This window comes from Lipophrys pholis (assembly GCF_963383615.2).
Source record: "Lipophrys pholis genome assembly, chromosome: 10".
Classification (NCBI taxonomy): Eukaryota; Metazoa; Chordata; class Actinopteri; order Blenniiformes; family Blenniidae; genus Lipophrys; species Lipophrys pholis.
Genome location: NC_137640.1, coordinates 4416741 through 4488829, shown reverse-complemented (window position 1 = coordinate 4488829; position 72089 = coordinate 4416741). Strand labels below are relative to the sequence as shown.

At 40.3% G+C, this 72089-nt stretch overlaps 2 protein-coding genes across 2 annotated transcripts; one reads left to right on the top strand and one right to left on the bottom strand.

Moving 5' to 3' along the window:
- The first annotated feature begins 13269 nt into the window (after positions 1–13269).
- On the top strand, positions 13270–27615 carry LOC308115867 (regulator of G-protein signaling 5-like). The gene is made up of 5 exons (XM_080473690.1): positions 13270–13411; positions 14756–14869; positions 18036–18097; positions 23580–23746; positions 24806–27615. The coding sequence occupies exons 1-5, from the start codon at positions 13368–13370 to the stop codon at positions 24968–24970; spliced, it is 552 nt and encodes a 183-aa protein (XP_080329816.1). The 5' UTR covers positions 13270–13367; the 3' UTR covers positions 24971–27615.
- Positions 27616–44570: 16955 nt separating this feature from the next.
- Positions 44571–52662, bottom strand: rgs4 (regulator of G protein signaling 4). The gene is made up of 5 exons (XM_080473813.1): positions 52555–52662; positions 52208–52291; positions 50188–50252; positions 47594–47757; positions 44571–45947 (listed from the first exon to the last, which is right to left on the bottom strand). Exons 1-5 carry the CDS (start codon positions 52596–52598, stop codon positions 45702–45704), a joined length of 603 nt encoding a protein of 200 aa, XP_080329939.1. The 5' UTR covers positions 52599–52662; the 3' UTR covers positions 44571–45701.
- Positions 52663–72089: the final 19427 nt, after the last annotated feature.

The following is a 72089-nucleotide window of genomic DNA, read 5'->3' as shown; positions in this document are numbered from 1 at the left end:
TCGATGTTGACATATTTCTCGGTTCTTTAGTAATAGAGACCAGATGTTTGTTCAATATCAATGTTCATTCACTCACACTGAGCCAAGACCACTTTGGTATAAATAAACAACTCTGAGCCAATTTGGTTTCTCTACCCTGCTTGGATCAGAAGCCATTAATTATAATTACAATTAGGAACCGGTCAGTCATTGATTGTGGCTTTCTAATGGAGGATTAGAGAGCATTTATCCCAGCAGGGTTCAAAGAGGGTCTTTGATTGTGATGAATTATCAGTTTCCTTTATTTTGTGCAGAAAAATTTGAAGTTACATAATGTGGCCAGAGGTCAGCGGTCTGGAAAATTATGACAGCGTGACTAGAATAATCTGCACCAGCAAAGGGGAACAGAGGTGAAGCTCTTTGATAAATATGTATATTTAGACCTGCTTTATATTCAAGCAAATCTTCACTCACACTTCTGTACGGTTTTGTTTGTTAAAGGAATTTCATGTATTTGTTTGTGCATTTATGTAAATCTAAATGGAGAGGCTTGATAGTTTTATAGTTGAGCTTCACCCGTAATATCAATACGAATGTCTGTGTAGTCCCATTAGTAACGTTTATAGCGTATTGTTCTCTGCACGCGTGTGTTTGTGTGTGTGTGGTTCGATTACAAAGACAAGCAACAGCGCCGACTCATGGCCCGTCATGCTCACTACCTCGTTTTCAGTGTTGCCTCAGTTTCCCTGTAAACGGACGTCGTTTTAAAAATGTTGCAAAACTTTTCTCAAACAAAAACACAAAAACGTACAACGTTTTCACCTGAAACTTTGTCGCACAAAAGCAGCCAGAGTCTGCAAATGAAAGTTTTGACTGATTGATCATTTTTTCGGGCATGTGAAAAATGAACAAAGCAAAGAGAAAATATAAAAAAAAAATTAATATTTAAATAAAAAAAGATACATTCAGTACATTACAGCTTCATAACAGACACAATAATAAACAACACAACTCCATTCAGAGGTAGAAAATCAATGTTATCATGTTGTACAAAAATGTATCAGCATGAACTCTCAGTATTATCCGTGATGGGTCGAACACACAATGTTCTCTAATCATGAGGTCAAACATGCTCATTTGATAGTGTGTGTTATAAAATGATCAACGTTTAACCATCAGTCACTTAACCTTTCGGTTGCATGTCTCAAAGAAAACCATCTGGCTATGTACATCACATCTGATATGAGCTGCTCTCCGAGCTTTTAAAGTAACTGATAATCTGTCATAGTTTGCCAGCTAATGTCATTACCTCTGAATAGAGGCATTAGACCGTTTTCACTACACAACACGCAGACACCTCCCCCATGTATCCCTCGTGTTTTAAACTGTGTCGTACTTTTGGGTTGTACATTCTGGCCCTTTTTATTTTCAGTCGGGACATTCTTAACCACCATCTCCTGGGCGGGGAGGGGAAACGCATTCTAGGTATTATAATGCATATCTTAAATTCTCACGCTTCTAAATCAAGATTAGAATAAAACCTCTAAAACCTAGTTTCACTTGGCTCATACTCTCACTTGAATATAATCAGTGGGGTTTTTTCAGTGTACAGTTTGGGTTTTTTTTTTTGACAAAATGCACAGTTACAAATGTTATTGTTTCTATCATCTTAATTCCGGCCTCTAGCAATCCCCTTCAAGTAGAATAGTGGAATTAATTAACTAAATGAGTGATAGACATTAGTAATTCGTCATTACACTTAGAGAAACACGAATTTCCAGCATTTATATTTTGTGAACGAAACCCGGGTTTGTTGACATTGAGAACATTTCAGGCTATTCTCATGGCTTGATTCCTATTTCTTTGGGAAACTCTGGCTTTTTTTCTGGGCTGAATCGGTCATATGTCGATATTTTTGCTTGAGCTGCTGCGACGCCATCTTTGATATCCCAGAAACCCCTTGCGGCAGATTTCCCAAGATGACGCCAGTTATGCATGACCCTCAAAGTCTGATCCAACAGAACAAGATGGACTGACACGATACAGTTCTTAGGCAGATAGACAGTCGGTAACAATTCTACATCACCCCTGAAGGACTCTAACACAAACAGTCCACACAAGATAAACTCCTCCAGTGGACGTAAACGCCAAACCAAAGTCTATTTAAAAAAAGCAACAAAAAAAAACATGTGGGGGTGGACAGCAGAGGTTGTTATAGCAGCATATTAGTCAAGTCAAGTTACCCCATTAATAAAGAACATTTTGAAAGCACTTTCGGCCAAAGTACTTTACACGATGAAAAATAGATCCTATTAATATCTTTGTTTTGGAAATCAACATGGTGAGCAATCACACTGCAGTGTAAAGCTCTCTACTCACCAGGGGTGTGATAAGAGAGTGGGGTGAAAAATCGTTTGGAGCAAAGCAATTTTTTTCCCCAACAAATGTTAAATGACTTTTAATCGTGTGAAGCTCATTTCCCTAAAATAAAAAAATAAAAACAGATTGATTCCACGTCATTCTGAAATGACAACTGTGTCCTCCTCCTCTTTTTTACTTACAAAAGTGGAGGAAACATTACTTTTGTGAGGAAGTGGAGCTCTGTTAGTGCTTCTAGTCAGAGTCGTAAAAAAAATACATATTTAGCAATAATCTGGTATTGATATGACATCACTTTATTTTTTGGCAAAAGTTATCACACTATACTACTGTGCCATATGTTGACCAACATACCCCACGTGGTTGCATTATATTTCTCGCTCAATTAGCTGAAAAAAACTAACAAGAGAAACCCGCCTGCATCATGATGGTGCTTTAATCTGCAGCTGTGACAGATGGGAAAAATGAATCTCATTGCAAAAACATTGTCAGATTGTTGTTTTTCACTGAATGACATTTGGCTTCTGTGTGAAAAATGATGTTGACTTGAGAATATAAGTAGGTCCTTACAGTAAATTCAGACCACTGAGTTGAAATATATGGAAGGGGCGGAGCTTCTGTCGAGATATGGACTCTGATTGGTCACACCAGCCCTGCTGTCATTGGTACAAGGGGATGTCAAGTGCTGAGTAACTTTACAATGGGACATAGGAAGTGTACCTGAATTTAATTCAAGCAGGATATGTAAAGCCCAGCAGGTTTATTCAGACATAAGGCAATAACCCCCCCCCCCCCCCCCACAAGTGAAGCGAGTCCCGGACTATCCGAATGTGAAAGGCCCCTGACTCAGTGTCTGGGCTCCCATCCTGGAGTTCATCACTGCCCGATGCAATAACATACGCAGCACATACAGCATGGAACCGAGGGAGCTGAGAACCCCGGGCTTCCTCCCCGCAGTGCATTAACCTCCAAACAATGTGAGCAAGGCAAACATGATGTACGTGAGCTCCATAGGCTCTTTTCCCACCGCGCTGCTAAACTGGGCTCTGTGTTCCGGGACGCTCAAGCTGCTGCGACTTTCCATACCTTCCTCCAGCTGTCGTGTTCGGTTTGGATTCTTGTTGATGTATCACTAGTTCCCGGGTCATTTGGTCGGTTTTAATTTGTGATCAGATTTTAAAAGACTGCACTCCATAAACAGACCCATAATGAAGGCCGTTATAATAACTGCTGTTTCTTTAAGTTGTGTTTTCATCTGGTGCAGTATTTTCAACGGTACTCAAAACAGTTTTTGTTTTGATCTCATGTAATTTCAGGTGTTTTATGTGGATGTTCCTTATGGAAGTTTAACCTAAGAAAACAGTTGGAACGACACATTTATAAAAAGTAGGACCGCTGATGGAGCGTTAGGTTTCACTCGTTCATTTAGATGTGTTACATAAAGTGCAGCACAGCAATGGATTCATCGCCTGCGTTTAGCGATGACCTCCCAATGGAAAATCCTTTTTTCTCCATAAACGAAAAATGAAATTTATTTCTCTAAGGCTGGAATGTTAACGAACACATCAGTATTTATCCTCAGTTTTTTTTTTGTTTTGTTTTTTTTCTCCACCCTCGGAGTTCAGGCCACAATTCTACACCAGGCCAATCCGCAGTAATTCAAGAGAAAACAGGCTTTGTAGCCGTTCTCTGGCCGGCTGTCTGCACCAGGTTCACCGGAAAGGCTCTCGCAAATAAACAACTTAACGAAAACAATTAATGGTGCTGTGGGAAAAGCAATTTAATTTCCTCCCGAAAAGCCCGCGGACTGATGGCTGAGAAACTGGACACCTCCTATTTAGGACAGTTTCATCCCTGAGGTTCAGCACGGCCATCTTAGACAAAAAGAACAAACCGGGCATGTTTCTGTCAGTTTAGGTTCAATCTGCTTTCAGAAAAAGGGACTAAACATCATGGGAAAAATATGCATTATTAATGCATAAAGATGCTTTGCATATGTATGTTAATGGATACGTCTGAGAGCTCCTGACGAGGAGTACATGGAAGATACCTTATAACTCTAACATATTCAAAGTATGCTTCCCTTGTATGGGAACGAAATTCCTCTATTAAAATGAAATAATATCTTTGTAATTGATACAGGCGTCTGAGAGATGACTCATAAAGCTTTTTATTCCTAAAATGAGCTCTTCTCTACAATCAATAATCTCTGGAATAGACATGAAGAATTGTTCTAAACTGCTCTTTTCTTTCACAATATCCAACATTGACAAAACGTCACTACTTGAGGATTGTGCAACAAAATAATCAGTATTCTACGAAATCTCACCCTTCATACTATATATATATAGAGACTATGACTATACACCCAAGGTTAATGTGTGATAAACTTAAAACCGAACTTTATCCAAACTGATTAAACAGCCCTGTTTACCAAACATTGAAATAGGAAACAGAAAACTTTCATTACGTTTTGCGTGAAACGAGGGGAAACGTGACTTTTCTGAAATGCTGCTGCTGCCAATGCGCACTACGTCCATAGTAAATACTTTCCTGCACATGTGTGAGTAGATGAACAATAACAACAATGGCGGAGTGTCATGACCAGTGATGCCGGTAACTTAGTAACTCGGTAACGTGATACTCTAATTTGACCACTTTTTTTCAGTAACGGGTAATCTATCGCGTCACATTTTCCAAACCACTAATCCAGATAAATCAGATTAAAGTTACTTCTCCAAGTCACTGTGCGTCACTGGCCATGACCTCCTCTTCCATCTTCTCCTGAGACTTGGTAGTTTTATAGCTGAGAGTCGCTGTAACAGCATTCCAACTTTGACTGTCCGTGTACTCCCATTGTTAATGTTTAGAGCATATTGTTGTCTGCATGCATGTGTGTGTTGATTTATTACCAAAACAACCAACAGCACCAACTCTCAGCCTGGCACGCTGACTACATCATATTCAGTGTTTCTGTCATTTTGTTGGAAGAGAATATATTTTCAAAATGTTGCTGTGTAAATGCAAAACTTTTTGGAAATGCAAAATCCCACCTTTTCTCCTCCAGAAATGAACTAAATGCAAACCTCCGTGTCCTGTTAGTTCCAGTTGCAAACAACATGCGACCGAAATGACTAAATAAATACAGGTCAAGTTTTTTCTACTAATTACCTGCAACCAACCCACCAATGGGTTTGCTCCAGCAGAGTACCTACGTATAAATACTTGATCTTGATCATTTTCATCACATTCATGATATCAATTTACTTTGCATCCTCCTGTTTTCTTATTTTAATATGGTCACTCTTTAGTTTTATTTTCCATCTAATCTGGCATTCTGTTGTTTTAAAGTTGAATTAACTTCAAATGATGATGGTGGACAAATACATGATTGACTTTTTTTTTCTCGCGTTTCTGTTCTCTTCCATTATATCTGATGGGTTGGAATTACCTCTCTTTTTCATGGGGGGTGTTCGGGGGGGGGTGCCTACCTCTAAGTGAAGGATAATTACGCTGACTCACAGGAAGGTCATAGCTGTTTCACTTTTGCAATAAGTAGATCCAACAACTTTCTGACCTTGAAGTGCTTTTTGACCATTTCTCTAAAGTCGCTAATCAACTGATAAAAGCTTTCCCGCTCTCTTGTTTTCCTGCCCTATATATCCCTTCAGTCTGGCAGTTTTATTTTTTCTTGGCTTCACCTATCTCAGGACAATCTTTACTCAGAAGAGGAAGTCGTGACAATAAAGCCTTATTTTCTTTGCGTCTCACTCGCTGACATCACTCTGTGACGTTTCTTTCCCTTCAGCTCAGACAAATGCCCGTTCTCCTGCAGCACACCCTTGTTTTTGTCGTGTTTATCTCAGCGAGCCCATTGTTGACCTTTCAACCGGCGGGGAAGTGAGTGAGATGTCAGGACAACTGTCTACAGTCTGTACAATCTGGAGCAAAGGAGCCATAACAGAGCTTTGAGAGATTGGCGAAATCACTGCGACTGGCTGGGGTTTCTGAAATAATGTCACGCCAAAACTATTCGGCCACATTTATAGTCTCATAGCAACTGGGGTGATAGATGGCTGTTCACCTCAGAGTTGAACTGATCAGATTGCTTTGTGCAGTTGTGCGGTCAACTCTTGCTGCATCACACCGGCGTAACAGTTTTGTTAAGCTCTGACGCAGATTTGCAATTTTATCAAGTCCCTAAAATGAAAAATGTCGCCGCTGTTATGAAAAACAACTGCTCAGACTTTCAGAGAATGATTTTAATGGAGCTACAAAAGCATAAATGATGCTTACTGTATGCACATTTTTCAGACCGCTGATTGCGATCGCTTCCTTTCTCGTGCCACATATGTCTTTATTGCGCCATTTGGCTTCCATTACTCTAGAAAAGCTGTGTTTTATTGTGCCGGGCGCGCTTTTCAGCCGACGGCTTTTCTCTATAAACTGAGCGTGGAGGTAAACAGAGCAAACAAGGCGGTAAACAGAGCACCTGGATGCCAACTGCTGTCCGTTTATTTGAGCAGCAGCTGAGCTCTTGCCGTTGGCCTGAGTACACATCCAGTCAAAGGGGACGGTCCCTTCCTGAACTTTGGCGTCCAGGAAACTCTACAATGAGCGCGAAGCTCCGACGGAGCTCCGTGTGCTTGTCTTGTGTGTGCAGGCTACGCCGAGGCTGGGCCTCATTGTTTAAAAGCCCCCACAGCGATGTCACCACTCAGTCAGGTTTTTGACGTGCAAAAAGGTGCAAACAGTCCTGAATATCTGTGCCGTTTAAAAGTGTACCGAATTCCAAGTAAAAATTTCTGCTTGGAACAAATACGCTTGTATAATAGTAATAAACCATCGTGTTCATTTGTCAGACAGACATAAAGTAAAAAAAAATCGTTTTAAGAACCGTCTACGCAAGATTTCAGGTGAAAATGGAAAACTTTTGTAGAGTTTTGGGGTCCGTTTACACGACAACGGTGCTTGGAGGCACTGAAAAGGCGTTTTGAAAGAAAGAGAAAGAAAGAAAAAGAGAGAGAGAAAGAAAGCAATCAAACGTGTTATTGCTGCTGGCATCAAAGCTCACATACCAACACAACCTGATATTTCAATCAATTCTACTAAGTGCTGAGGTTACACAAGGCGGTGTTGTTTGGCTGCAGCCCAGCCGGCTCCGAGAGCAGAGCCTTCAGACCACATTGTGTTTCCCCACAATCTGATCTCTTTTAATAGCTGAATGCTGCACATCACAGTGAGCACCGTGTTCACTGGGCAGGCTTTAATCCACCTTTTCAGCCTTTTCAGTGGCCGTGACGTTCTCTGGGATGAAGACTGTGTATTTATTTGTTATTGGCTTTAAACTGTGTGAAATGAGAAATTTTCCAAGGCTGTTCTGGCTCATGTATTTTGATTTTCATCTCAAGGGGTTCATCACCAAAGCAGATTTCTGAGGACTGTTTACTTTGAATGTTCTGTGCTAAATGTACGTAAACTAGCAGAGAGAAGGAAAAAATAGAAAACAATTAAGCAAGTTATCTCTTGCTACGTTATACAGAAAAGGGATGTTAGACATTGGGTTTTTTTTCTTTCACACTTTTTTTCATTATATTAGATAGCAAGCACAAATAATCTACATAACTTGTTTTGCCCATTATCCAATTGGAGCTCATTCCAGTGATTCTGTGTTACTCCCAAAGCATCTGATAAGTCCACAATATAGGGTAGGATTGAATAGGATATAATCAACATGGTTAAAATCCAGTCACATTTATTAAACATTTATTACCTTCGCCAACGAATGTTGTGCGACGAACGAATGTTTGTATGTATGTATTTGACCAACTTTTCACACAATCTACTCACCCGAATTGCATGAAATTTTTAAGGATGATTTGTCATCGTCCAAGGGCCAATCGATTTGAATTTGGGGACGTTAACAGCTCACCGTTTCCTAATAAATCCTCAAAGGTCTGCGTTCTACTCACTATCTATCTAGACAGATCTATCTAGATAGATCTATCTAGATAGATAGATAGATAGATAGATAGATAGATAGATAGATAGATAGATAGATAGATAGATAGATAGATAGATAGATAGATAGATAGATAGATAGATAGATATATGTATATGTATGCACACACACACACACACAAGTCTTATATTTAAGAGTCATTTATGAAATATAAAATTTAACACGAATTTTATGTATGATAGACATAAAAATTAGTTCTGGATCTTTATTGGGATTTTTTTTAAATGTGGTGTCTGTAAGCAGCGACTCGCAGTGCAGAAATTGCGAACCTGCAGTCTAATATCCTGCCTGTTATCTTAGTGAAGTGACACATGAGTGACTCTGTTCTCCCAGAAAATAATGTATTAAATGCCACTTTAAAGTTGGCCAGGACATTTCATTACGCACAGACCCCAAAGATTGATGAGCCCGTGCTTAATAAAGTTGAAGTCATTACGTTTTCATGGCACCATCAAGATTCTAAAATGAAATGCTTCAAAATTGTTTTTCGAATGATTTCCGCTCGATGTTCAAGTAGCTAAAGGATAGTACTCATACTTGTACTCGTCCTGGCATTCGAGAAACTCATTAAAGTTACAATGTCAAAAAAGTATGAAAATACGATTTGGACATAAATAATGTGAGATATTTGATTTGAACAAACATGAAAATTATGGTTTTGTATTTGTGTATTGGAAATACTGTACATGAAATGCACAAAAAATATCTGTAAAATTGTAAATATTTAGAAAGTTGGACTTATCTTGGAGAAATCTTCTCTTCGGCTCCATTTCATTCAGTGTCGGATTGGAAGTTTTGTTGTGTGGAGTGTTTTTTAATTATTACTTTTGAATGAAATAAAAATGGTATTGGTGCATCTCTAGTTAAAATATGAATATTTCAAATATTTAAAGTACCAATGAGCTATGGCAGTTTTGCAAAATAAAAATAAAAAACAACCACATACAGTACTTTTCATAGTGAAACCCATACGAGATTTAAAATTGGGGATGGCGTGCGTCAGGTGGTGCACTGGGTGCTCCTGCAGCCTGGGGTGGCTGCCGAGTCCTTCCATTTGAGAGGATTATATGAGTGCAGTAGATGATAGAGGATGAAATAGTGTATCTCGTACGCACACCTTTTTTTTTTTTTTTTTTGCATTTTTAACACTTTCACTCTGTGGCACGGTTTGGAAAACTGCTTCTCACACTGCCTCCTCGCCCCTGCCTGAGCAGATTTCCACTTTGTCTTATTTAGCATTAGGTAGGTATTCACTGTTCTTCCACTGAGGACTGTCTTGTCCTCTGTTCTGTCATCGTTGGATAAATAAGATGTGAAACTGAGGTGTCTTGAGCTTTTTTGCATGACGTAAATATAATTAAGTCTATGAGAAAGTGTCAAGCTCAGTCACATAATACTGGAGTGGTTTGCATTTCCCTCTCACAGCATGAAGGTTCCGGTTGGAAAGTTTTCCATACAAACGTGTGTCATGTTAGGTCAAGTTAATTAGTGATTTTGAAGTGTGTGCATGAGTGATTTTCTCTTAGTGTGAGTCAGACACATGGTTCACAGGATGAACCTACCTTTCATGCAGTTACACTACTTTTTTCAAGTAACTGTACTGTACTTGATAATTTACCTTTCTGATTCAGTTTTAACTCACGGTAACAGTTTTCCATCCTGCAGTTGCCGAAGATTTAAGACGATTTAAGAGCCGTCAGATCATATAATTGAAGGTTAAATACCAAGACTCCCTGTTTTAAAAGTTAAATAGAAGGCTTTAATTGTATGAACAGGAATGAAGAACTTACTACTTCTACTGTTTCCTGTTTTTATATTTGTATACAATCTTTTAAATAGGAGAACACATTTTCTTTGCAATACTGAAAATGCTGAAGTGGCCCCGGTACAGTCCCAGTAAATCGCCGCCAGCTCAGCAATAAAACAATGTACAATATTCCTTTTTTTTTTTTTTTTTTGAACTTGAGTAGATTTCAGACTCTTTACTTCTTCACGGGCGAATGGGTCCTTCAACAAACTTCTTTTCACAATAGTATCTAAACTTCTACTGATATTCTTCTGCCAACTCTGCTCTCTGCTTTCGGTCAGCTGGGATCTTCTCCAGGCACCAGTGACAATTCTACAGTAGAAAACAGAATATGGATCGATTAATGGAGTCCTACAGAAAATATTGTCCAGTCAGCTCAATGCCACTTCTTTACTTTGCAGCATTCAGGAGTTTTCAGGAGGTTCAAGTTTTGATACACGTCTCACCTCACATGTTCAGTCTGGGATTTTTCTTTCAAGGTGACAGGCGAGACTGAATGCAATCGCTGAAAAATATTTTTCGAATTGAAAGGTGCTTGAGACAGGTCAAGTCTAAAGTATATGAAATGTTTATTTTCTATTGCAAATGTGTCAACAGCATATCACTCAATGTAAGACTCAACAACAATAGAAGTCCATCTGACAACCGACCGTGGAGACAGAAAGATCGATGTGTTGAGTTTAAAGTAAAAAGAGCCCAGTTTGAAATTTTTACAACAGTAAAGTCTGACCAGTTCTGATGGACTATTTAAATTACACAAGTTTATTAAAATGTAAGTGAGACACTGTTGCTTATGTCATTATTGTCATTATTTGTTTTCACCAATCAGCAACGTTGGTCAGTTACATTTCCTTAAAATCTCCTGTAACAAAAATAGTCAGTCAGAAAAGGCTGTTCTTCCGGCTGCTGTGCACTCCATGCTTCAATTGTGGCCTTTGCATTTGTTTTGTGACTTTTGCAGTAGCATTGACCCTTCTGGGCCACCGTAACAATGTGATGACCAAAATGATCGCTTCATTAAAAACCTTTGAAAGCTGCGTTTTGTCCTAAGTTGTGTGAGGAGCTCTGACCTGCTGCTGTCCTGTTTGATGTTACAAAATTTTGTGTTATTTCTCTATTTCAGAGCGTTAAAGCTATTTCAGCACAAAAAGGCTTTTTTTTTTAATAGCAAATCTTAAAACCACTAAAGGTTTAAACAAGAAATATTACAATGCAAAAGTTGAAAGGTGTGACGCACTGTTAATGATTTAGCTGTTTTGTCGAACATTTAGTAAAAAGAAGTGTCGCAGAGATGAAATGTAAAAATGACTGCGTCTACGTTTGGATGGGGGGTCAGGAAAGGCTGTCAAGAGAGGGGCTTGTAGAGAAATGTTGGGATCTGTTGGGCTGGTTCTGGGGGGTGGAGAGAACCAGAGACCAAGAGGTACAAAAATAACTGTGAAACGACAAAGAGCCACATCGTACATGTATACATGTACTTGTACTCACACAAACATGAAATTACATAAAATGATAAATACATATATTTTCTAAGCCAGAATATTTATCGCACACACAAGAAAATACCCATGAATAGAGACACACAGTCTCTCCCTGTCTTATCACCCCCGACACACACACACACACACACACACACACACACACACACACACACACACACACACACACACACACACACACACACACACACACACACACACACACACACACACACACACACACACACATATATATCACTCTCCCACTCTGTGAGAAATGTCTTGTGTTCAGCTTCATACTTTCACTTGACCAGGCGTTTCTTCTCTGCCAGTTCTTGTTGTGTGACTCTGCAGCTGTATTAACGCAGGACAACTCATGTCCTCTCATCTGCACAGGCACACTCCTCTCTCTCTCTCTCTCTCTCTCTCTCTCTCTCTCTCGCTACACTTCTGCCTGGTACATTTCGTAACGGGTTACACGCACTCACCTCTCTCGGCTCTTTCTCTGAAACTGAGTGACATGGTCACAAAAGACTCGTTAGAATGGTGACCTCGACTCTGATGAGGTTGGGGGATTGGCGCCTTGCTGTGACACCCTTTTCTTTTCTCTTTTTTTGGGGGATTGTCTTTATCCCAGTAAATGGATTGAAGAACCGCACACTGACCACTCCTGGGCTAGATGATGCAAAACAGAAAGACCTGTTTGTGTGAGTTAATGAAGCCGCGACAAAATGCATGAGCCAGCACGGTTTAACTCACTGAACTCTTCCTACAAGAAACCGCAGTTGCACAGTGGCCAGGTGATGTTCTCTGCTCAGACAAAGATTGATTTGAACCTTTATTTTTTTTTAATGAAAATAAATGTTTGCATATTTGCCAATTGGTATATCACTTTTTTTTTTAAGACGGGCTGAAAGACTTTTTCTATTTGTAATGTTGGGCCACTAGTAGGTGCTGTTGCTTGTTTTTGTAACAAAACCACACACACACACCTGCGTTTAGAGAACAATACGCCATAAACATTAACAATGGCGCGTACACAAACACTCTTATGGACAGAAGAGGAAGTTGGATGGTTATTGTGGGAGACTCTCACTTATAAAACCAAATCCCAGGAGAATATTTGACTTGGGAGTCATGACACTCTGGGGGCCGTCTTGCATTTGCAGCATGTAAAACAGTTGATAGATAACATCCTTGATGTTTCTGTAAGACCCCTGCTAACATATAGCGACGACCCCTGCTGTAATTACAATTAAACATTGTAAAAAAAAAAAAATTAGGTTGTATTGAATTGAGACTGCGTCAATCTGACTGCCAGGATGTGAAAGACGTGCTAAAAGCACCTTCAAAAGAGACATCCATCAGTACTAAACGAGTTCCGGCGCTCATGTCAGCGACAGCTCATCTACTTCACTGCAGAAGTCACGTGTCTGTAGGTTAATTGAAACCTCAAAGCAAACAGTCGTACACATGTGAAAAGCCACCCTTCCTCACCCAGGCTCCTGGACCGCCTGTGCTGTAAACATTCCAGTCTGATTGGCTGAGCTGCTGGCCCACAGCCCGAAGAGCGTCTGTATAAAAACCCCCATGTGGTGAAAGTCAGAGTGAGAAAGCAAAAGGAAGCTCCAGGAATCACATTGTGCTTACGTTCAAGAAAACTGAATTTACTTCTGACTACTGCAACTAAAAGAGCTGGAAAATGTGTAAAGGATTAGCTGCCTTACCCCAAACCTGCCTGGAAAGGTGAGATCAGTGTCTGCTACCTCTTTTCTCTCACATTCTATCTGTCAGATGTGATCGGATCCAAAACATTTAAGTGCTATTTGTTATCTTTGAGGGATATTTCTGGGGGAGGGGGGCCGGGAAGGGTGCTGAAAACAGCTTAAAAACACGAACACACCATCATGTTGTCAGTTCTAATCCATCTAAACAAACCTAGGAGGTAACAACAAACTTTCGTGTTTTTTTCTTGTACTCAAAATGAAAATCCATTTATTGACATTATGCACATGTTTCCACACACAACAAAGTTGCAGCCAGGGTTTCAGCAAAAACAAAAAAAAAGCATGAGATCAGAAAACAAAACCCCCCAAAAAAAACTCAAAATAAATTTCACAGAAAACTTTTAAAGTGTTTCTTTTATTAGTTTTTTTTACATTTTTATTCAGATTCTCAGCAAAATCTGAGAAAAAAGCGGTTTTGTTTCATGTAGGGCATTGAGGAGAGATCAGGTTGTTGTTATTTACTAGCAGCCAGAGAAAAGTTATGCCAGGTTACAGTCAGACTTAGTTTTTCATTCTGGGCAGTTTCATTAGACTTTTGCTTTACGGATCACAACCTGACACTTATTCTTTTTTTTTTTTTTTTTTTTTAAGTTGAAACTACATCTACTTTTTATCTAATCTAATGGTCAGAACGAGAACTGAAAATCTTAAATCACTGCTTGAACTGGTCTCAAATACATTTAATTCCATATCAAGTATTTTACCAAAATACTACCTAAATATCAAATTATTTTCTCCATAATGACAACACACTTTGGTGACAAAATGTATACACAAAGTAAGATAAAAGTAAAAGACACACAACTCTTCCCAAAAACTCCTCAAAATATTAGTGACGCTTAACTGAATTTGATGATATATTTATTTTGAAAGCACAATTCTTCAAAAAACAATGAAGTAAACAAAAACTAAAATACGATGGTTTGTTTTGGACTTTTGTACTGAAAGTTTAAAGTTGCTGCTACAAAATTGCAGATGAAACATGTTTCAGAAATCAATGTAGATCACATGCTGCTTATTCGTGATGATTCGAGTAGGAGTAAAATTACTCACTTAATACTCATAAAAATACAAGTATCACAAAGTCCTAGCTGTTTTATTTGTCATCTCAACATCTGATGAGAAAAATAAAGCTTGTTTTCCTAATAATCATTGCATGAGTCATGGAACAACTGTCACCAGTTACTATCTGATGTTAGCGTTTTGTGCCAATACAATAACCTAGACACGTTGAAGTAAGTGTGACGAATGGGACGGAGGTTTAAACACAGCGTGACGCGCCGTTCTGCTCTCTGTCACCCAGGGCCAAGGGGATCAAGTCGAAGTTGGGAGTTTTTCTGCAGAAGCCCGAGAATGGCATCGACCTCATCATCCCTTACCCCGAGAAGACCGAGAAGAAGCCGGAGAAGCTGCAGAAGTGAGTGACCCCCCCACCACCACCACCACCAGCACCACCACCTCCAGAGAAATACTGTAGATGAGTGTCTGTGTGATGAGGGAGGAGATGTTTGCCAGATAACTGATTGTAAAATTGGGAGCCAGAGGCAGGTTGGGCGCAACATGTGCAGATGAAAGGACAATAAACCTCTCCAGATACTGAGCGGGCTCAGATGTCAGTGTGAGCGGGTACAAAGCCTTCAGAGGGTTTAGTTCCATGATGCATTTACCTTGGAAAGGCTCGGTTGGAGATAAAGCATGCACAAGATTGTAAAAACAACTTGGCATGACACAACAGGATCGGAGAACTCTTGCTCCCCTAATATTATAAAAAAAGAACTAAAGAAAGAAAGACTGACGGATGGAAACTAGAGAAAAGTTTATTTTAGTTTCAGTTAGTTTTTTTCTTTTTCCCCCAGAGTTTGTTTGAAGCCGTCATTCAGCGCGGGTCGTTGTGCGTTGACCATGTGTCAGAGACCTCATAAAAGCAACACCCAGTCCAGCAGGGTTTCTGCATTTCTTGACCTCAACAACCTCCCCCCCCCACACACACACACACACACATAATGAAATGCACTTTAAACAAAACAAAGCAGTTTTACTGGAGTCAGCTTACATGCTCTGTGGGAGGATCTGCAGGTGTTTTCATGCAAAAATCTCCGTCGTGGCAGCTAAGCCTTTTACTTTGAAATCCAAGTATATGTTAGTCTCGCCTTCTGACCTGTTACACTTATGTTTGGCACTTTGGTTTGATTTATTGAGCCAATTTGTCCAATATTTTAACATCAAAAGAAGGAATGATCGGGGAAAAAAAGGATCAATCTTCCATCTTCAATCTGCACAGCCCTTCTCTGACCTTCTTAAACGTTTAACATCACTTTATGAGAGTTTCTAGTGATTTGACACGTATATCAGATTAAGTTGATTCTCAGGAAATGTTTTCCAGACTCAAATCTTTCAGCAGGAGCTCAGATAAAAAAAAAATGTTTTAAAAAGAAAAGTTTCAACTCAGTGTTTATAAAAGCTTTGCCATAGCAGTTGTTGAGATCTAAAGTAAGATATTACAAAATATTACTCTTTACTCACAAAACTTAATACTAAAAGCATAAATTGTTGTCTTATAACACAAATGATGAAATGCTGGTCAAAATATTTTTTTGTGATATAAATAAAACTATAAAAAAAAAATTGTATTTGAATTTAAGCCAAACTACACTAAAGTTCTAAAAAGCTTCTCACCAGGAAAATGACTTGTGGTGCATCTTGCTAAGTCTGAGCTTAAGTTATTGGGAGTTCGAATCCCAATTACAACAGGAAGAAAAGCTGATGTACAAACAAATTTAGTTTATGGAGAAAACTGCAATGAGTCGCTGTGCTGAGACCCCCTTGTACATTTAAGCAGCGGGATAGACTATCATTATCAAATATTACTAGTTGACAAACAAAATGTAATGAAATACAATAGATCTTCGAGGAATATATTTGGTCATTGTGCATTAAATAAAAGACAAAGATGGACAAAAAGCAACTCCCGATTTTCACAGTTAATTTCTATAAGGACCCATTAACATGACAAGGTTAAAAAAAAACGCATCGATTTTGTGTTTTTATTTCAGAAAAACTTTGTGTTTACACAGCAACGTTTTGAAAACGATGTCCGTTTACCCAGAAACACTGAAAACGATGTCGTCAGCATGCCTGGCCACAAGTTGGCGCTGTTGTTTGTTTTTGTATATGAAACCACACACACACACACATGCACTCAGAGAACACGCTATAAACATTAACAATGGAGATTCGTGTGGACAGATGACGAAGTTGGATTGTTACTCCAGTGACTCTCGACTATAAAACCACCAAGTCCCAGGAGAATATGAACTGGGAGTCATGACACTCTGGAGGATAACATTGTTCTTGTCGTCCATCTACCCGAGCTTGTACAGAAGAACTTTTACTTAGAGTTACTTACTGTAACTTATTATTGGTGCACATGAGCAGTAGCAGCCTTTCATATGAGGCCTTTTGAGAGCATGTGTGTGTTTTCATTGGCTCAGAGCACCATTGTTGTGTGAGACGGACCCTTTGAACAGAACAAAAGTTTTTTTGTTTTCGCTTGAAAACATCACGCAAATGGGGCCTTAAGGCTGCGACACGCTGTGATTTCCAGGTGTCCCAGACCAGATCTTGGCAGAACCGTGGTGATCCAGTATATTTGCCTTTGATTCTCAATCAATGGTTCTATGTGGCACCGTGAGACCGACGCACTGCGATGAAATTCTAACCGTGTCAGACGTTTGGGTTGATTGCGACTTCTGCGGCGGATTACGACCTGTTTGTTAGGTTTAACATGAAGAGTGTCTTGTTGGAAGATAAAAGTACTTACACCAAGCTCCCGTTGAAAAATTTGGATCTCCGGTTGGCCTCTCTTATTCTCCTCTCCAAACAGATGTCAAAATGTCGAGGGCTCCGTACATGTTTGTGCTCAGGACGTGTTGTTCTTGCGCAATCATATATCATTGCGCAGTCACATGTTCTTGCTCAATCACGTCGACTCACATCATCATAGGTTGCATTTCAGCTTGCCTTTTCATCGTGCAGTCTGCGAACAGCAAACTTCATGTCGTGCCCTCAAGTTTATTAGATTGGTGTCGTGCACGACTCTTACACGACTGTTAAACTCACCCAGTCCGTCGGAGCCTTCAGACAAACCTCAGCAGAGGATGGTAAGTTGCCCCTAATTTCAGAGGACATCAATCTTTTGTTGGTGTTGATCCAGTTCTACCCGGTTGTACGTATTCCTCTCTGAGGCTTTCTTAAGAGGTCCGGCGGTGATGTTTTGAATCGTCAGAAGCCTTGAAAGGTTGTGTTTGCTTAAGCATAAGTGAAGTAATTTTCTGTAATCTACGTGGAATGTGATAAAAGCATCAACGACACTTTGCCGTTCCTTTGGCGATAACGAGACCTTCACACACTCTCACATAGGAATTTCACCATGTTGGCTTGTTGTGTGTTTAAACTCTTGGGATTGTTGACCCTAACCCTAACCCTAACCCTAACCCTAACCCCTAACCCTAACCCTAACCCTGACCTGGTTAATGCTTCTGACTGACTGACGGGAACTTTGCATTTCTTTTTCCCTCATGCAGGCCGACTCCTGATGAGGCTGCTCAGTGGCGTGAGAGTCTGGACCGAGTCCTGAACAACAACTGTAGGTTTTACCTCTTGTTCTGTCGTACATGCAGTCATTTGTGCCTCTTGTTTCAGTGATTACATTAATCCCTCTGACATGTTACACTGTCAGTTTCAAAAACTCAAGTTAACTCGATGAAATTCAGGAAACTGAAGAACTTAATATGGAAGGTTCAAAGAGGTTCATGCAAGTACTTTAGACGTATTTGTTCTGATTACATTAAATTCAAAAGAATTCACAAGCCTAAGGTTTTTTTGGGGTATTTTTTTACTTAAAAAGTCATGACTGCTCTGAAGTTTGATGTCATCATGAGCACATCTGGAGAATCTGGGAAAGAATTATGTTCATCCACCTGTCTTAAATAGCACTTTATCTAACTTTAGGTTAATCCCAGTTGATTTTGGTTCAAGGCCGGTTCCACCTGGGACAGATCACCAGTCAGTACATTACAGATCAAACATAGAGAGAAACACACTGAGGCCACATTTAGACAACATATTTTTGCACACACACACGCACAGAGAACAATACATAATAAACATTAACAATGGCGAGGAGACGACATTGGCGTTTTACAGAATAACAAGTTGTATTGCTATTCCTGGAGACTGTTGACCATAAAACTACCAAGTAACAGGAAAATATGACACTCTGGAGGCAAACGTTGTTGTCATTGTCCATCTACTCACGCATGTTCAGAAGAACTATTTCTCTATTTTCCGCAGACCTGGTGCACATTTCTTTGGAGACAGAATTTGGAGCATTTTTGAAAAGTTCCACCTTGAACGTGTGAAAATGTTGCGTTGTCAGTGGCAACGAGCACCGTTGCCGTGTAAACGGACACCCAAAATGCAACAAACGTTTAAAATTTTCGATTTAAAAATGCCTGATCCTTTTAAATGGTGCCTCACATTCAGATCTGTGAGCAATTTAAGAGTTCCCAAATAACCTCACAAGCATGTTTTTTGGGGGAAACTGGACTCCATAGAGAAGAAACGCTCATGCACGCACTGGGATATCATGCAAACTCCACACACAAAGCAGATTGTGGATGCTCCAACTGTGAGCGGTGCAAGTTAATAAATGGGGTGTATTCTGGCGTTACTTTTTGACCTCAGTGACTGAATCCTTACACGTTCACATCTCGATTAAAAAACTAAAAGTTCTGCATCAATGTCTCCGTTTATAATACTCATGGGCATCTTTGAGGGAGATTCATATTTACCTCCAACAGCAGTAAACATGTTTAAATGTACAGAAACAAACACAAATAAAGGCACTCTATCATCACCGAATGATTACTTAGGAACATCACATTTGTGGATATATATATATATATATATATATATATAAGTGCACACAAAACAAATATGTAAACACACTCAATTATCCGTTGTAATAAAGCAATGTAAAAAAAAACATTTTCATAAGAACAACTAAAATAAATATTGATAAGAGGGGATACACGCATGCACTCTTTTTTTTGGAGCTGATTCTTAATATTTCACTGGCTTCAAGGACAATTAAAGTACTGTAAGTAGCTCACATATGCCAAAGTGAAAGTGGTTGCTGACGAAAAGGCTAAAAGTTTTCCATAACAATGTCACGCTGAATCTGTGTTTGCAGTGACTGGAATAAACAATGAAGGAATAACTGCAACCCGCTATTAATGGAACAATCAAACAGCTTCCTTCCAATCTTAGGACATTATTATTATTATTGGCTGTGGCTGTACATCAACAAATACCCAGAAATGGATGTTTAGCCATTGGAACAAAGGAGTTAAGATTTTTTTGAGTGGGAGGAAGGAGGCTTTATAGTCATATACTTTGTAAAGTGTCACCATTACTTCTCTCAATGTGGAGCAACGGGTGTCACTGTTTACCTGCTGGCACTTTGGTCTGACTTTAAGAAGTGCCAAATGGGGAGCGAAGAATGTGTTCCCTGAGGTCTGCTATCTGTCTGGTTGACTGTTTAAAAAAAAACAAAAAAACTACTGTACACATTGCAAGGTTTGGTTTCCATGATCACTATCCACCATGTAGACCTAATTATATATTCATAAATGAGTAGCTTGTCTTAATGAGAGTGAAGAAATAATAATAAATCTTAGATTATCGTCTTTTACACTTACCAAAGCCTTTCCTGCGAAAGGCTCTAATCATGATGTGAAACATACTAAAGAGTATAATCATGAACGGAAATACAAGGAGGGAAGTGTCATGGAACTGAATTTCTTTTAAATAAAGTCGTTTTCATTTTGCAAGAAGTATATATTGACAAAACCTGTCAATTCTTCTGTCAATTAATTACACAAAACACAGCATGTGAACTTTAGAAAGATTATTTCCTCTAATCTTCCTCCAAATGCTTTGTTCTGTTTCCCTACCTGTAGATCAGTAGAAGTGTGTCAAAGAAGCCGTTACTTACACTTGATAACCACATGAATATATTTAGATGAAGGTGAATTTTAACAATTCAATGAATAGATATAGTCATTGAATATATAATTACAAATTATTTGTTATGTGTTCCTCTTGTATTCATTTATAAATAGAGATTATTTAGCTGATCACACGATCACAATATCGTCATTTGACACAATAAAGAGTACAAAGAAATCATGTTATTATAGTACACCATTGTTGAAAGTACTCGTGACAGTTGTGTACACTGAAGAATGTATTTGTAACTTAGATTTTGTAACTTTTAAAAAGATTATATCCATCATCTGCCTCACATTTTCCTTCTTCTGGATGAGTTGAAGTGTTTTAGGAAAATCACATAGAATAAAAAAACAACTAGAAAAAACTAGAATAATTACAATGACAAGATATGAACTATTATATGAAAGAAAATCTGTGATACAAGAAAAAAATTTAAACATAACAAGACAACGGCAGATATTAGCTTGTGTATCACAACCAGTTAATGGTGTTTTTTTTTTAACATGCTCATCATTACCTCACTCCACTCAAGCGGAATTTATTTAGGTATGTTGTATAGATACAAGCTATTAAATAACTCCAGTTTAATCTATTTAAAAAGTTAAGTCTGGACTTTGCGTTAGCTGGAACAACAAATCATAAATAATTGCACATTGCGACTTATAACCAGTCATTTATCCTCAAAGGGACTTGTTGATATTACAGTAATTTGTCAGTGAACTGGAAGAATTGTAAGCAAAGCAGAAGAGGGGAAAAACGCATTATAAAGTACGGTAAACACACTCGTGAGCGAACTCAGGTTATTCCATTTACCTCGCAGGAAAAACCTGGGAACCTGGGAGAGTGATGATTAACTCGATCTCTTCACGGTGTTTAGCAGTACGTGTAAACTCTCCTGCTAATAGGTCACTGATTTGCCGCCGTGCATCCAAAACAGAGCCACTTACGGACGCCACTGGCCGGCCGGTACGTGAAGGGAGAAGCTTTTTTTTTCCAGCAGAGCTCAGTGGGTGGTGGAGGACCCCCCCCCTTAAGTGGTTCTCTCAGCCCAGTCCGGCGCAGTGAGATATATGTTTCCCGAGAGTTTACATGCTTTTCATAAATGTGTTTGTGCATCTGCGAGCGTCCCGCTCTCTGAAGGTCATGCGCGTGTTTCGATAACGTCCCCGGGGAAAAGCATAAATGATTCCACCGGAATTGATTTATGGCACAGTTGCTGCTTACCGCTGCACTGTGATTATTTATCTACATGAGATTTTGCGTTATTCTTTATGGCCCTTTACTTGTTTCATTCCCACAGGATGCTGTGTGAGTTATTTCCTCTGCTACGTCGAGCTTGGCCCCCGCCGCCCTCGCTGTTGGGCTGCACAGAAATTACATAATGCAGCATATATTATGTAACAGGAAGCATGTCATTGTATGTCCATTACTTTATGAGGAGGGGAAAGAAGACCCCACTAAACATTCATTTATTCCAATTTCTTTGCTGGTTTTTTAGTTTAGGTTTTGTGTTAACTGGTGATGAATCACATAGGTTAATAATTAAAACTTGCAAAGTGCCATTAAATGTTAAGTTGAGAAATAATAGAATAGTGGTTAATACTCTTCCTATTTCCCCTCTTTATGTCCACATGACCATTCCGTATGGAGATTACATGGTCAACCTGTGCATGAGTGGACTTTCCCCATTACCCAAGTTGGATAAAATGGAAAATAGGGAAGATTTGGGTGACACGGATTCATTGTTCCAATCAACCATAAGATTAAGACCACCGACCTGATGATGCAGATGTGGCATCTATTACGTCCTGGAAGCTCATGAGCCTATCACTTTCTCCCCTTTTCTATTCATATGATATATGCTGACCATTGAAATTCCCCATTAGAGCTGCAATGTCAGAGATTTTTATGATGCACTCATTTAGTCTAGTAGTTTTCATTGCTGATCGATTGCTCTGGTTCTAACGCATACATTTTACAGGTAAGAATGTACCTTACCTGCCTGATAGATCCCACCCTCCAACACAAGCCCTGATAAAGAGTGGTCCTAATGTTATGGTTGATGAATGGAAAGTATTGTAAAGTGCACTCAAGCACGGCAACTCTTATACGATTACATTTTGCTCAAATAGTAATACAAACTAACTGTAAAATTATTGTTAGATCAATAACTATTTAAATTCCTTTAATGAAAGTATTTTTTTACTTTTGCCACATTAAATGCTTATTTTTGGCTTCTAGTTTGCTTTGTAAGTAATATTTGTGTATTTATTTACTATTAGTGATTCGTGCTAATATATTTATGAAGACACAACAAAAGAATATTAGTAACAATATACAAGTCCTCAGAACAACATGACTTACTTACAGTAATGCAGTATTTGTATCTTATCAATTGATAATATCAGTACAATAATAAAAGAAAATGTTGATAAATGGTTCATCTTCACGTATTTAATGTTAGTTTTTCATATAAACCACTCTGTAAAGATAATGTAGACACAAAATACCACTTAATCAAAGTAATGTGAATATTTATAGTTACTTCCCGTCCTGATGAAGTCAACATGAGTACAAACATGACGCCAACTTTTCTCGTCGTCGTTTGCAGCTTTTCATCACCAACGTTGCTTGTGAGCCTTTGTACAAAAAGGAAAAACAAAGAAGCGAGAGAGAGAAAACACTGTGGCTTGATTACAACTGGAGCTATTCTGAACAGAACATTTAGATTGGAGATAAAAGCCTGTGGTCTGAGCAGAATGCTTATCATCTGCGACACATGCTCCCTCGGACAATGGGACTTTTCTCAGGCATTGTGTCCAAGGACAATGGTCTTAGCGCAGATGAGGGAATGTTTCTTCTTGGATCGTTTTGGCACCGTATTTTGCTTCGTTCAATATTCGTCTGATTACAATTTGCTAAAAAAAAACAAAAAAACAACAACAACAAAAAAACTAAAGTATTTCTGATAGAAAATGTGATGTTCAGTAGTTTTGGGGTAAATCATTAAACTATACACTATCTTGCACCATTCTTCCATCTCTTCCTACTAGATGGTCTGGCTGCCTTCCGCAGCTTCCTGCAGTCCGAGTTCAGCGATGAGAACGTTGAATTCTGGATCGCCTGTGAGGACTTCAAGAAAACCAAGAACGCGGTGAAGATGGCTTCCAAGGCCAAGAAGATCTACGAAGACTTCATCCAGTCTGAGGGACCCAGAGAGGTCAGGATCTCTTCTGAAACTTTTGCAATCAGCTCAACTCCAAAGAGAATATGAATGACTCATCAAACTGCAGTGTACGTCACACACTGGCCACCAAATTTAGGAAGTCAAAGACGCCAGCGGTGGCTGCCTCATTAATTATCTACTTCTTTGGAAGAATGAAATAGAGGAATTGAAGCGTCAGAATTCAGAGCAGCAAATTCTGCACCGTGACATTTAACGGCAGTATCAAAGTAATTTAGAGGAAAGAGGGATGAGGCTTTTCCTCACATTTTTAATCAGGAGTTTAACTGGGGTCAGATCAGGTTCAGTTCAGTCAGTCGATAAAGTCACAATGCGTGACAGGAGGACTTGATGAGGAGTACTCACAGTCGGACACAAAGTAAAACTGAAACGATCTTTGTGAGATGTATAACATGAAGTCTTGACTAATAGATGAATTGTGCTGAAATATAAAAAAAACAACTATTGAGTGTAAACAAATAAAGTTACAGACTATAGTCCTGATCTACTGAATGAAAACTAGAAGAATTGTGCCATATAAAATATTATATAGATGTATATTATATATACACTGTTTCCGGCGTAATCGGTCATAGTTTTCAAAACATTGCCATGTAAACGTAAAACTTTTCTGAGACGAAAAACGTAAAAATTATGCGTCGCTCGATGTCTTAAAGGGGCAACTTCAGGGGTGCCAACCAGATGTTTAATTATTAGACGTTTTGTATCCTGTTTGTGTATTTGAGCTTGGTCAAACTCCACAAGTTGTTTAGTCCATGTTCTTTAGATTATTGCATCCTAATAAAGCTGATAATAAATATAAACAGACATTTTTGTTGTTGTCTTTGGTACAATGATACCTGATTGAATTTATTCCTTAATAATCAAATATTTTAGGAAAAAAGTTTGGAAATTGAATATTAGAAAATCCTCCAGCCTAAAATTGCACAACGAGGACGTGGAAACGTAATCAGCCTCTTCACCACGATTATTTCTGCGTATTAATATGTCGTCAGTGCTTCCTCTCCTCATCCTCGCTTCACTTTTTCATCACAGGTGAACATCGACCACTTCACCAAGGATGTGACCCTGAGGAACCTGGTCGATCTCTCCCCGGCCACCTTCGACCTGGCGCAGAAGAGGATCTTCGCCCTCATGGAGAAAGACTCCTTCGGGCGTTTCCTCCGGTCCGACCAGTACCAGGAGCTCCTGGTCAACTAAGCCAGAGCTGGAGTCCGAGAAGGGCGGGTGGGGAGGTGGGGAGGTCTCACACAGGAAGCCGATCAGTTATGAAAGAAAACAATCTGAGACAGATGATGGCTTTAAATTAAATATTTCAAATAAACTACAAGTATGCAAGACCGCTTGAAGACTTTTATTTTGACAAAAATCTAATTGTTGAGGGTCAAAAACGGTAAAACATTATAGGGTGAATTTACTAAAGTGAAAAACTGATTTGAAACAATCCCATCTCCCCACCCACACACACACACACACACACACACGTTCCTGACTTTCTATCCAAAATCAAGGCCACAGACATTATTTCCAACCCTTTTAAAGAAGTAAATATATTTTGGATGTTTTTGTTTTCCAAAAAAAAAACAGCCGACAGAGATTTGCCATGAGGATAGAAGGACACAAATTAAAATTAAATGAAAATGTGCACACACATATGAAACGAACGAATTTGAAACAAATAAAGAAAAAACAACATGTGACCCTTTCCATTAGTTTACAAAGACTTTCTTCTTTTATAAACTTATTAGTTCCTCCATAACACACTTTACTTTCACTTGTGTGCCAAAGCTTTGTCAGACCTTTCAGATTTATTGTTACGCGCGAGCCAGACGACTCCTTTGACCACCAAGCGCTTCGTAGCAGATTCCCAGAATTACTTTCCAGCACAAAGCGGCAGCAGTGTCAGTTAAAGGGATGTTTGTTCTGGTTTTGAGAAGAACAAGATAACCCGCCCGTTTTCTTTGGCCTGTTTCAAGTTGGCTTTTGGTTTTAACAAGCAGTATTTGTCTGCAACATCTAAAGCCTCCCCGAGTAGTAAGGTTGGTAAAACACTGCGGCAGAGATGAAGCTAAGCTTTTGATCCCAGTATTTTGTCTTATTTGGACTTAATTGAAGACTGTTTCTGTCCATTTTGAACCTTTTAGTTCCCCTGATGGGACAAGTTTCTGTGTTATCATGCTCTATGACAAGCTTATTAAACTTTTGCAACCTGTCTCCAAACACTAGCATATTCCTGAACATGACGTCCGTTGCAAACATTTATTTCCGTCACATTTAGTAACTGAAGCAAAACTCACCAAAAACAAATGTCTCAATGAAATGAGTTTTTTTTTTTTTTCCTTCTGAATCTGTCATGCAGATAGGAATGCTGGTTTCCTTCCTTTGCCACAGGCATTGCAGCTCAAACCAAACGGCGGTCCGCAGGGTCCATTGTGGTTTTAAACTTCCAAAACATCAATGTTATACGTAGTGCTGGTAAACACTATGACCTTGAATTACTTTTGACGACATGAGAGGCAGGAAATCTCTCAAACAACGGCAGTTAGACCTCAATCATTTCCAGCATGGTGTCAATTACGCAATCGAAAATTCCAGAAATCTGTAACATATTCAATCCGCATCATTGCATCTCTTGTCTGTTCTGCTCTCGCACTCATAATACATGTTGAATTTATCTGATCACACAGCTCTATCTTCTTAGTGAGAGCCATCGGTGCTGGCTATAGTTTGGATGAGTGGTCCGGCCACTCGGCGACCACGACACCGCAAGTTGCTAAGATGGCAAAATCAAAGAAGGAGGGAATCTTCGAAAATAAGAGGCACAAACAGAGCAGAGGTTTCATCCAGGGAATGGTCCTCTATCCATGTTACGCTACCAAAGTTGAACGCCTGCATGCCAAGTCACTGCAAACACCCAGACCTGGGTTCTCCGTGGCAAACATGGGAGACAGAATTTGTAAGGTTGCAGCACTTGATTGTCCCTCAATTATCTACCGATTATTATATTGACATACCTACTCTATGGCTCATAATACTAAGGCCATGACAAGTTCTTAATTCAATATAAACTCTAAAAGGAGATTTAGATTTAGCAGCACTACATACAAAAACAGACACAAGAATGATTTATTTGTACTTTTTCTGTTGTTTTACGAGTGAATCATATGTATTATTTTTTCACTAATTTCCACTTCAATGTAACCCTGGTATAAACGGATTTACATGATTTCTGAGACATAAACAGATGCAGGGGTGGATTTGGTGTTGCTGTGCAATGTTTAAGTGTCCTAAATATATATGTAGTTGAATGTAGCAATCAAGTGTGATCATATTTGCTCTTTTCTCACGTTTTCTTTTTTCAATGTGTCACATATTATGTCATAAAGTACACATATATTATAATCTATATATTCAGCATTCTACAAGTCCTTATTGTTCCTTAAATGTAAATTTGCAACACAAAGCGAGAAACCCTACAGATCCGAGCATAAAGCTAGACATATTTTCAACATAATTTGAATTTGGGAGAAAATGCTTACGAAAGCATTACGGATGACATCAAATGTTTATAAATCGGAAAGATTTTCATTGAGTGAGAAGCGGGATGATATGACTCAGATTGACCAGTCTGGAGTCATACCCGAAAATGTCATGAATCAATAATTAAGACAAAAAGTGTAAAGTCAATAAGGGCTTCAACTGTGCTGAGTATGCATTATCGAATGTAGCCTTGCATGTACGTTTTGAAGTCTATCACATAAAAATATATAAATGCATACAAATTCCTGAAGATGTATTTATTTGAATGTGTAAATATCTAAGTTATTCTAAAAATACAACAATGCAAAAATGTGGGTTTTTTTCTTCTTTTTTTTTAAATTGAGAGTTGGCAAGGCCTCTAAACAGAGTGTTTTCTTTGGTATAAACAAGAAAAATCTAACTTTCCATTGTCATTTTTGTTTCTTTCATAAAAATATTCAAGAAAATTTTAAACTGCAGTGATTATGTAGAAGATATTTGCAAAATAAATTAACCGAACATTTAACTTTTTTTCTTTTTTCCCCAGTCACAATTTTTAATTTGTCTCAATCTTGAGTTGATGTACAATATATTTCAATAACAGTACCGTGGGCCTCAGATGGATGTGTTAGCGGCCATTTTGTTGAAATTAGTAATAAGAGGGTAAAGATGAAAAACATTATGTCCAATTTTAGCGTGGCCCATATAGCAAGCAACTTTATTGATCTATCACTTTGAATTGAGCGAACACGCTGGTCTGAGTTAAACTTCATAAAGAAACAATGGAGAAGAACATGGACGTCCGTGTCTGGGGTCTGCAGAGACACAAGGACTTATAGCGACCTGGGCAGAGGAAACCATCCAGGATGACTCATATCGCAACCAGGCCTTTCAGCAGAAGTGACGTATACGTAAAAAACACAATCCAATCTCAAGTGGTTAGCCCGAAGCACATGATACAAACAAGTAAACAGTCTGTGGCTCCGTTCACACCGCAGGTCTTGATGCTCAATTCCAATTATTTAATGGGATCGGATTTTTTGGGCGCGATCATTTCAAACGCGACCTGCCGTGTGAACGTGATCGGACCGGATGTTATCGGGCCCCAGAGCGCAGAAGATGAGGTGAAGTCACGTTGAGCACGCTATTTACGCATGGCACGCTGGTCAGCAACCAGGGTTGCCAGATGTGACTCACTGTTTCCAGCCCAAACAACGGAAAAACCCACAACCTCAATAAAAACCAGCACAAATCTCAGCCTGTGTCGGAGTCATGTTAAAACCATAAAACTATTATATGTGTAATAATGAAGACGCCATAAACACACAAATACATGAAATAAACAAAGTTTAAAGGTAAAAGAGTTTAAAGGATCCCAACATATCTGGCAACACTGGTCAGCCCGTGAAGATTCCTTTTCAAGTGGTTGTTGAATACGAGCCGACAAAATCTAGACAACATGACGAGGGAAAGAAGGAGAATGAGGAAAAAAAGAGAGCACAGCTTTTATTCTGGCGGAGCCGCTTCCTCGTGATGTCAGTCACACGTCAATGACGAAGCAGTCGCATGTCGAAAAATATCAGAATTGGTACCACGTACGAATGAGGCCTGGGTCTGGTGTGAAAAAAATCGGAATTGGAGCTTTTCACACGGCCACAAAACAGGTCGGATGTGAGTCACTGTGAGAGAGAAAAAATCAGCATTAGGTTGCATTTCCCAGCGGTGTGAACGAGGCCTGTGTCAGGGCTCACGACATGTGATCTGATCACCCAAAACGCATGTTAACACCTGGTGTGAACGGGCCCAAATGATTTGGAGGACGATGTGTCAAAGCTGATTACGCCTCTCTTCTCAAGGGGAAATGTGAAAGATCCATGGGTTTAAGAAAGTTGCAATTTACCGCATTATGATTTTATTCACATCTGGCATAGCATCCCAACTTTTTCTTTTAGAACTAAGTTGTTTTTTTACATCTGGAAGTTGCAACACAGCCAAAGACAAATTGCTCTTGGAACAAACTACAAGCCCTACAGTGTGTCAAATCAAGTACCTCTGAGAAAACAGATCAGTTCAATGGTGTATTTCCGTTCTTTTTCTTTCTTTCTTTCTTTCTTTTTTTGTTAATTGAGCCTCAGACTAAATGAGTCCCCCTTGCGAACAAAGTTGCATGTGAAGACCCTGCCACCGAGAAGCGTCAGCGATGAGCGAAAAACAGAGCGGAAACAGATGCGGCCGAGGAACTGCCTGCCAAAACAAACACTGTCAGAAGCTCGCATGGACGCATCCGTTACTGCGGCGCTTCCTAGAAACAGATGCGAAAGGTCAAATGCCTTTGGTCCCCCAAGGAGGTTAGTGGCATTACTGACAAACGCTTTGTTGAACTCATGCATGTACAGTAGTACGCTGCCACATTCACACTGGATTGACACTGTCGGAGGTCCTGCTCTTGGGATTATGTCATGTTCACACACGATTTTGTAGTTCAGCAAGTAGAGACTGAGCTTTTTGAAGAAGATGTATCTTATAGGCCCAATCAGCACCTGCTGTGAGACTTTCCTGCTCTCATTGCAACCAAGTCTCTGTGATTTATTTCATCTACGTGACCTAATTTTCCTGCAAATTTGCCAAAAGACGAATGCGCGTGCCGATGTTTTCATGATAAGGTCTTCATGAGATGAGTCATTTCTTTTGCGTCGCCTGCAGTGATGATTAAACCTGTAAACACAAAGCGGACCTGCAAATTGATTTTTAACTCCATCTCCGGAAGCTATAACAGTGATTGGATTTTAGACGAAAACAAACAAACAGTTTGTGAAAGTAAGTTCAACGTGGCCATTTCTTTGTGCTCTTAGCTTCTGTATGAAGGGAAATAAAAGACTACAGACAAGGTGGTAACAGGAACTGGTGAATTAAAAAAAAAAAAAGAAAGTTGATTTTTATATGATAGTGCTGATGGATTAAGGCCATAAAACTTTACAGTATTGTTTGGTTTTTATTCAAGTGCCAATAAAAGGCCATAAAAAAAAGCTATGGGTTCTGCAGGGCCGTTGAGCAAGTAGGAAGCTGATTTCACATTTTGTCCCTGATCAGATAGACCTTTCAACGAGACGCTGGCAATGAGTTCTCATGGCTTCAAGGCTGTTTATATACTTTTGAGAAAGATTCTTGTGTTTGAGAACAAAATAAGACATTCAGTCCATTTCCCCAGCGATATCTGTGATGGGCAATACCAAACGACCGCTGACAAGTCTACACCCTCAGGGTTTCAATCCGCCCCCAAGTTGGTCAAGGTCTGAGCACTTTCAGCTGAAAAGACATGAACTTCTTGTTTAACCCATTGAGACCTGAGGCAACGGCATCCATGTTTTTTTTGTGTGTGTGTGTGTGTGTGTGTGTGTGTGTGTGTGTGTGTGTGTGTGTGTGTGTGTGTGTGTGTGTGTGTGTGTGTGTGTGTGTGTGTGTGTGTGTGTGTGTGTGTGTGTGTGTGTGTGTGCTTTGGAGCTAAACGAATTGTGATTTAGTTTTTCCCCTATGAGTTTTTCAATGAGTCACGCCGCATTACGTCGGTCACAGGTTTTGTAAAAACATGGCATCATCCGACGCGTCTCTAAATGCACACTTTTTCTTTCAGGTCTGAATGTAAAGGCTGCTGTGGAGTCGAGGTAACACCGGTGCTTCAGAAGCTGCCGATTCTTTCCACATTAAGTGGATGCCTCCCTGGAGCGATGTTGTTTTTCTGATACAGAGAGTACACATTATGCTTGGCATTCAGGCTCCAGCTGAGAGAACAGTTGCTAGGTGACCGCCAACAAAAATGGGTTTTTGTCTCGTGTCCTTTTTTTTTTTTTTTAAATACTGAATGTTTATGATCGCTAACGCTTTGGAATGGGGCTGAGATACACAGAGGAAGACCTGAAACTTCAGTGTGAGATTCTCCGATAATTGAAAGTGAGTATCAAGATGACATCAGCTTCATCCAGATTAGTAGTTCCCAGACGGCCCACCTTGGAGCCCCTCCAGACTGCGTCTCAGACATCCAGTGGACCCTCCTATTACTGATTTCTCAAAACATTACGGTGAAATCAAACACTGGTGAACGTGACCACTTTCACAGACATTCAAACCCTGAACCCTTCAAATTAAATGTCATTATTGACTGAAGATTAATGACGACTTTTCAAATGAAAACAAAACACAGCTACATTTATTGTAGTGTTTGAGCACACATATTCAGACCTCAAGATAACTGTACTTAAACGGTTGTCTCTTACCCAAACTATTTTAAAACATTCTACTGATCAGCAGTTGGGCGTTAGAAAATTACTTTTATCAAATAACAAGTAAAGTAGAGGATTACAATGTCAAAACAGCTGTTAGATTACTTTTACATTTCCGCAAGCAATTTCTGCATTACGAAACAGTGATTTTGTCTCGTGACCACGTCAATGGTAAACAACCGACGTGTGTGGTGATCAACAGGAGACAACAATTACACATAAACGCAGCGACGACTCAACACAAATCATGATTTCTGAAAACTCCAGCCACAGTGGAGATCTGGAGAAACTCTGTGTCTCTGGTTGCATCCAAAGGAGGGTAGGCGGATATTTATGTCACAATTTGTGACGTGATGTTTTTTTCCAGGGTTCTGATTGACCTTCATGGCTTCACACTTCTTGCTACACTGCCCCCTACGGGTTTGGCATGCTCATCGCAGCTCTGAACTAGGCCTATCGCCTAGTCCGCAGTCCGTGTAAATGCAGATTTTTTTCTTTTCTTTTCAAGGCAGAGGGGGAAATATCCGTTTTTGTAAAAAGCCAGGTAATAAGGAAACAGTTTTTAATCCAAGAGGGGGACTTCCTCTATCCGGGTCCTCCCTGTGACCCTGTAAACCTTTACCACTCCGGCCAATCAACGTGGCCACACACACGCTGAACACAGCAACACAGGAGTACAAACACAGAAACACAGACGAACCAACACCGAGAGCACACAACACAAGTCCCTCAAAGACTAGAAGCACCAGGTGCAGCTCCTCACACTCTGGCGCAGGTGAAAGACGTCAGGTTGAACAGCAATCAGACACAAGGAAGGGAAACCAAGGCCTCGTTCACACTGCAGGGAAATGGGACCCATTCAGACGTTTTGCTCCCAGTGATCCATAACCGACCTGTTTTGTTTCCATGTGAAAGCTACAATTCCAATTTTTTCACACCAGACCCAGGCCTCGTTCGTATGTGGAACCAATTCGGATATTTTTCTACATGCGACTGCTTCGTCATTGACGTGTGACTGAAGTCACGGAGAAGCGCCGAAGGAAATACGTGCACACAAATATGTGTACATGACTATATACAAGCAATTATATTGTGAATATATGCTGAGGACTCAGTCATTTGCATGGTACAGTCATGTTCATGTACTTTAAGAAAACCTAATTTGAAGCGGTCATGCGCTCATCATCTGATGCAGAGGAAAGATGTGGGTCAAATATGCAAGATCGAAGTCCTGCCTGGGTTTATGTATGCTGTGACCTCCACTTTCGGGAATAATGTGACTGTAATCAAACCATATTTGTGGATAACGATTTATTTCAACTCAAAGAAAGCAGTTACCATAGTTTTTGTTGTTAATTATCGGCGGTAACAGAAAACGATCGCTTTTCACCCCTCCGTCTGTTTCGCTGAAGACCATCATTACTGGTTTGCTGGAACTTGAGGAGAGGCAGCTTCATTTTTCCTGGAATCTCTTTACCTCCTCTGGCAGGAACATGGGAGCTGTCTGTCAGTCACATTAGCATTAAGATAAACAAGCATTAGATAAACACAAAAACACACCCTTACATACATCCAACACACATATAGGGCAGGGGAAGGGCGGGAGACGTGGCTCCCCCCAGCACCTCCCGCTGGGGTCCCGCCCCGGCCCGGGGTGAGTGCGGCTGGAGTGCGGGGGGCGCGCTCCCTCGGGCGCGGCGCTTGTGGGGGGGCTGGGGTGCGGTGCTCCTTCTCCACTTGCTGTTGGATTGGTGGAGGTTGGGATACCGCGGTGGCCGGGAGGGGGCCCGGCCGGCGGCCTGAGGGTGCGAGAGTCATCACTCCCCCCCCCGTTCCGTGTGTGTGTGTGTGTGGGTGTGTGGGTGTGTGGGTGGGTGTGTGGGTGTGTGTGTGGGTGTGTGTGTGTGCGGGGTGGGTCATGGGTTGGGTTTCCCAATCAAGACCCGGGGGGAGGGGTTATGGGGCGGGTGGATTATGAGGCTCCTGGGGGTGTAGAGTTGACTGTTCTCCGACCGGGGCCTGCGCCGGGCTTCGCTTTCCTGGGTCTGGGGGCGGGGCTGGTCCGGGGCGCGGCGGCTGGGGCCGTCTCTGCCTTACCGGGTTGGGGGGGGCGGTGGGTGGGCCTGTTCCCGGGGGTGCGGTGGGACTCGCCGCCGGGGTTGGGGGGGCTCTCGGCCCGCTCGGCCCGGGGGCCCTGCTCCGGCCTTTTCTCGGCTTGGCGGCTTGGGTCGGGGCCTGGGGCCCTGTGCCCTTTGTCCTTCTCTTGTGGGCCCCTCTTGCCTGGGGGGGATTCCTCTCTGCATTCTCCGTCGGGTGCTTTTTGGGCGGGGGCGGGGCTCTCTGGGGTGGTTCGCTGGGGTCTCCCCGGGCCTGGGGGGCTTCTGTCTGCCGGGGTGGCGGTGTCCGGGCGCGGTGGCCTCGGACCCCGGGGTGTCACCACGGGTCCCCCCACAACAGTTCCGGCCACACCCAGTGGACAAGCCACACACACTCACATACACGCACACACACACACACACACTTTCACTCCTCACGAAAGGTGCTTCTGAAGTTGCTTGTTGTCTGTCATCATTTGCTCAAACTTTAAAAATCATGTTCCTCTTTTGTTGTTGCCTCTTTGTTATTTCATGTTCCTGCTTCACGTTACTGTCTAGATAGAGCTGCTCAGGCTGGTTAAATCTAGGAAATCATCTTACTGTTTAGATAGAGCTGCTCAGGCTGGTTAAATCTAGGAAATCATCTTACTGTCTAGATAGAGCTGCTCAGGCTGGTTCAATCTAATAACAGTTGGAAAGTATTTGGATGAGTGTGATTATTGCAAATAATATATGTAGCACAACAAGGACATTGTATGTTATCCCCTTCCCCCCACCCCCCTCCCCCCTCCCCCCTCGACTTTCTTCTCTCTCTTCTCTTCTCTCTCTCTTTGTGCGTTCCCCCCCGGTCGTGTACGGCAGCCATGCCAGCTTCTGACGGAGAAGGCAACAGGAGGAGACTCCAGGTCTCTCCCTGTTGCAAGACCAAAAACTGTTCTGACTCCGAAGGCTCTCAATCACATCATATTGTTGGCCCAAGCTGCCGAACCGGACAAGGGCACGAAAGAAAAAAAAAAAGAGAAAAAAAAAAAAAAAAAAAAAAAAAAAAAAAAAGATAAACATTTAGAAAAATAGAATAAAATCACCATCCACATGTTCTTGGGAAAGGTTCATTTATGATCCTGTGTAATTAGATTAGGATACTAAATGCAACAACAAATTAAATGCAATAAAATACATGATGATTGTATTTATGTATCATGGGTTTGATAAATGTTTCAGGCAGTCATTGTTGCTATTAAGGCATTGTTTATACAACGTTTAAAATAAAAATTTAGAAAAATGTTTGTTGCGCTTTGGGTGTTTGTTTACAGGACAACGGCACAGAAAATGCCTCTTTTTGACAACTGCTCCGAAGGTAGGCCATTTTGAAAATGCCCCTATTCCGTGTAGACCAAAGAAAGCACAACTTTTTTGAAACACTGCTACTGTACATGCACACCACAGCCGTGGTAAATAGTGTATATATATATATATATATATATATATATAATTCTGGTGTTTTGTACGTTGTAGATGTCAATTCTGTAAAGAATGGCATCTGTTGAACTATCTTTACTTGAATTCTTCCATGTCTGCCAATTTTGTCTTACTGTTACAGAGACAATAGCTTTGTATTCGACAATGTGCTTTTTCCTCCACGTTGGCTTTAGTGATACTCAGAGACAATAGGTTTTTGATATGTAAACAAGGACCCACTGCAGTCTGGGAAACTGGAGCCCGCCTTAGAAAGAATGAGTCGAGGACAAGAGTCCACTGTAATTGGCCGGAGTGGTCAAGGGTCACAGGGAGGACCCGGATAGAGGAAGTCCGCCTCTTGGATTAAAAACTCTGTTTCCTTATTATCAATCTCTTTCCTTTACCTTAAGTTGGAGAGAGCACACCAGTGTCCTGTGCAAGCTACCATGTGATGAGAATGTTTTTGTTAAGTAGATTATTGTGTAAACGCTTAACTATCTCAGGTCTGTTGTCCTCGGCCAGCCACAATTTTGGAACATGCATAATACTGAGAGAAAAATATCTACTGCATCGTAGAGTCAATTAGTGAAAAATGGAAGTTAGGCCCCGATTACACGACAACGTTTCAAGTGAAGACGCCTCATTTTTGCATTTTCGATTCAGAAAAGTGTCGCGTCTACGCGGCAAAGTATTGAAAACAATGTCTGTTTCAACGGAAATGGCAGAAATGCAGAAAATGTTGTAGTTAGCATGTCAGTCCACTAGTGGGTGCAATTATTTTGGTTTTTGTAATGAAACAGAACACATGCGTACGGAGAACTATGCTCCAACCATTAACAATGACGAGTACATGAACATTTGTATGGACAGACGACCAGGTTGGATTGTTACGGTGACTGTCAACTATAAAACCACCAAGTGCCAGGGCAATAATGACTGGCAGTCTCGACACTCTAGAGGTAAACGTTGTTATTTTCAATCTACTGAAACATGTGGAGTAGAAATATTTACATCTACCTGGAATGGAGTCCGTGTGTTCCGAGAAAGTGTTGTTCCTGCTCGTTTACATGTAGATGGAGCTTGAGCGTTTTCAGAACGTTCCACCATGGGAGCCATTTTAAAAAGTAGCATTTTCAATAGTTTTTATGCACCTTCGTCATATAAACGGTCACCCAATAAAAATAAATGTCAGTTTTCACTTAAAGACGTTGTGTTAATGAGGCCTTAGTCCATGTAGTCGAGGAGCAGATCATGAACTCACAAAACTTTTGAAATCCAACAGTTTGTTGGACTTTCACTCCTGTTTCAGTATCACGATGTGTTGGACACTTGCTTTCCCTCAATGGCTGAATGTGAAATTGTACAAATTGGATTTTCAGTGTTTCAGCTCTACAACCTCTTATTTGGTGAGTCATGCAAAGCAGTTAATCCATTTTATTTAATTATTTTTTTTCAGATTACAAAAACACTTTTTTTCTTGTATCTGGGCTACAAGGCTGGAGCATGTAATGAATGCAAACTCCGGGGGAGCAACGTGACCATCTGTAGCCATGGTGAGGGAAGTTTGCTGCCTGGGTGAGTGCACAGCTGACATTTTACTTGCTGATTCATACATTGCACCTGTACTTCACTGCTGTTTGATTGACTTAACACCCCGTGATGCGAGAGGGATTTTGAAATGTCGGTGACCCTTAAAAGTAGGTTAAAGTGGACTTTTGTGTGTGTCTGGCTTCACGGGGGTCGACGTGAGGTGGCATGTAAAAGACGTTTTAACAAAAGCAGTCATGTCTCACCTGCTCACCAGAAGCCCCCACTTTCACTCTGACATTCACACCTGCTTCTTATCAGCTAATTGATTTTGTGATGTGCCGCCTGCCCACACAGCTGCACCTCAATGTAAACTGCCTATTATCAGTCCTTTGGTAAACCTTAAGCTTCAGAAGTGCTCGGACTCATATGTCATTACCAGGGTGCGAACTACAGGGGGCTAAGGGGGGGTGCCCCCCTTAATGAGACAGGAGCCCCCTTTAAAACATGATTTGTGAAATCTTGGGGGGGTCTCAAAAATTTTGGCAAAATGCTGTTTTTTTCCTATGCATTTCCTTTTTGTTTTTTGTTTTCAGTTTTGTCAGGATCATGTTTAAAATTAGGCTATTTTTATTTGGTTTTATTGGTGCATCAGGGTGAATCTTCACTCTTTCACTTTAATAAAGCTGCCGGCCTGCATGCAGTTCTTGTCCTCACCATTGAAGTGTGGGGGCGCTCGTTTTAAACGTCACTTTAAATCAGACAGCCGCTCAATTTCAAACGGGTAAACCTCGTAAATTTCTGATTTCCTAACAAAAATAATGTGGGGGGACTCTGAGGAGCAGCAACAGGAAGCTGATCCCGGTCTGTGGTGGCTTCTGTCTGAAGGTAATGTCCATAAACAGTATTATTAATATTCAGCACTGTGTTGTATATGATGGTGCTGAGGACTGGAGCTCTGGTGGTCGGGACTATTTTGTTTCTAATTCTGATGGTCATGCGTGTTTGGTGTCTGTTTTTGGTTTGTTGATGCGTTTTAACGTATTCCAGAGGTTATTTTGTGGATTTGATTCCTGGTGGAGTCGCACTTTTTTTATTTTTATTTTTTATTTTTTCATACGTTCATATGACTTCCAGACAAGACGTCCATGCAATGCCCAGGAAATTCATACAAAAAACTTTAATTGTGGCTTTTTGTGTCCCATTGTGGCCCTGGGGTAGACAAGTAGGCTTGGATAATGAATGTGTTTTTGAGACATCGCCCTAAGGCAAGCACCTCCAATGAGACATACAATCAAACAAATAAATAAATACATGCAAACAAAAGCACAACCTTCCCCAAAAGTTTGTTTGTGTTTTAGAAGCTCTCTCACTAAAGTTGCACAAAATTATCTTGTATGTTATTCCATGTACTATTCATTGTAGTTTTATTCTCCCTCAGCCGTTATAGAAATGAGATCATTTAATGAGTGTAAAGATTTAGCTTGTTTATAGTAACTAGTGACAAAGATCTGTTTTCATGTACCTCATCAATTCCCTCTAGATAAGACTTAAAGTCCTCTTTTATCTCAGATGAAGAGACCAAAGTATGGATTTTGTGACAAACACTGAACCTTACGTGCCAGAAAGTGTGGACTCTGTGCAGAGGTGACGTGACTCTCAAAGTAGAGTTGCATTAAGAAACAACTGGAAAGAAAAGAAAAGAGCATATGCATGTATGCCAGCCCAGTTGGAGCTCTATAAAGATCCCGAGCTGACCTTCACTACCACACCTCCACCAATGCAATTTATTGCCAGTGGATCGGATATATCTGTTAAAATAAAATTCATTAAGAAATCCAATATAAATTTACGTTTCCTAATGAATGTGAGACTAAATAGGTGAGTGATTTTAGAATTCATAGCGTGACTTTCACACTCTAACCATGAGGATTGGGGGGGCTGTGCTTGACTCGGACACATTTATTGAATGTGTTTCTCTCTAATGATGACGTAGCCTCAAACAGAAACTGCAATAAAGCAAAAAAATAAATAAACACACGAGTAGTCGAGGGCAATGTATGTCGGCGATCACACAGGGTCAGGAAATGCCAAACCCTACATGGACAACTCCTTTGATAAGATGAAAACTTATGAATTATTTGAAAGTACAGCATTCGTGTGGCGACTGCTTGATGAAGCAAGCTTCTGGGTGTAGGTCAGGCGCATTATGACAATGTGCAGATTTAATTTGCAGGTACAGACTCGTATTCTGACAATCGATGTTGCACAGTCATCTTTGTTATCTAAACCTTCCCTCACAACAAGCCAGAGATCCAGACACAAAGCCCCGGGGTTTGCAGGGCTATGTGTACCGAGTGCGGGGCCGATAAGTGAGACTGCGAGATAAGTGGCTCTGCGCGTGCACATGTCGGTGGGTACGTGCTTCCTTGCATGCGTGATCACATTATGACAGCAGATCCTGCTGTCAGGTTTTAATTAGCAGGCCTTGCAGCTGCTTGGCGTTGGGAAAACAGGGGAGAACATCAAGTGATAAGCGAGTTAGCGCTGAATGAAGCTCCGCTCAGGCCTGAAGCTTGAGTTTAAACAGACTCTGGCTGCTGTTACAGCTGTAGGTGAAGAAACGTATACAAACACGGGTCTTGTATTACATAAACCGTGACATGAGATGATGTAGATATGTTTACCAAAATTCAGATGTAGTGTTAACGGTGTTTGGTTAATAGTTCAAAATACCGTCGTACACACATGGTCGAATAAATCAAAACTTAATTGGGCAAAAACGCCTGTATATTTTAGTATATCATATCAAAAGTAATAGAGCAATAACTTTATTGGCTGAACAAGATACGATAACTATGATAGCCCTCGTTTAATGGTTCAAATCGCAGGATCCATTTGGGGAAGCACCAGAGATCACAGACATGTGTGAGTCTGTTGCTGCTCGTGGTTGTTGAAGTTCCAGTTGAAGGAAAACATTTAGACATTTGTCAGAGGAAAACCTGGGAAACCACCAAATGCTTTTGTAGTGAAAAGTCCTGTAAGTGTTTGATTTTCCAAACACACCCACTCTCACCAGCAGACAGAAATTTAAAGGAGTCCTGACATGGTATCCTGACATAACAAGTTTCCCTTCAAGTGTCTTTCAATCAATTCTTTAAATTTGTCAGGAAAAAACCTTCTTCTGACCCTTTTTCTTACATGCAAGATTTCAACTGGTACAGATGTCAGACGTATGTTGATTGGCCGCAGGAAATGTGGCAACAGCGTGGCGATCCTTTGCCCACACAAAATATTAAATAAAAAATGGTCGTGGAGTCGTCAACAAACATCTACGCCGCAGAGCAACACACCCCGGAGATGTTAAATGAAATAAAATTTTAATTAAATACAAAAAACCCACATAAAATGGCCCAATTTTGAGTGAGTTAACAGTTTACAGTTCAGACTGGGTCAGATCACCCTTGACATTTTCTAAGCTGAGCTGCTTCTACTGTTTGGAGGTTTTATTGATTCCAGTGACGGGATCTCCTCTCCCCACTTTGCAGTCAGTGATCTCTCCTTTCTGTCGTCTCTCTGTATTTTTGAGACTTTAGAATGAGAGTTTTCTGATCTGTCCTTCCTGCTCTTACCGGCTTGTGAAATATTGATTGTTTGTCTGTTTTCTCAACTCCTGTTCTTATTTTTGGCTGTGCGAACTTCACTAACACCACCTATACCTTTATTGGTATTTTCTTTGCATCTAAATTAAATGTTAAGTGCTGTGAGATTACTAGGTTGTATATGAGGGTATATACAGAGAATACCCTCCTCTGCATCAACAATCCTTTTTAAAAAAGTAATTTCATTACAACCATGGTTCCTGGCCTGTATAGGACAGAGATTTAAAAGAACTTGAGTACCAGTCTTGTTGGCTTATTTAGTTTCAGATCACATTAATGGCTTTATTTCAACTACGTTACATACTAGTGCGAGAGGGTGAGGCGGTGGCACTCTGCGTAATAAAAAAAACAACTGTTTGCCAACGGAGGATTGTGTTGAAACTGCTCAGTGTTAAAAAAAACATACATGCATAACGTATTATGAGTCAATGAGCTCTTTCACACTATCGCTGTTTGATCCAGACCAGAGTTCATTTCAGGGAAAGTTCACTTTGTTTGAGCCGGTGTGAAAGCTCCCCCGGACTCTGATCCGGATCAATGTATGATGTAGAGCGAAGTGCATTTTGGGCAGTAAACAAACAAAGCCAGCAGCACAATTCAGACAAAGCCAATGCAGAAAGAAAAAGTTTGAAAATATCTTGTCGGCAGATTTGCAATATTGAGGAAGAAGTAAATGGATTTCACTTATATAGCCCTTTCCAACTGCTTGAGCAGTCCCAAAGTGCTTGACATCATTAGTCACATTCTCACCAGAGGCAGTTTGGGGCTCGGGGTCTCGCTCAAATGAACGGCACTGACATTTGAACCATGGAGATTAAGAATTGAACCAACAACCTTCCAATCAAAGAACTACCACTCTACCGACCGGGCCATAGCAATGGTGGTGGCTGCCACGGTTGGTGGTTAAACCAGCCCTTGGGAGCAAATTGGGGTTCACTGTCTTGCTCAAGGACACTTTGACAAATGGACACAAGCAGATGTGGTATCGAACCCGCAACCTTTCAATCGAGAGTTAACCAGTCTACCAACTGAGCCAGAGCCACCCCCCACAAAATGATGATGGTGTGAAAAAGCTGAAGAAATGATTTTATTTAATAAACCTGGCATCAAAAAGTCTCTCAAAAGATTCACCATGTAAGTTAACCTCCATTTTCAGGTTTTGAAAACTCATACTCAGTGTGTTTCACAAAAAATAACAACCATTGATTGTGGTGGTAAAAAGAACCAAGGTTAAGGAGCAAAATCTTTGGCGTCCCTGGAGCGCCGTAATGTGGCTGCACCTCCTTATCCAAGAACTACGATTGATCAATGTGGGAAAAAAAAAGAAGGCAATTTTCTCTAAGGGGATTAATAAAGTATGATAGTTTTGTTAGTTCTTAGGTAGCAAGCTAATGTGCATTTATTACTTTCTCTGATTAAATGACTAACTTGCAACAGTATATTACAGAAACACGTGCGCCTCTGCAGATTTCAGCATGCACGTGTATATTATTTCTACTTTGTGACTCTTCCATAATGGTCCCACCGTCATCGCAATCAGTTCCAAAAAAAAGATAAATTCATCAGCAACACAGAGTAAAGAGCAGGGTCAGCTTAACCAGCTCATTTTGAAAGACTAATCAGTTGTGGGCCTTCATGGGAAAACAGAAATACTAATCCACTTAGAAGCATTTGTTTAAGGATGTCAGTAAAATATTAACCCAAGTCCTTTTCCAAATTCGACCACTAAAAAGGTGATTTCGGCATAATTTATTCTATTTTTGTCCTCAAAACAGGCTTTTAAATGATGGTAAATATTTATGCACATTTGCCATCTCCCTGCCCGTTAAGGTTAGACATGCAGAAGATTAGGCTCAACCAAGGGTATTTAGAGTGTCGTACGTCATACTCACAAATTGCCCTTACATAGGCATGAAGTCAGGCCATGTGTGTGAATTGGACTGCAGTAAACAGCTCTAACTTCATGGGAAAAAGTCCAACCAAAGGCACGAATCCATTGTGTTAACTAGCTAATTTAAAACTCTTCTTAAAAAAAAGCGAGAGAAATGCATCTTAAAAACAGGTGTTTAGGTTAGGAAAAATCTCAATCTTGAGAATATGCAGCCAAACATTGCATGTGGATAACGGATTGGTGTCCTAATTTCAAATGATGTCATTCAACCTTTCTATATATAAAACGCTCTAAATTACAAATGTTTTCCTCATTGTTATAGGGTTTGAGTTAAAAAAAACAAACAAATCCATCTTGTTTGCTGGATGTCATATTTTGAAGGTTTGATAACAAGGTTAGAGTCTGACGATTATCTACAAACAGTCTGCATTCACTGCATGAGACGGATGGGATCACTTTATACCTGCTGATTACAGTGATTCAGTGTGATTCTAACAGAGATGTCTATGGTAAACTCATCAAGCCGATTCAAACTAAACTTTTCCTTTAGCACTTATCTGAACTTTGCTCCAAACATTACTTTCCCTCAACACGATTCCGATATTGCTGTTGTCACTCCCACACTGGACATGCCTTTCACAGAAAGTAAAACGAGGGCCTCCCCAAGGCCCCTTGGTAATTTCGTCGACTTTAATAGACGGATAGAGACAGATTTAATAACTCTCTTGCTACCCACCATTCACGTTGCTTTGGTTGCAAGGACAGAACCCAATGTACCCACCGAAAACTCGTGCTTCAGCTCAAAAACAGATTCATCTGACTCGAGTTTTATTGGGAGAAAGATTTTCCAGTGTCCATTTTCCAAAAGGGGTGAAACAATTACTTAATCTGGACGAGATTATGAGACTTCCGCTCAGGGCTAAAGATGTTGCTCCGTGGGCATTTTTAACCTGCAAAATACAAAAGCAAGACGCTGTGTTCACATGAAACAACTAAACTATAGCTTTATCCATCCATCCATCAGGTAATGGATATGGAAATGGCTCAGTACTGATGAGGCAATAGAGTGCAGAGTTCCAGTTGCACCGGTAATACGATTTCACAACCAGTTATACTCGTGTGCATGTATATTGGAACAAAGACGATAGTCCATTTAAACAGTTTTAGTGAAGCTACTCAGTTGTACCGACTCTCTCCTGTACAGTTTGTTAGCAATAGTGAAAACCTGCGAATTACCATTTGTCGCAGACCAATGTCGATTAACAGTGTCCATCTATGAAATCATTGTCCATGTAGTGTAGATGATAGTACACCCAAAATACACTTTGATTCCTTTGCCTCCGCACATTTAGTCACATTTCCCTATATTTTACACTTCTATCTGCAGTTAATGGACATGCTCTTTAAGATCTTTTTTTTTTTTTTTTTTTTAGACAGTAGCAGTCATTCAATGTTTTTTTTTGCTTCTTAGTTTAAATTATACTCATGTTATTCCCCTTCTACTGCCTGGAAAGCAACCATGGCCCATCGGAGTGAAACGCAGTTCACCTGCTGTTTGACATTTGGTTTGAGCAACTCTCTTGTACCTCAGATCAATTTATGGTCAAAACTTGTTTGTTTTTTGTGTTTTTTTATTGCTTTCTTGAGTAGTTCCCTGCTTTCCTGCGACGCTTGCACTGGTGTGTGATTTTTGGAGGCGACAATTCTTTTAACGGACTAAACCGAAGTCTCGTATACGATCCTGCTGTGTGGATTAGTCATTTAATTGTATAACCTCTGGAATTAATGACGAACTGCGCAAGCACTTCCTTCTTTAGCCGTGCTAACGACATGGCTCTTGGGAAGGTAACGCTGATCCCTCTGTGGTGCGCGACTCATTTTGTACAAAATCTATCAGATCATCCACATGTGATAAAACGGCTAAATGGCCTAAATGTGGAAGCTGAAAACGACCCGTGTATCTGTCGTTTAACATCTTTTGGCTCCAGAAATGACAGTTACAACAAGGAAATGGAGGTAAAAGTCCATGTTTGGTTGAGGTTGGGGTGGCTGCATACACATACACAGGATTTTGGTTTTTGAAACTGAGCTTTGGGTCTAATTGAAAAGCGTCAAATGAGAAAGTAGTGTGATAGCACTCCCACTAAGACCTGTTTATCGTATGAAAATCTTTTACCAGTAAGATAATGGAAAAACAAATTCTGGCATAAAATATTTGGAATATATGTTTTTGTCTGGTTTCAAAAAAGGCTTTTGCCGTTGTGAGTCTTTGTGTCTCTCCTCATCTCATTGAACACTTGCTGACTGACAGTCGAAACACATGCTTCAAGCAGTAGCAGCAATAATACAACAGTCGGGCTGCTTCATTACCAATATAACTTTTATTTATGAATAGTTATAGGTAAGACACACATAGGACAAATATATTATTCGTGAAATACATTTATATCCATCATAATACATTTCAGTATGCAAGGCCATCAAAATATTTCCAGTTAAAATGTTCACAATATTAAGTATCCGGGACAAATTACAATAAACATTGAATCACAGGGGACCACTTCATGAAATGAGTTACAGTTAATCTTTTCAACCATGCAGCATAAAATCACTACAATCTACTACTGCTGGAATAAATACCCATTCGGAGTAAACCAACATTTTCAAAGTGCAGTGACGATGTTCATACAGCAAAGCCAGATGAGATTCAACTATGCCATGCATACAGATTTAAGAACAACTCTGATGAAGTGATGAAGAGCAACCAGTTTTCAGCTGTTGAATGAATGTAATAAGCAGTGACGACATTTAATGGGCAAAGTAATATTGCATCGTTAGCCCACAAGTCAGCATGATGAATATCAACAACATTCCTGCAGTATAAGTAACCTGTAACACAAAAATAAATGTATTTGATGGCTCATTTTAAAATAGTTTGAGGAAAATAAACATTCACATGAGCTTTACTGCCCTGGATGAGCTGGTTTCCTGTTTTATTCTGAACTGTATTGCAGAAAATCTGCATATGAAAGTGTAAAACATTTTAATACTGATCGGTCATTACAGCTGCTTATCAATTAATCTGCAAGTCAGTTTGGTCATTAAAGACTTTTGCAATCAACATTGTCTGCACTGTAAATAAGTGATTATTGTGCGGAGGTAGATTTTTCTTTTTCTTTTTTTTCTTTTTTTTATTCGGTCAATATAACCTTGGAAATCAGCTTATTCACACACATTGTATATGGAAATACTGAACATTCAACCTGTCCATATCAATCTGTCATATCAAGAAAAAGTACATGAAAGTTAAGAGTAAATAAAGAAATGGTTAATGTTAAAGTAACTACCAGAAAAGTAAATCGTCTTGCATAAACTGGTGTAATTCATATTTCGAAACCAATTTATTTCCTAATCTACGAACAGTGGATGTGCAGTGTGTCCCCTCTCGCAAGTTGTCATTCTTTGGCACCAACTCCAAGTCCTCCTCCTTTTCCTTCCTGCTTAGGCGCCACCAGTTAACACCTTCCTGTCGTCAGCGCAGTAAAAGCTTTTCTTCTCTTTGGTGTCCTGAGCGTCGGTGGCGTGTTTCTGACACAGATCCTGCATCAGTTTGGACTTGAGGAACCGCCTGTAGGAGTCTTTCTCCATCAAGGTGTAGATGGTCTTTTGAGCTTTGTCGAAGCAAGACGGGCAGGGATTCTCCACGTTCTGCCTCGTTTCCTCCCTGGTCTCGCCATCTAAGTTCACCTGAAGTTACACAGAGAAGAAACGTTTGGAACCAAATCTTTGGGCATTTCACAAGTATACATGTGAATCAAGTGACAATTTCCCCCACAAAGAAACAAGACCGGCTGTTTTGTTTTCTGCACAATTCAACTTAATTACATGATAGAATCAGTAACTGAATCACTTACATCATGAAAGATGACCAGTTAAACTGTGATAATCAAGGGCAAAATTGTAAAAAAAGAAAAATGTGCATGACAATTTTGGCACAATTTGGTAAATTTGTCAGTTTACAATTACAAAGTGTGATTACTTCCAATTGCAGCTGTAGTTTTGAACATGTACCTTCAACTATTAGTGTGTGTGGTGGCTCAATGGTTTGATTTCTTACATCACAATGAGAGACTATAGTTTGATTCTGATTAGGTGTCTTACTGTTTGGAGTTTGCATTGTCCTCTTTGTGCATGGTGGGCTTTTTTCGGACACCAGCCCACTCCCACCACCCAAAGAAAGACATGTTGGCTAGGTTGATTGGAATAAGTGCGTCTTTTTGTTTGTCTGTGTGCTTTAGCCATGTATTGGACTGATGATTGTCTTCTGCTCATTAGTTGATGGACTGATGGACTACATTTTAATTGGAGTGGACGACCAACATCACCCCACTGGTCAGGCTCGGACACTGAAAACAAACTGCTTTGTTAATCTTCCATACCCACTAAATCCACCTTAATGGTCACAGGGGCCTGGAACCCAATTCAGTTGACATTGAATGAAAGACAATCCACTCTGGTGGGTCATCAGTCCAACACAGGAGGAACACAGAGTGATAGACAATCCCATTCAACCCAATTTAGAACCATCAATCAGACTAATGGACATTTTGGGCTGTGGGATGAGCCGGAAGTACTGGCTGAAATGCATGCACACTTTGGAATCCTTGAAATCAAACTAGTGGTGCTGTCAAGAGTGCTGATCGATATAGTTCAAATCAATTCAATTCTGTTCCTATAGCACATTTCAACGCACTTACTGAAAAACCCAACAATTTAACATGGGCAAGGATAAATGACTGTGGAAAGGAAAAACTCCCTTTTATCAAAAAGGAACCTGTGGAGGCTTTCTGCAGAATGAAACACGGAGGTGGAGATTTTCTGGTGTTTCGGTTGGAGGTAGGAGATAGAAAGTGAGGAAAACCCTGGTTCGGGTCGAGGGTAGGGATTCAAACCCTGGTTCAGCTAGGGGGTAGGGATTCAAACTTTGGCCTTGACAGGATTCTCTATTCAATTCCACATAAATCCCCTCACTGCAGATAAATTTGCTGCCGACAGATGGGGGCTGTACACCATTGTGTGTCTCCTTACTTGGTTTATTCTTTGCCAACAAGACCGTAAGTAAACCGATACTCTTTCAGGAAGCTGAACATCTATTTAGTCCAGCACTAAAACATTTGTTCTCTTTGATTTGAAATGCACTTGGAGGGTCATTGCCTGTGCTGTTCATCGGTATATATCCACCCAGATACAATTGGCTTCAAGGGTCCACTTCACTGAAGTAGGATATGCAGTTGCATAAATAAAACTCAAGTGTGCTTCCAGCTTTTTGAGGGAAATGCCCATCGATGCATTATTCCTGCACGTCGCTGATTTCATTTTCATTGGTGTTGTACCTCATTCGGAGCATCAGCCTTCACATATTGTTGGTAGATCTGCTTTGCTCTGGAGGGCAGCTTGGAAGGAGCAGTCTTTTTGTAGTCCTGGCAGGCAATCCAGAAATCGATGTTCTCCTGGCTGAACTCTGACTTCAAGAAGCTGGTGAAGACTGTACGACCACCTAACAGAAACATAGAAAACAAGTTCCCATTCAGCTTTAAATGCATTATACAAGACCCAAGAACTCGGGCGTAGTGACGTATGTGAATAGGCCCACATAGTTGCTGGAGTCGTGATGAAAAATTCTGTAAAATCAATAACACCAGGACATTTGTGAGTGCCAGCAGCTGCTCAAAATGCTGCTTTCCATCCCCATTCTGAAAACCCTGCAGAGGTCGTAACAACAGCTCAGAATTGCATATCGAGCTTCAGGAAACAATAAACAATGAATCATTTGAAAATTCAGTTTGTAACATTAGCAATGATTGTCCGAAAATAGCATGAAATATGACAGTGTGTCTCTAGGAACATTTGGCATTACGCCAGCTGCATAGCTCCATTGCACACAATTGAAATTCTACTGAGCTACTGCACTTGGTCCAAAACCATAAAATTAACATAAAACAGTTGTGATGGCTCCATCTTGTCTTGTATATTTTTGTCTGTAATTGAATTACTGGAAGAATGAGGTACAAACAAAACTCTGTTAAATTTAGTAAGACTGACGTCATAATTCCTAATAAGTAATAAAAGTTAAAAGCCCATTTTTTCGTTGGTCATCGCAGTGTTTTTGAAAAAATAAGATGTTCTGGTCTGAATGGCTGACATATGGATTGACATCTGTCCCTAAAAAAAAAAATTATCTATGTCATCTGCTATTTTCACCCTTTATATGGCACTTTCGGTGTCGTCGTGAGAGTGGCTGCTGTTAACTTGAGTGACGTTTCCTTCGCCTAATTTCTCTCCTTCGCTCTGTGTCTGCGTGTTGGAACCTGAACCATCAAACATGACGGTAGAGAAGAGAGTGGCAGCGGAGGCTCTCAAGCTGAAGTGAAATGATAAAATCAAGAAGTAGGTCAAAGTGTCCGTCTTGAAAATCCATCCATTCTGTCCACTTTATCGTCAAGTGGTCTGTCCATCACTGAGAACAAGGACTAGATAGAGCATCGACATGTGGTGCTCAAGCTTTGGTCCTTTTGGCATGTCTTTGTCTGACACATATCTGAAGTTACTTTAGCTTTTCAATTTTACAATTGCAAGGCTTACAAATGTGTTAAAACCATAAAACTGCATTTGTGTTTTTAACATGGGTTTGCAATGATTATGCAATCTTCTTCTTCAGCTGTCCCGATCATATAAACATCTCCATCTGCAAAACAAACTACAGTGACAATGCACTATTTCACTTTGAGTTATGTCCCAGCTTGTGTTTGACATTTTGTGAATGTTCAAGACTGTGATCTATGAGTGAACTGGTAACTTTGCAGCGAGTCTATTGAATAATTAATTACTGCATGAGTACATGGATGATGCATACATTTCCGCGGTTTTTACTCCTTTGTATGTATCTTAGAGGGAATGTACTTCAGCCTAAAGCATGTATAGATGCATTTTGGCAAAATTCCTTATAAATTTTGAAGTTAAACTCAATATTTCACTTCTGTCTACATCGGTTAAAAGAAACAAGTAATTATAAAGTAATTTGCCTTTTTTCAATAGGGAATATGAAGTCCCATTGGGGAGCTTATGGTGGGGGGGGACTGTTATAAAACTACTGCATAAGAAGACAGACTGAGAAATCCACTGAGGTTATTGCTCTGTAAACAAAAGACGTCTGAACCAATGGGAACTGAGAGCTTAAGCCGGGAAGGACGACGTTGAAGATTTGATGATGTTGGAGGTCAATTAAAAGACGTCATGGAATGGAGCGAGTCTGAACTCAGCTGGTTCCCGCAAGGCCATTGCTCCCCCGCCATTTCTTTTTTTGCCTACCACAGTTTGATTCTCGGAGGGTTTGCACATATACACACACACACACACACACACACACACACTCAGCACTGGTCAGGGCGCCCTAAGAGGCCGTTCAGTAGTGCCTTGTGACACGTAGCTAAAAACTGGAGCATGAGAATGTATGTCGATATGTGTGTGCGTGTCCCAGTCAGTCCATCTTTTTAAATGTCCCTTCACCATTACGCTCACAAACACTAATTTAAAGTCAAACTATCTGATGTACTGTAGTCAGTTCAAATTTCCAATTTTGCGATTTTAAAATGTGACGCCTGGGAACCAGCATCACTTTTCTTTTTCTTTTTTTTTTTGGGATTGTCCAAAGCCCGCTGATGACCATTAGCGAGAAATGAGAAGGTCAGGACCTCGTCTGATTGTATTCCCATGACTGCAGCTCCATCAAGTCACACGAGAATCATTAGTTGTTTTTTTTTAATACCGGAGAGACTTTTATGATGAGAACTAACCAAGTCAATCAACTCCCGGGGAGCTGGCATCGATATCAATGAGGGTTCAAACCGAGGCCTCATGGGATTTTAGCCCTGATTAGCCTTGCGTAATGTCACAATAAATCTTTTAGGTGTGAGACGTTAATACTTACTGTCACTGTTCATCACGTGGCTGAAAGACTCCTTCCATTTCTCCACCTCGGCTGGATTAGGAACCCTGAAACGTAACGTTTAAAAATGTCTTTGGTAAGATTACAAGGAAAAATGCTCATGCTTTTATGCAGCGGTGACATTCTCCATGCTTTATACAGGTACCTTGTGTCTGTGGCTTGTTTTGTGTGATTTCTGTGAGCAGCTTGTTTGTTTTTTATGTTTTTCTGCTGTAACCACACTTTATTTCCTGTGAGGGATCAATAAGATACTTAGAATACAAAATTGCCAGAAGTGTGGATGCATCTGTTTTTTTATCATTGCCAGTTTGTGAATGAGTCAGGTTCCACAAAGGAATGACTAAAGCTTTATCTCTTTTAACTCAAAATAAATATTACAGTTCTCCAGAAGGGCTGCGAACAGATATTAAATTGATTTTTGTTATGAATAGCAATAGCGCCTCCACTGTAGATCCCAGTGGGACGTATTGAGTAATGATAGATCTAATAATGCCGGTGTGCGTCATCTAATATTTACAAAGTCATTAATATGTCAAAGGAAGACACAATTTTCACTTTGTAAAGTTTGAAATGTTGAAATAATGAGAATAACTAAGAGCTGTATTGCGATTGCGTAGTGTGATCATGATGAACTATTCTAGCAGAAAACCTCTTCATTGATTTTTTCCTTTATTTCTTGTGGATGTTATTAAAAAGTCAAAGTCCGAGTTAAGTGCGCTTGTTATGAAGGACAAGAATAGGTTTTCCCACAGCAACACAACCTGGGGAAAGGTTTGGGCTAAAATATAAATAGTGTAGTTTGTGAAAAGAAAGTTTAAAATCACTGTCAGTTAAGATGGATTGCTCACTCATAAAGTCTCGATAGATTTTATTTTTTTTAATGCAAGTATCAACATCTGGAGGATACGGAAGACAAGAACAGTGACGCAAGATGTAAACAAAATAAATCGAGGGGAACAATTTTAGCCCTTTCCTTTTAAATTTCCATCTGAGAAAACTGCCCCAATGTGTGGTCGGTGTGTGTTCAATCCTATTTCATATATACGTTGTCACTTCCAAAACCTCATGATGAGGATGTGGAGGAAAAAGCTCAACTCAAAGGATAACAGGCATTTCTGAGGTTGCTTTGATTATAAAAAAAAAAAAGCAAACAAAAAAAACAACCAGATAATGTACACTTAATTTAAAACTAAGGCACTTTCATGTAATTAAAACTGTATGTTGGAGAGGAAAAGATTTTTCAAATATTTTTGTAAATATATATATGCGTGTGTATGTGTATATATAATGTATGTATGCGCTTTGGTGTAAAACCAAATAAAACAAAGGCAGATTAATAAGAGGTTTGTTCCAGACCCCCTGTGCACCTTCATCACTGACTGAATCAATCCCCACCCCCTTCTGCTTGACGCCACTCATCTCTTTCCTCATTATCCCTTTATCTCTCTCTCTGAACAAAGCCCAGACGCCTGAAAGAAATCCCATAAGTCCCAACGATTCATTCAGATCCGTATCAATACTGAAGGTCTTGACAGCGTGAACTCTGCCACCAGTCAATATTTCCTTCCTTCATAACTTCAGGCGCCTGTCAGGTTTGTCACGTCTTCAGATTCAAGTGTAGGTTAGAGTTTTTCTTTTCTTTTCTTTTTTTTTTACTTCTGATTTTGTTTTTTTAATGAATCAGTATTGTAACTTGGGCAACTGAATTGTAGCTTTCAGACAGCTAAATGAGTTGTTTGAATATCTAAACACACTATCTTCATTCAAGAAGTAATAAAATGCATTTCCCTTGAGATCTCTAAATTCAATCACATCTTATTTCCCCAGATATGCCGGCACAGAACGTACGAGAGAGGCTCCAATATCTGAATTCCCTTCAGTACCACATATGATATTTATTCTTTTGCAGTTTAAAAAAAAAAAATCAGAATTCCTGCAATATGATAAAATGCAATCAATATAATAAATCTGCATGGAATATAAAGAAAATAGTTGATCTGACCTCTTGGCAGCAGCAGTGGGGTGCGCTGCTTGGGGTTCAGGCTTCTGGAGTAGGAAGCTTATTTTGTGCTTGATGTCTTTGGCTCTGAGGGGATAAACAGACGCATCATTTAGAATTTCAGTTTTATATGCATGAACAATGTCAGCAAAATTTAATGTGAACAAAAATATTCACACATCAGTCTTACCGAAAGTAAATACTTGCATTTTCATTTGAGACTCAAGAACGACAAGGATCTTTTTAAATAAAAAGTTTTAAAAAAATTAAGTAAAACAATACAAAAATACTTTTCCGGGTGTTTATTAATACCTGTATACACCTGCAGCCTTAAGACACAGTGAGCTTACCCTTTCAAGCATGTTGCAGGAAGTGTTGCAAGTCCTTTGCACATGGTAGAATGTTAAAGATCCCCGGTCAAACGCTGTAGTTGAAAAAGATAACACGGAGGCAGCAGTAGTGAGGCTGTGAGCGGCGGATGTTTTATAGTGGCGGTCCTTCGGTGTCAGACAGCGGGCAGCACTTGTCTCCACCCTCAGCTGTGGAGTTCTACCTCTTAACTTCATTGACAGAACGCCGGCCAATCAGGGAGGGAGACCGAGCCGGAGAGAGAAATGGAGGAAGGGAGAGGGGACGACGCACTGAGGAAAAAAATAAAGATGGGGGAAATTTACAACAGATGGGTTCCTATGTAACCAAAACAAAAGGTGTTTTCAACCGAGAGTGGTGTAACAGGCTTTTGAACAGGGGATGAAGTCATCCTTGGAGGAAAGAAATCTGTGACTGAGTCAGAGCTGTGACTTCAGGTGCATTCAGGCAGCTATTTGTGTGATATTCCTTTTTACTGCTTGACACATTCACTTCTCATTTTACTGCATGTTCTGTTGTAGTTAAGCATTGCACAGGTTGCTCTGGCCACTGTGGTGTGTCGGGTGGATTTAAGATTTGGATATGTAATTATTGTGTCGTGTATCTCAAGTAAAAAAAAAAAAAAGAGAGAGATGATCTCGAGGTTCAGACAGCTGGTTAGAATGAAAGAAGACTGGCTGTAGTTTGAAAGTCCTCACTCACCCTGCACATTCCCTGCTCTCTAATCTGCTTGCAGGCTCTTCAGGAGCTCATCAAACAGACTTTGAAAACAACAGCTTCTACTCAGTACCCAGGCTCAGCCTCCTTTCTTGTGCCTTGAAAGCCACTTGTTATACTTTGAATATCCATTTATTCATCCACTTATGTTTTTTTTGTTTGTTTCTTACTGCTTCATTACATTTTGGACTTGTCGGGCGCTGGAGACAATCCCAGCTGAATATTGGTGTCGACGCCTGACCTCAGGAATCCCTCGCATGACAGGCAGGACTAGTGGCCTGTCATGCTAAGTACATTGTTTTCAGCGTTTCTGCTGTTCAGAAACCGAAAGGTAAAAACACTGCAGTATCAGTAAATCAATAGGCTATCTGGATCTGATAGTTCATCATGATAGAACTGATAGAAGTTCAAACTATTTTGGTCATTGGCGTCACACAAGGTCACCGTGAATGACCTTGACCGTTTGAAACTGTATTGAGTTAGATTTTTTTTTTAAATTTTTGCTTGCACCAGACGTCCTATTTTAAAGTTTTGATATCACCAATATGAAGCTTATTGCACTGTTCCCTGCACTGCACGTCATTCAGCGGGATCTTTGTCTCAGAGCAATGTACCAGGTCCTTTCCGAGGGTGTTACTGAAAGACACTGGGACGTGTTTATTGAAGATCCGTTTCAATTTCTCAGATACACCCGACACGAAAGGAAGTACAAATTAGTTTCATTCCTTTTGTTCTCCCTCCTCGCCCACTGTCTTGTTACTCTTTTTTTTTTTAAGCGTCCATCTCGGGGTTGACACAACTTTTAAGTGCTTCTCTGAAATGTTAGTGCTCCTTTGTGTGAGCCTGACTCAATTCTGGACGCTTGCAGTTTTTAGAAAAGTGGCTCCTGACAGTCAAAGAGCAGGGATTGATCCGTATGTGTCGGAGTCCAGATAAACTGATGCAAATGTTGTAAGATGCTTCCAACCGGGATCAATGAAAATATGCATAGTCCCCCACCCTCCCCCCAGTAATGTTGTTCAATAGACACTTTTAAAAAGAAGCAGGAAACTCTGGCCCTCTTTAAATAAGCAGCATTTTTAAAGTGAAAACAGAAAAGTTTGTTTGCGTCGTGGTTGTCCGTTTACATGACCGCGGTGCTCAGAGCAACTTTTCCAAAACGATGAGTTTTCAGTTGAGATGTTGCGTAAAAAGGCCTCAGTTGTCTGAATCCATAAATTCTGCATCTTATGATAATAGCATCTAGCGACGGTGCATCGCCTGCCTTTTCCACTGTGCTCAGACAAATGAAAATTAATGAATGTTTCAGGAACAAATAAATCATGACTTCTTTACATTTGTCTCTCTTTTAAATGCGACATGCCCCTAGAAGTCTACTGCTACTGTGATCCACAACTTTCAGAGTACACAGTACACGAATAGACCATGAAACATGAAAATAAACAAGACATGAACAATGTCTATATGTTAACTTTCTATTGATAGTTCTGAGAGTGAAAATACAGACAGTCTAAAAGGGTGTCCAGACTTTATACTTTTGAATGTTGAAATTATCTTGTCAGTTCCCGTCCTAAACTAATTATTTCAGACTGAAGACGCCGTGCGCATCATTCCTCTGGCAGACAATCTTCTTGTCCTGCATCCCTAAACAATAAATCTGCTTGTGAACTCAACTGCTTTAAATCAAGATTGCCCTCTGATCATGAATATGGAAAGCAGCTCCGAGTGATATTTAATGCTCCCAAGAGGCCGCGTCGATAATAATTGTTTTTTCTGGATCACGACATCCATCATTGATAGAAAAGTCGCCAGACTGATAATGAATGGGCATTATTGTAGCGAGGTGAATGTGTATGAATGAGTCTAAAATGGATTAGAACACAGAAAGAGCTGCAATTACTTGTCACGCAGTGCATATCAATCAGAGGAGGGGGGGGGGGAAACTACTTTAGAGTGAATATAAGCTATAATTACTAATGAGGAACATGTTTACACAGCCGCTATTACAAGGCGAAGATTACGTCAGCCTGAAATTGTCATGCCGCAGGCTGATTGGACGTCAAAGCAGATTGTTCCCTTCGAGGTTCGGCCAGCTGAGATGACATGATGTCACACGTTGAGGCAGGACTGTGGCACAGCCAGTGACAATGGAGAGAATCATCCCAGGGGAAATAAAAACCACATGGTTGTGCAAAGTATCAAAATCAACATCGCAAAAGTGCAGATCTCCACCGCTGGGGACAGTCTTCATTAGTGGAGGGGGAGTGAACTTCTACTATGCAGCCAAAGATTGTAATGATTCTCTCTGCAGCTTGCAGGCAGTTTTCGGTTGCATTCCATTAAAAGTCCAGGAAACGTGATGAAACACAAGAACAGTCTTTTATATTCAATTAAGCGCAGATATGTAACCGAGTGGTAGAGTGCACGGTAAGTTTCAGCAATGAGGCAATTCCAACATGATGAGTATCGAAATTAGAAATGGAAAGATTAGTGAATAAAAACAAGACGAGAGGAAAAATACAAAAATGATAACACTGAAGAGTTAATCCAAAAAGAATGAAAAATACACTTCAGCATAAAGTGCATGTGTACAGTTGCGAACAGAAAAGCCTTCAGCCTTGTTTTCAAAAAGCTGGTGGCGGCGCTAGATAGTCTTTTTTTTTTTTTGCTGGTGCTGTGAAGGAGCTCGGTCTTTCAGTGACGGTTCTGGGGAATTAACGGATCTGTGGTTTATTTTCTACTGTAACGCCGACAGTATGCGTGAACCGCACCGCGCACGAAACATTCGCGCACATATACAGTAAAAGGTCCGCTATTTAAAACCATATTATGCGACACAATACGAAAGATATTTAGCCTAAGTCATAAAGATGAAAGGTTTACATGTCTGCCACTTAAACGCAGCACCGAATGGAGACGTTAACACAAGTATGTCACCGATGGAGCCTCAACAGCAGCAGGAAGCAAAACACACAGACACCAACTCCTGCTGCAAGTCACCAGAACCTACTTGTCGCAACAGACTGCTGGTAATAGGGGACATAAAGATGGTTGGCGTAACAGCAAAAGAAGCAAATGACTGCATCCTCTGAGATTTCCTCTTCTCTCTCTAACTCGCAGCTCCACCAGTTCTCCTCTCAGCACATGTCAAATTTAATTCTACCGGGCATCTCTGGCTAACCGTTGTTCCTAATAAGTTTTACCGATGGTGCGACTCCACTGGTATGGATCAGAAGACACGGCAACTTTAAAAAACAATTTGCAGGAAGATGCTGCGGTGAGAACTAACTACTTATTGATAAAACTCCAAAGTAAGTCACTATGGGATTTTTCAGATGACACTTTTGAAAACAATCTGACGGATGTCAGAAATCTCTAACTTGGACTCAGAAAAAGCGAAATGTTTCCGGATCACCTCCAAAATTTGATGGGATGTTCGACGGCTTAATATCTGTGGTGAAGATTTCGACAAAATCCGTGAAGTAGTTTTGACGTTGTCTTGGCGCACGTTATCAAATAAATGAATACGTTCAGATTCTTCATCACAGCTTTAAAAAAAAAAAAAAAGTAGGTTAAATGTGAGCATTTTCATTTTCAACTTGCACTTCTCAGCAAAAAGAGGAAAACATGTTCTGTATCCGATGTATTTGTTTACTTCTCTGGCCCCGTTTAGAAGCAGTAAGTCAGTATGTTGCCCCCCCCCCCCCCCCCCCCCCCCTGAACTAATGAGGTAATTCTCTGTCATATTCAAACAATACTGATCAATATTATATTGTATGATATAACAATATAAGCAGTGGTATCAGGTTTCCCAGCTTCTGCATGACAAAGGTGCTTTTAAGCCGTTTCTCTGAAGATCATCTCCTGAGACGAATGTTTTGACTTTCCAGTTCACTGGGTTTGCTCCTGGTGCGGCTTTACGACCCACGGCAACACTGTCAGGAGATTTAATAAATAGCAGGGGAGCAGCTGACATACTTTTAAAAACTCATTTTGTTTTCATTTTGAATTGAATTAAGTAGATATCTCATCACACTGTTCTGAATTATTCCACACTGACATGTAAAACCTATGTAATTGGATATATGATTCTGTGCCGCTTTTTTAAAATGTTGACGGACTATGAAGGCTCATTCATCTCGACCCGAAAGGCCAAACTGACTCAACATGTGCAGTTTCACTCAAGTAATGAATAAACAAGATTAACCAAGAGGGCAAGAGGATGTAAACTTCAGGTCTGGAGAGTAGAATGCGGATAATCGCTCGCATTGGAAATAAGCAGCGTGTTTGTCGTGTCCTTTCCTTCATCTGCTGGCAGGTCTTTCAGACATTACCTCACATCTAAATCATTAGCGCTGAACCATTCTTTCTTTCATCTAATGCCTAATAGCTGCTCGGATACTTGCTCTGGTTTTTTTGTTTTGTTTGTTTTTTTTAAAAGTACCTCAACCAGAAACATACCTTTTGTGATGTCCAGCCAACATTTGTGGGCAATTGAGGAATAAAGTGCTTCCAATGGTTCCCTTAAATGGAAGAAAGATCTCGGAACAGGGTGAACAATTTTTTTTTTATTTTTTTTATTTTTTTTTAAATGAATTCTAGTGCAATCGGTCAAAGTTTTTATGGTTGTCTGCGGTTTTCCCCTTCATATTTTGGAAACTAATATGACGCTGTCTGCTCCAGAGTAGTAAAATACGCTGCTTCAGTAGATGACATCTGTGTTTTTTTTATATAAAAAAAGACGATAGTATAATTAAGTTTCATTAATAGATTACTATGCGTTTGAATCTGAAAAAACTAAATATGTATTGAATCACTGAATCAATCAGAGTAAATTATGTACACTTGCTTGAAACTATGAGCACAACTTCAGCAGCTGCTTGTTGACTTGACTCCATTACTTCCACCAGGAAACGGTACAGAGCAAAATGTGCAGAACCTGAAGGAGGGAGTCTGTAAAAACTACAAAACCTTAACAACCCCTGAGCTGTAAATCATGGAAGAGGCAGATGACCACCTGTACGGAGATTTCTCTCTGTGGTGAGGTGAGGACAGAAACATTTACAGGACTTTAAAGTAGGTTACACCTGCACAAGTCAAGCATAAACGACTTTGTGATGCATATTTGAACACGGACACACAAGTCTCTGGTGTGTGTGTGGGTGTGTGTGTGTGTGTGTGTGTGTGTGAATACAATCTCATTACCGATACAGCAAAGCTTTTTAGACACACATTCAAACCAGTATCTGCTTTAAGGTAAACTCATTAAACCAAGAAAGAGAGGACAAAACTATTTCTGCTATGCTATTTTCGAAAAAAAACAACAAAAAAAGGCAGTTTTTTCACACCCATCCCTCCAGTTATTTCTCCACAAGGTGCTGGCAGGATGCAGCACAAAACATTTTGCACTGCACCAACAAGCAGGTGGTGAAAGGGCACAACATTCGGTTTTATAATGTTGTAGATCCTCTATCTTGGCATGTCAGTGCTCAGCCCACAATATTTTTGATTATTCACAGTAGCCAGGGTGGACCCAGTGAAAGAGGCGTGTTTGGCTTCTGTCAACGTGGAGCTGATTATACATTTTCGCCGAGCAATCTCTCCCGTTGCCAACCAGCGCTCATCCTCCGACAACAGGATATGATTAGAGCACCCCAGGCCAAGCTCGCACAGCGGCGAGGTGATGACGGCGCCATGTGTTACCGACACACACACACACACACACACACAGTAAGACCCAGACCTGCAGGCGCCGTATGAACATGTGCAGAAAACAAAATGATTTTGTTCAAAATAAATGAATAAAAATGAATCTGATTCTACTCCTGGAGACGAAAAACAAAACGGAAACCTACAAGAGAAAATTTGGGTTTAAAATATTTTCAGGGTAAAAACTCTGATCTACTGCAAACACCTCCTGGGTATGTCAACGCCGTCTCATTTTGATGATCTCTTTTAACGACACACTGTATTTTAAGCCTTACCTTGTGACCGGGTAGTGGTTAACACTTTTGCAGGAGAGAAAAGTTTTTGTTTGGGTCTCGGTCGGGGCTTTGTGGTTTTCTTTCGCTTCTGGCTGTGTTTTTGGTGGATTTACTGGGAACCAAGTGTAACATGGCCCCGGCACCCCACGACCCGAATTTGAATAAAGTATGTCAGATGGAACTTTTCACAAAACCTTGCAATGCTAATGTGGACAATTTATTGGAATTCCTTCAATTGAATCCATTTGACTGTCAACAAGATGCAGTGATTGAGGCTCCGTTTACATGAGAACATTTAACATGAAAATGCGCAGTTTGATTTCAAAATGTTGCCATGCAAATGTAAAACTCTTCTGAAAATGAACAATGTCCGTTTTTAGTGTTTCTGCAGTTTCCTGTGTAAACGATGTGGCTCGCATGCCAGGTCACGAATTGGCACTGTTGGTTGTTTGCGTGTGTGTGTGGTTTCAGTACCCAGAGAAATACGCTCTGAACTTTAACAGTGTTGAGAATACTGACACTGAATTATTACGTTTGACTCTCGACTATAAAACTACCAAATCCTAGGAGAATGTGGACTGGGAGTCATGACACCACAGAGGAAAACATGGACGTTATTGTCCATCTACATGTGCATGAACACAAGAGCTGTTTACTACAGTAGTGATGCACATGACCAGTAGCACAGTTTTCAAAAAGTTGCACCCCCCCCCCCCCCCCCCCCCCCCCCCGTTTCCATGGGATCTGAGTGTTTTTGAGAAGTTGCACCTTGGGAGACATTTTCAAAAAGTTTTGAGTGGCTCCGAGTCCTGTTGTCATATAAAAGTTTCTGATTTCACTTGAAAATATTGTTGTGTGACCGGGACCTAAAATGAGGCGGCTTTTAGTCGGTAAGTCAAAACATACATGAAATAAAAATAGTGTTCAATATGCGTTTGTTTGAGTGAAGAGTGTCTGTTTGTTTTATCCCTCTATTTTTCTATTTTAAGTTTTTATTTGTACTTTTATTGATTTTATGATGCACTGATGGGTTGGCACTTTTTAATCTCGTTGTACTGGTGACAATGACAATAAAGTTTCTATTCTATTTACAACAAACCAAACAGTATAGGAGAAATATTACATAGTGCAAACACATAGAATATAAAGTGAAAAGGAAGTATGTATGTTGGGATTAAGGGAAGATTCATTCGTAAAGAGATCGCACAACTTTATCAATAGACATTATTCGGACATTGGCCCTTAATCTGTGGCCACATCGAATTATAAAGCAAATACTATACATTTTTTTCTATCACTATTTTCCCTACAGGCTGGTTTGTTTATTTATTTATTATTTATTTTTGTTTTGTTAATGTTCTGCAGGAAATTTCTTAAAAAAAAAAAAAAAAAGAGGAAAGAAAAGGTAGTTTGTATTCACACATATCTTATGGTGCTAGCTTCCCTTTCATGAAGTTGCATTTCCAAAAGGGAAAAAAAAAAATCATCTTAATGTTTTCACCAAACTAAATGGATTAAATGAGATTATCAGCAGTTCAAATTATTCCCTTAAACAGGCTGGTGAGAAGACGACCATTAAAGCTTTAAAAAAAAAAAAAAACCCTGCTGTTTAATACATATGGGGGTGGGGCACATCACCTTTATAATTGTATTAATGGCTCCAAAGGTCAAGAGCAATTGAGGGCGGCATCAGGGCGGCACGTAGCCTGGATATAGGCCCTCATAAACCACGTCAACTGACAGGGTAACGTGGCCTTCTGTCAGTGAATCATCCCACTCAGGCCCGTCCTCAACCCCACTGGTGTAACAGATCTGCAGAAGAGGGACGACGGAGGCTTTTATAGCCCGTCAGCTCCATTCCCATCAGTTTGGTAGAAGACGGTTACTGAAGGATAATTACATCTCCGGTGGCCAAAAGCAGCGTGTGTCTCCTGAGGAGCGATTCAACGAGACGGGTGAATCTTGATGTTAAATTACGGGAGCACGTATGTGGGTCTCAGTATGACTTTGTGAATTGATTTTGAACCGGGTCGCGGTTCACACTGTACATACAGCATGTGACTTCCTGGAGTAATTGAGGAAAAGGAAAGTCGGTTAAAACGGCAGTGAGATCTTTTCACTGTGACTCATCCAGTAAAGGCAGCGATTCAGGATGTCCCTGTTTGTTTTCCTACAACGTGGTCAACACATTTTCCCGTTCCACAGCTTTACCTAACCTTTCCCTCGATCAAACATAACCAGGACAAAACAAAACAAAACACAAATTCCTGTTTTGTTTTTTTTATTCTGTGTGCTGAATGTCTTTTGGCAAATTACTGTAATTGTGAATCGGAACCTCCTGATATTTGAGGGTATTCCTATGTTATCTAATTATCTGAATAGACACTAGAAAATGAGAAACAGCGTGTGAAGGGACTCTGTTTAGTTCCATCCAGGTCAAGGATGTGCAACAACCAATCTCCAGTTGTGAGCTGCATAATGCTGAAACCCCTTTCAGCCAACACGAGCCGTGGGAGACTACTTTTTCAATTTCAAGCCTGTGGAACAAATCTGCATCCAGTTTGTTTCTGATATTTCAGGCCCCGCTTACACACTTCCAGTAAAAAAAATAAAAAAAAGCATTGTTTTTGCATTTTTGTCGCAAAGTTTTGCGTTTACTCGCACATGTTTTGAAAACGATGTCCAGTTAGTGGCAGCTGGCCAATAGAGGGCGCCAGGGCGCTGTGAATTCTACATTGGAGAAGGCGGCTTTAGTAGCCGTTTCAACCACTACTGACCGACAATATGATTGCTTTAATTTTATGTCAGTCAATCAGTGCCATTTGATGTCTGAGACTTGGGACGCTTTTTAAATCGCCCATCGCCAGACCTGCTCTGTGATTGGCTTAAAGTCAGTTCTGGTTTGCTCTCGTGTGTTTGGTTGAGATGAAGATTTCAAGCTGTGCGTCCCTGATTATTAACTCTGCTGTAACAACCCTTCTAATTTATTGTTTGCAACTATAAGTACAACTTCAAAACTAACCCAGAGAATATGGACACTGTGGAGGCCGCTGTTGTTTTTGTTCATCTCCAAGCGCATGTGGAGAAGAACTATTTATTACAGCTGCGGTGCACATGTGGTACACAAACAGTTCGGAAAAGTTATTTTCCACGGAGACGGGGCGTTTTTTTAAAAGTTCCACTTTGTGGGTGGTTTTCAAAAGTTTCGTTTCAGTGGCTCTGAGCATGTTGTTGTGTGAACTCATAGCAGTTTACACACAGCAGTGTACGGCTCACCTTCTCAAGTCACCTTTTCAATTCTTATGGATTGGTTGAAGATCGCACATTAAATAAACCAGACGGACACAGATTTGTTATTACATGTGGGAGCCAATTCTAATTTCACCACAGCACATTTGTACTATTGCTGCTCTGGGGCCTGACTTGCTGAGCAGAAGAAAACAAACCGTCTATGTTGCAAAGTTCAAGTATAATCTATAATGGAGCTCAGGTGTCTTGTGTTACTGTTATGAAACCTGGGGGCGATCTGATTAATTGTTTTTATTGCAAGGGGTGTATGAAATGTATCTGCTCTTCAGGTTGAATAAAGCTCACAGACCCGAGTCTCCATCCGTCTTCTATACTGTTTTAACACATTCAGGGTCACTGGAAATGATCCCAGTGGGCTATAAGGGAAGGCAGCGTACAGCCTGGATGGGTCACAAGTCCTTTGCAGGTCAAACTACAGAGAGACACACTCACATTTTTGGTAACTTTATTTTTTTGACAGTGGGAGGAAACTGGAGCACCTGGAGAAAAGATGCAAAGTCCACACAGAGAGAAGCCAAAGCACAGCCCAAACTGGTGACGTCTCTGTGAGGTGAAAGTACTTACTATTACACAACTCTGCACCAGGCAAAAAAGAAGGGGTGACATCTTCAACATCTTACAGATTATATTGATTATAGATTAAATCACCACCATGACAGCACAAGTCAAGGTAATAATGGTAATGAAGGATGTGTGGTCAGTAGATGTAATAGATAATGTCAATATTCATCGTTTGGGTGCCAAACCAGCACCATAAAGGCACAGGAAAAGGCTTTTGTCCCCTTACAAGTAAAATTTAAATGTAAATTATCATGACTACTTTTATCACTGTGCTTGATTTGAGTTTTTGTATTTATTTAAAGGGGTCATATGATGAAAAACTTCTAATGGTTTCCTACAGTAATAATCGTCCCCATACCTGGAATGACGTCCCAGAAGTGAAGACAGTATGTCCTCTCTCTCCCTGGCTTGTTTCAGGTTTTAAAAAGTGTGTTGCTCCAACCAGCCAATCAGAAATCAAACCCTATATAGTGTCATCGGGGGTTTAGCCAATCACAATCAAGGTAGGCCCTCCCTTTGACTCCTCCCACAATTAGGCAGCTCTGCTCTGGCACATGGCACCACGAGAGGAAGTACTTCCTCCTCTTCCCAAGATGGGCATGTGTGGGCGGAGCCAGTCCAGCTCACACAGACACAGCAGATTCTGAATGCAGCTCCTATGATCCAATATTCAAATGGAGGAAAATTGAGGAGAAGCTAGAAACTTTGAATACAATGTTTTTAGACCAGCAAGACCATGTGAAAGAGTTGATAAGAATAATAATTTCCTCTTGATGTTGGGCCTGATGACCACTCAACATTCAAATAAAGTTTTCCTTTTTTCACTTTGTCGTGTAAACAGGACCTTATTCTAGGATAAACTGATCAGCGAATTTGTGTTTGACAGTTCTAACAAGGTAAAAGCTCACAGCATCACAAGGACAGAAAAAGAACAAGAGCAGCTGTTGTTTTTGTGAAAACATTTCAGCTGGTAATATCAAAGTTTTTTTATTTTTTTTATTTTACTTCTGGCATCATAGTTCAGACACCGTCTGCTTCCAATTGCTCAGGGTTTAGTGTAAAGACAGCTTTCATCGCGCACTCTCAGCCATGACAATTAGCATATCGAACCCAAACAAGAGCTGCTGACTTTTCCAGCTTCGGCTAAATGACCTGGAACGGAGAACTCGCAGTACGTGTACAAAAGGAAGAGGGACGGTCGGCGTGGTGATTGTTTATAGACATTGCTGGTAAATCAGTCGTGGCGGGCCATAATGAGCTGTGATGAGGCTACGTGCAGAACACCAGGCAGGGTCCAGCAGTCAAAATCGGCGTTACTGGGTGGGCTCATTCACAGCTTCGTCAACGTGGTGAGGAGCGATGAGTCACTGTTGTTTGTTTTTTAATATCTCCAACTCCCTCCCTGTTGAAAATAGTTCCTTCTGCTCATTCCGCCTGTAAACAAACATGGCGGACCCGTAGTGGTATGACTCGCACTCCATATTCTAGTTTTATCGTCCATATCAGTAGTTTTATAGTTGTGACTCTCCCTGATAGCAGCCGATTCACCATCAGTCCATACAGATGTCGGGTTCTCTCCATTTTGTTCATGTTTACAGCGCGTTCTTCTCTGCACACAAGTCTGTGTGGTTTCATTACAAAAACAGGCAAGAGCGCCCTCCTGTGGCCTGGTATACTAACTACTTCGTTGTCAGTGTGTCCGCCGCTGCAGCGTACAACGCACCCCTATTTTAAACAGATTAGATGTCGTGTAAACGAGGCCTAAATGTCTCTGGTGCCCTTGCTGTTAAACTAGTCCTCTACACATCACCTGAAAATGTTCTTAACGTTTATTGTTCGTTTTCACATTTCAGTGCCGTGTCTCCGCTTCTATGTACCCGGCTCGGATTTTCCACACATTATTCATTCAAGCCTCCCGATTCAGACACATTATTTTCCTTTTTCTCCATGACTGATGTAAAAGAGGACAGGTGTGGGAACTCCCATGTATGTGTCTCTGCCTGGCACAGCCGGTTGAGCGAACACTTCCACACTGTGTGCACTCAAAACAGTCCAGTGTGGATGCAAGAGCAAGCGGTTTGTGTGAGTTATCAGTGTTGGTCTTCAATATTTAAAGTGCATTTGGTCCTCTGGTGACGGTTTATATGTTGGCAAATGTGTGGATGCCAGACCGGGACCTAAAGACCCTTCGATTGCCACGATCCATGTGTTGTAGCAACATATAACAAGAGAAACTACTACTCGGTGGGCACAAGCTCAAAATCCGAGGACCAGAATCTCTCAATGACAGCGTGACTGGTACACAAACTGTATTTTATGTACGCACAGAGTCATACACCCTTGCTCTTAACTGTGCTGTCTGCTTGGTGCATGGTCAGGCGAAGTGGCTCAGTGGTCGTCACGAACCAGGGCGAGCTATGATTCCATAAAAAGCTGCAATTAGCTGAACGTTGTGCATTAATTCACAGCTGCAGCTCCTCCAGCTTGTTGGCTCTGGTGGAGCCGCCGTGTAGCAGGATATGGTTATCCACTTGAGATGGCTCTCGGTTAGTAAAAGAACATGACATACATTCACAGTTCTGACCGACATCAAACACTGCTGAATGTACCGCATGTGATATTTACATGGTAAAGTTACTGAACGATTAACAGCCAGCACATCTTATAATGTTACTTGTTCATTAAGAACAAAGACGGTCAGGTTTGCTGAGTACATCATGAAAAACACATTATAGAATCTTAGAACCATCATTTAATCTTTGGGGTTTTTTTTGTCATTGTTTCACAAACTAAGGCTGAACCACACTTTTTTTTTCCAGCCCACACGACAAACTTTACCAAACACTTCTTCAAAGGTCTGGACTCAAATAAAGTAAACAGGCTGTAGCTGTAGAAAATGTGTTCATTACAAGAAGTTGATTCATGTTTGTTTTTCTAGTATGCATTATGTTTTCACTCATTGGCCAAAGTGCTACAGAAGTGAAGATAAATGTATTTTAAAGAAGAAAGAAAAACATCACTTTCTCCTGTTTTGATATTTCCGATTTCTTCTTGATCTCATTCACAACCAGAAGAGACAAATGACGATTTCCACTTATTCCTCTGCCTTGGACAAAATGGCTTAAAATAACCAGCTTGTTTGGGCGATCAACTGAAGTTCACATCGGTAAACACAAATGGCTTTTTTGGGCTCAAATCATTTTCTGTGATTTCTGATGGTCCATTTATAACGGCTCCCTTCAAATTACAACTTGTAGAGGCCAATTTAAAAAACCTATTTTTAATACCTTTTGTGTTTTCTTTTTATATAACATATTATTTTACGGTCTTCTCTGTGTAAAAAAAAAAAAAAGAACTAACTGAAAGAAGACGCAGTGGTGACTCATAATATGATTTATTGTATTGGTAATAAAATCTGCTTTATATATAGCTCGAATTAAAATGCACGGAGTAATAAATCTGTTTCTGCTCTATAGCATAGAGGATGTAGTCATGACGCACATGAGGTCACCGCCAGGTGTCGTTAAACATCCTCACATTTGTGGTTATGTCATGTAAACACTGACTACAGCCGATCGACCACAGAGGCGACTCCCCCGAAGACACAAACTGTGCGACTGAGACTCGGCAGACGCTGTACAAGTGCTCTACGGTGCCATAATGTGACCTGGAGACGAATGCGCTGTAACCACAGGTCACAGCTGTTGAACTGGGACATGGTCTTTGTAATAACAAATGTCAGTGACTCATATGACGGCGAGAGAAAAAAAAAAAAAAAAAGAGGAACCTCTGCCTATTGTGAGGTTGTCGGAGCGCGGACTGTTTTCTTTTATCACGGTGAGATACGATTTCAGACTTTGATTTCTGCTTTGGGTGTAGCGCACCGCATCCGTGGCAAATATTGGTGAGACAAAATAAACAGCTATGACAGAATAATGCTGCGTTTAATGTTTGACCTAAAGCGAGGGTCTGCAACCTGCTGCTCTGGAGCCCTTCTGTAGTGGCTCCCTGAAACTTACAGAAAATGATATGTAAATATACATTTTTGCCCTTTTCAGGCTTATTTATACAATATTTATTATTTCAAAAGGACTGAAATAACAAAACCACCATATATGGGAAAACGTGCTAGTACAGCTTAGAACAAAGCCAGAAATTACTAGAATTACTAAAAGAAAAGTAAAAAATTAAGGAAATCATGTACAACTCCTTAAAAGAGAGCTGAAATGGCTAAAAAGCTCAAATGTGCAGAATCAGTGGCTTCTTTTAAATCTTTTCTAAAATCCCATTTCTATAGACTTGCTTTTAATTGAAGCTTCCCTTTTGTTTTACTTGTTTTTATTTCATTGATCGATTTAGAAAAAAAATTAAATAATAATTATGGCCCTTTTATCTTTGAAATGCTCTTTATTTTTAGCCACCGAGGCCTGTGGTGATTTGTCGCCAATAATGTCCGTCTGTTTAATGATTGCTTGTCTCCCCTGTCTTGCCTCACTTTTTTGTTTGTGTTTTTACTGTAAAGCACTTTGTGCAACAAGTGTTCTATAAAGTGCTATATAAATAAAGTTATTGTTGTTATTATTATTATTATTATTATTATAAATATCAAAATTATCTTTTAAAAAAAGGGTCCAAAAACAGCTGAAACTGTAATTGAATGTTTCCCATCGTAATTACATGTGAAACATTTAAACGTGTTTTGCAGCCCCACTTAAATTAGATTTGGTGGGAAGTGAAATTTTTTTTTAATCTTTTGGTCATAAAGGTTGCAGACCCCTGACCTAAAGAGATGTGTATCGTTCCACAATATCCTGAAGGAGGGTTAGGGTTAGGACATCCGACTGAGATCTGTGCCTGTTGAAGTCATCAGAAGACAGTGAACTCATCAACATGTATAAAAAATTAAAAAAAAGAACTTTGGGATGATTTGAGCTGTGGGACCTGGTGTGTGATCCAGCTGCAAGTATCCATCAGAACATGTTTCACTGTGATCATAAAAGGATGGAAATTGGTCAACAACAACACTCAGGTAGCCTGTGGAGTTACTCAGGGACTCGTCCACTCCTCAGCAGCGCCACCTTCAGCTCAACGAGGCAGGACTGACCCATGCTTTCATGTTGTTCACATCAGATCATCTGAATATGGCAGGAGAAAATGGAGACTCGTTCGTACAGGTTCCATTTGACTAATCTTTCATTACTCGATATTTTCCACTCTTGGTGGTCTTGTGCGAACTGTCGCCTCAGTTTCCTCTTCTTGGCTGACAGCAGTGACATCCGGTGTGACTTCTGCTGCTGTAGAACATCAATGTCAAGCTTCACCCTGTTGGAAAAGCTCAGAGATGCTCTTCAGCACACCTTGGTTGTAACCTGCAGTTATTTTGAGTTTCTATTGTTTGTCTACATCATCTCAAACCAGGCTGTCTCGTCTCGTGTTGTTTTTTTTTTTGGTTTTTTTACTGTAGCACGCTGTTTAAATGTAAAGTGCATTATGAATGCATTTTCATTATTTATTTTTTTTAAATGCTAACTATTCAGACAAACATTCAAAGGCACTTCAATCACTTTTCTTCCCCATTGTCACCCTCGGTTTGAACTTCACCAGGTCCTCGCTACTATAACTACAAGCTGGAATGCTCTGAGGCGCCGTTTGCGCTACGATTATGAGTGAAAGTGGGAAACTTCCATTGCGTTTTGGGAGTCCGTTTAGTTGACAACAGCACTTGGAGTCAATAAATACAAAACAGTTTGAAAACGACTCCCAGAGTGGAGCTTTTTCAATCCGTCTCCATGGAAACAGGGGAAAAAGCAAATTTTAATAAACGCCATTTCTGCACATGTGCACCACGACGGAATAAATAGTCCTTCTGCACATGCGAACGTAGAGGGACAATAACGACAACGTTTTCCTCCAGAGTGTCGTGACTCCCAGTAAATATTCTGCTGGGACTTGATAGTTTTAGATCTGAGAGTCACCATGATAACAATCCAACTTGGTCATCTGTCCATACTTGTCTTTATTCTCCCATTGTTGATGTTTATAGTGTTTTTGTTGCCACAGTTCCAATTCAAGGTGTGTTAAAAATCATCAAGTGGCTTCACACTTACTCACCAGGCTGCAGCACCATTATTATGTTCAAATACTGAAGTGCTTTTCCATAAAAAATCTGTTCATGTGCCGACAAATTGCAATTTAGTTTTTAATTTCCTTATAGTAATGGGTTTGTGTGTGTGTGTGTGTGTGTGTGTGTGTGTGTGTGTGTGTGTGTGTGTGTGTGTGTGTGTGTGTGTGTCCGTCCACTCATGGGGGAGGTGATTTGGGCTGCAGTCAGTGACGTCTCCTCTCTGGTTGTTATGGAAGAAGCTGTTTCAGTCCGTGCCAGCATTGCTGTTCAGGGGAGGAACATGGCCAGTATAAATTTAATTCAGGATTAAACCTTCAACACGAGCCAAAGATATATTTCAACATCGGAAAACCGAAGCATCCAAAGCTTTATTTGGATAGTTAAGCAAGTTCAAGCTCCGCGTGGTTCCAAGGTGTGACCTGAAATGTTCTCTACATATGTCCTCAAAAAGTTAAATCTAGAGAAATGTTTATTATAACCCTCCCGTTATAAAACACAACTTTTCTGCACTTTAAGTTTTGACTCTTGCTGCTGTACCTATTTCAAATTTATTAATACGATTCATACATTCATTATTTTAATGTCTGCGTGACTTGAAAAGCAAAACATTTACAGAAATGATCTGTCATCTATTGTTTGAAAACCTACAGAACTCGATGCAAACACACACTTAACGTATAACGTCTCAGCATTGCTTCTCAGGAAAACAATTTCAACGTATAAAACTCTTTTTTTTTCTGTGTTTATACTTAATGAGGTAATGTGCCGGCATAAATTGCACTGCGCTCATTCAGTAACATGATCCCGTGTTTCCTTTCAGGGCTCATTATAGTCAGATGAACGGCGCGGCAGTTTCATCCTTTAAAGGTAATTTCACTGTGAAATTCTGAGAGAGGAAACTTTCAGAGGTGGGAAATTATTTCCTTAAGCATTCCTCTCAACTAGACGTCAAAGTAAAGCTTATTACCGTGCCTTATGTCATGAAACAGCTTCAATGCCTGATTATTGATTAAAAAAACCAAACTATTCCCATTTAAGCAGGCGCGTCGAAAACATGTTGGTTCAGGGGCCTCATACAGACCAGTTCCATTAAGAAGGAGCTGGACCCTCTCGAGGGGAAATGGCATCCCCCCCCCCCTGACTGCGGCTCACTCTGAATCTCTCTGGAGCAATTTGACCCGCAAAGCACCGCAGTACAGTAAAGTCAGGTCATGGAGGCATAAGGATTATGTCAGCTGACACCAGGTGCATCCCGGCCAGGTTACCAGTTCAGTGTGGTAACCGACATGCATGATGTAATTTAACATTTTGCCCTTTTGCAAAAAGAAGAGTAGTTTGCATGCTCAGTGTTTTTATAGGGGCCACAATGCTGGTGATCATTACTTTCTCTCTTATACCCATGAGTGTCCAAACTTAGACACAAAGACACAAAGACACAGACCGTACACCCACCAAATGCAGGTGCTTATATCTTTTTAAAAGAAAAACTGATATGTTTTTGGCTATAAGGGTGCAATAGTAGATCAAGAGTCTCGGCTTTCATTTACATGAACAACGTTTCAAGTGAAAAACTATCATTTTTGCATTTTTTGCTTTGAAAAATATTTGTTTTAAACAGCAACGTTTTGAAATCGATGTCCACCGAAAAAAATTATGTAGTTAGGATGCCAGGCTATGTGTTTTTTCTTTTTTCTTTTTAATGAAACCATCTTTCTTATTATAGAGCGGTGGGAACCAACATAGAGCAATAGAACCAGCAAATGGCTGGTAATGCAACATTCACGGCCAAAAACTGCTGTTAAATCCAAAAGAAGAAGAAAAAGACGATTTCCCAATAATTCAGCCCTTTGGCAAGTTGTTCATTCAGTCGCCCTGAACCTCCCACCCACATTAAAATAACCATTTCTTGTGCATGTTCACCATTGAATGGTAATTAAAGCATTCAAACAGAATGTGTTGTTTTTATAAAAGTATTTGCTCTAACAATCAAACACGAATGCATGTAGTTTTTTTATCCAGTTAAATGTGAAGAATGTCGCAATGTTGCATTTTAGAGTACAAATTATTGTACTATCTAAGTGTGACAGAAGATATTTTTCCCTACAGTTGGTAGTTTTGTATTACAGTAAAACATTTCAAATGGAAGAACATATCTTGAGAAACAGCCAGACGTATTTTGAAATCATTCAAAGACTAGGGCGGCCCCTCCCATGAGATGAAAATATTGACACACCAATACAACTGAATTAAAGATTCTTTAGTCAAACATCATCCAAGAACAATAATCTCAGTGTGGCTTACGGATCAGGATTGAGAAACACTGCACATATCCGATGTCTCCCATCCTGCCTTTCCTTATGGGGTGTCGACTCGACACTGAGCATTTTAATCCTGTGTGTTGAAACAGGGAGACGTCTCAAAGCATGAACGGTGAAGACACACACAGTGTTGCACTGAACACTCAGTGAAATAGAGATGCGTCTCCTGGCGGGAGGACTGAACCGCCCACGCGATGAACGATTGACCAAAGAAAGTCGGCATGAAGCAATTCTGTAATGTGCTCCTCAGTTAATCTAATAAACCCCTGAAGGCTCCGCAGACTTTCTTTGCTCGTCATCCGTGTATTTTAAGTGAGAAACGGTTTCCCCTCCGATTCACCTTCGCCAACCAAAGTTGGGACAAAGGCTATGTTTTTGTCTGTCTGTATTATTTATTTATTTATTTACTGGTTACTATGTATGTGTGCATTTGACCAACTTTTCACAAAAAACTGTTGACCTGAATGATTTGCCTTTTTCCACGGGTGGTTTCATTAAATCAT

Bases quoted from the DNA above. Each gene is read 5' to 3' on its own strand.
- LOC308115867 (XM_080473690.1), top strand. From the start codon at position 13,368: ATGTGTAAAGGATTAGCTGCCTTACCCCAAACCTGCCTGGAAAG. The intron at 13,412-14,755 runs GTGAGATCAGTG...TCTGTCACCCAG, and splicing joins CCCCAAACCTGCCTGGAAAG to GGCCAAGGGGATCAAGTCGA. The intron at 14,870-18,035 runs GTGAGTGACCCC...TCCCTCATGCAG, and splicing joins AAGCCGGAGAAGCTGCAGAA to GCCGACTCCTGATGAGGCTG.
- rgs4 (XM_080473813.1), bottom strand. From the start codon at position 52,598: ATGTGCAAAGGACTTGCAACACTTCCTGCAACATGCTTGAAAGG. The intron at 52,292-52,554 runs GTAAGCTCACTG...TTATCCCCTCAG, and splicing joins CCTGCAACATGCTTGAAAGG to AGCCAAAGACATCAAGCACA. The intron at 47,758-50,187 runs GTAAGTATTAAC...TGTTTCTGTTAG, and splicing joins CCACGTGATGAACAGTGACA to GTGGTCGTACAGTCTTCACC.